This window comes from Trichosurus vulpecula, chromosome 2 (genome assembly GCF_011100635.1).
Source record: "Trichosurus vulpecula isolate mTriVul1 chromosome 2, mTriVul1.pri, whole genome shotgun sequence".
NCBI classification, from domain to species: Eukaryota; Metazoa; Chordata; class Mammalia; order Diprotodontia; family Phalangeridae; genus Trichosurus; species Trichosurus vulpecula.
In genome coordinates, this window is record NC_050574.1 from 83,142,654 (window position 1) to 83,214,742 (window position 72,089).

The 72,089-nt window shown below is 37.4% G+C and overlaps 4 protein-coding genes and 2 pseudogenes across 4 annotated transcripts; 3 read left to right on the forward strand and 3 right to left on the reverse strand.

Moving 5' to 3' along the window:
* The first annotated feature begins 4,718 nt into the window (after positions 1-4,718).
* Positions 4,719-5,660, forward strand: LOC118838461 (olfactory receptor 52E4-like). Its single transcript, XM_036745771.1, has one exon. The coding sequence runs from the start codon at positions 4,725-4,727 to the stop codon at positions 5,658-5,660; it is 936 nt and encodes a 311-aa protein (XP_036601666.1). The 5' UTR covers positions 4,719-4,724.
* A 9,531-nt stretch (positions 5,661-15,191) lies between these two features.
* On the forward strand, positions 15,192-16,136 carry LOC118839366 (olfactory receptor 56A3-like). Its single transcript, XM_036746825.1, has one exon. It carries the CDS (start codon positions 15,192-15,194, stop codon positions 16,134-16,136), a length of 945 nt encoding a protein of 314 aa, XP_036602720.1.
* Positions 16,137-20,051: 3,915 nt separating this feature from the next.
* On the reverse strand, positions 20,052-20,981 carry LOC118838471 (olfactory receptor 52E8-like). Its single transcript, XM_036745783.1, has one exon. The coding sequence runs from the start codon at positions 20,979-20,981 to the stop codon at positions 20,052-20,054; it is 930 nt and encodes a 309-aa protein (XP_036601678.1).
* Positions 20,982-32,289: 11,308 nt separating this feature from the next.
* On the reverse strand, positions 32,290-33,058 carry LOC118835982 (annotated as a pseudogene).
* Positions 33,059-44,454: 11,396 nt separating this feature from the next.
* LOC118838381 (olfactory receptor 52E8-like) lies at positions 44,455-45,396 on the forward strand. The gene has a single exon (XM_036745658.1). It carries the CDS (start codon positions 44,461-44,463, stop codon positions 45,394-45,396), a length of 936 nt encoding a protein of 311 aa, XP_036601553.1. The 5' UTR covers positions 44,455-44,460.
* Positions 45,397-61,202: 15,806 nt separating this feature from the next.
* Positions 61,203-69,103, reverse strand: LOC118836515 (annotated as a pseudogene).
* Between the last annotated feature and the right edge of the window lie 2,986 nt (positions 69,104-72,089).

Below are 72,089 nucleotides of genomic sequence, written 5' to 3' on the forward strand. Positions count from 1 at the left end.
ATCAAGGTCATAGAGTAAAGATGAAGGAGGATTTGAACTCAAGATTTTCTGACTCAAAGTTCAGTCCTATATAAACTATACCCACATCTATTTAAATGCCTTAAGTTCATGTCTTACAGTGGCAATTCAAAAAGGTAATATGATCTTGGCTAAATTGCAGTGGGCTTAGTGTTTATAATGAGGGCGTTGTTCTACCTGGGTCACACCATTGTCAAAAGTGTTGTGTTAATATCTGGGGAAAAAAAGCATTTTTATGAAAGGTATTTACAATTAGAGATTATGCAATGTAGAGTGAGCAAGGCATTAGGAAGACTTTCCTGGGGGTACATCTTCCTAGTCTTCCCATATTTGAATAGCTGTTAAGAAGAAGAAAAATTACATTGAGCTCAGTCTCAGGACAGCTCTAGGATCAATGAATGAAAGTGGCAGAGAGGCATATTTTTACCCATTGTAAGGAAAATCTCTGAACAAAGCAATGAAAAAGCCTAACGGGCCATATGGAGTCATAGTAGATTGTATCTCCCTGGAGTGACTGTTGCGAGTCCTGACATATAGTGGATGCTTAATAAATATTGATGATTTATTGGAGAACTTTTGATGGAGGATGGAGCTCTATCTACTTGTCACTAATCTTATAAATAATTCTTTTTAATATTATTAAAGAGGTGAGATGACCTCTGACGTCCCTTACAACACAAGAACCTGGTGTTTCTACAATTATGATTCCTATAGGACAATTTGCCTTTTCAAATACTTTGCCACAAGCTGGCCCTTAAGACAAGTTTTTAACTCCTCTCCAGTTTCTAATTCAGTTGAAAAATATTAAAGGTGTGAGTGTCAGAAACTGAACTTGAGATCAGGTATTTCTGACTCCAAATATAATACTCTATCTGTTCTCTTTAATCTTCTCCAGAAACACAATGGGGGACAGCAATGGACTTGCAACAATCATCCACTGATTATTTTTTCAAAGAACAAATTCTGGCATGGAGGGAAGATTGGTGTGGCCCAGGGGATGTATGGTGCTCCTCATTAATTAATTTTAGAATAGATCCTGCCAGAACAAACAATTTTTATGTTCTTGTATTCTGCCATGTACTGCAGTATTTACCAATGGGTGAGGGGTTAATTTCAGCAGGATGAAAAGTAAAAGTACACACACACACACACAAACACACACACAATATGCATAATACATCTATCAAGCTGTATTTATTTCTATATATCTGATGTGAAGTATGTAGGAGGAGAAAATGTCTCCAATTATCAGTCTCAATGCCTTACAGCAATTATGTGACCACAAAGTCATCCTTCATTCCTTGTGACTATGTTTGTGTTCTGGAAATGTAAAATACTGAAAATGGGAATACAGCAGGCCCTGGGGATCCTCATTAAATAAAACTTTTCTAAGGGTGAAAAGGAAGCAGAGGAGCATTTCAGCCTCAATATAAACCTTTCCCAATTGCACAGGAAAATTAGAGAGCAGTCAGAAGGTGAGGAGCTGTGGAATCCTGTCCCCGAAAGAGCATTATTCATTTTCAAGGAAGCTGGTAAATCTATTCCTTTATAGTTTCAGATATTTAGGGGGGATCAGAGTACCAAGAGGAATAACAAGAGAGAGGGGAAATGGAATGGGTGAGAGAGAGAAGCAGGAAGAGAGAGAGAGAGAGAGAGAGAGAGAGAGAGAGAGAGAGAGAGAGAGAGTGAGAGAGAAGATAGTTAAATTCTAGGACCTAAGTGATGATTCCTAAGAATATACAAGGAAACACACAGAATGAGGGAGGATAATGCTTAGGACAATCATTGCAGAAATCCAGAAGTATGGCTGGTTCAGACCTTAGAAACCAGGCAGGAATAGGCTATATGGAGAACATTCATGAAGGCCTTAGAGGCAGGAGTAAACCACAGCAAATTCCATATAACTAGGGAGATAGACACTCATTATATTCGGAGCTGAGAGAGTATTTCATGGAGTTTGGGATGGGGCACAGATGGAGCTGAGCTGATGAAAGTATTAAGGTAATGAGTAAGAGAAGGAAATATAAGAATACAAATAGTTCTACAATAAAACATCTTTCCACCCTCACACATAAACGCACAGTTCACAAATTTCCATCACATCTCTCCTTTTTTCTTTTGCCTCTTCATAGGCAAAAAGTTCTCGTCAGTTGGGAAATTGCAGAATTTCTAAGGTACGTGGTCTGTAGAGATGTGATTATCTAGAACTTCTTGCTTCTGCCAGACCAGAAAAAGGCCAGCAAGTGAGGGAATGGGGGAATGTCAAATTAGTGATCAGGTACAAAAAAGGTGATGGGGGTGGAAATGGATGCTTCTCTTTGGCTGGAGACAGTGAAAAGCCTCAACATTTAAACTTCAGATGGGAGCTCCCAACACATTGCGCTCCCCAGTATGCCAATCCTTTTAGGATTCAAAGAAATAAGTTGTGCCACAAAGAAAATGCAGTGCTAAAATTGTAATGCCTAAGATATGTTATTTTATTCCCATTTCCCTGGGCATATATGTGCTTTAGCACATATAACAGAGCTAGCAGTTATCCTTCTCCTTCTATCCATCTATTCATCTATGCATTCATCTATTTCTCCACCTATCCATCAATCCATTCTTCTATTTAATTAGAGTTATTGAGCACCTACTTTGTTTATTCCATGGTATGTAAATAACATTAGGTATATTCCCTGATCTTTGGAAGTTTAGTAGGGAAGATAGATGTTACACATATAGAGCTATAGTACAAAGAAGTTTCCAATAAAATAGTTGGATTATTTTTATAATTGAAATGAGTGAATGATATGGGAGGGAATTCCAGCTAGAGGAAACAAGATGAGAAGTGACACTGAGCCATGAGAGGCAACATGGCCCAGTGAAAGGTATGCAAGATTTGGAGTCATAGGCTCTTGCTTCAAAACCTGACTCTGGTTTAAACTTGAACAAGAAACTAAATCTCTTTGAGCCACACTTGCTTCAGGAAAATAAGTGTTTGGGTTGATTCCTAGACCACTTGCTTTAAATATGTGATCCTATGACCATGTGTGACTGGCTAAGAAGTGAATTCCATTTTGGTATGACGGATAGAGTGATTCCTTCTAGAATTTGTACCCTGTAAGTTGGAAGTAGCAAAGCCTGTGGATTTTGAATGTAATCCATTTGATATTAAATGGCAATGGAGGCCACTTGTTCTTACTGCCCTAGAGAACATTGCAAAAAATGATTATTAATCTAATATAGTTTGGCCATGGTAAACGGGATGTCTGGCAGTGATACCCTCCTTTCAAACTGAACAATCCCCTCTACAATAAGTTAACTAAGTTAATTTAGCCTGCCTTTCTGCACAACTCTTTTCTCTCAAGAGAATGTAGTAGAATCTAACAAGAAATGGGATAGGAGTGACCGAGTTCTAGGTTATATCCTGAACAATTATGATACCTCCGAATTTGATGAACCCTTTACATAGCCCAGAACTGGAAATGTTTGGGCCCAATGTGTCTATATGGCTCAAATACTTACTTATGCTTGCTCTGTGTTCTCTGCTAAATTATTTAAACTTAGTGGAGACTGAGTTCAGAAGCAACTGTCCCTGAAAATCAGAAACAACAAGAAAAAAGATAAGGTGAATCAGCTGTCTACTGGCACAGCTGAGCAGGGTTTAACCAAGTATTAATTGGAGGTGGGAAATGTGGACAAAAGATATATAGAAGAGGAGTACAGAAAACTTCTGATTATGGTTTGTAAATCTCCTGGGCCGGGACAGACTTGCAATCAGTAAAACATTTATAGACTTCCCCCTAAGGATATTGCCATTTAGGTCTGAGGAGAAAAGTGCTATTCCAGTTGCTTGGAGAAGGCAGAAAGGTACATTGGGAAGCAAAAAGTCAAAACAAACAAAAATTTTAATACCTAGCATGGATCTAGGCAATTTAATTCAGCTACATCTTACTTTGTAAAATTTCAAAGGGATCATTGGATGATCAACTAATTGTGTGGAACACTTTCTTTTGCCCAAACCAGAAAAAAACCTGGTGACTTTGACAAGTAGGCTTACAAAATCTCTTGAGTTACCAAGACCTCAGAGTTCATCAAATTTAAATTATACCTGAACACACACTTCACCAATAATTCTGGTGTTTGCTCATGCAAACTCCACTTTGAGACATCCAATAATGGGCACCTTCTACCACATGAGATAGCTTATTCCTCTTTTAGAAGATTTTAATTTTGCACAAAATTTTTTCTTATGAAAAGTAAAACTTTCTTATCTAGAATGGGGTTTTGGTGTTTCATTTGAGTTCATTCCTCCTCTCCTGTAGTACACACCAAGATTACCATCAATGATTAAATAATTTTTCCTTTCAACTTATAAGCTCTTAATTTTTCTTAATTGGAAAAAGCCTTTTTTTTCTTCCTCTCGAATCCTCTACATGAAAAAAAGCTTTGTAAAAATATCAATAATTAAGCAAACAAATCCCACAATGACAACTTCCAAAAAATGTATGCCTCATTCTGTGTCCCAACTCTACCATTTCTCAGAAGGACAGACATTGACAGGCATATAAAGGGAGAGGATTTATTTTGTATGAGTCTTGGAGAGGAAATATTGAACATATTCATCATGCATACTGGCGTACTCAAAATACAATCTCTTTTTTCCTCTTCCAGACAAGAGACGCACAATTCAGTGGCATTCTCCTGAAATAGTCACTAGCAGAATGCTTCTTTCCAATGATACTCAGTTTCACCCTATATCCTTCCTTTTGCTGGGAATCCCAGGATTGGAAGAAATGCATATCTGGATTGGCTTTCCTTTCTGCTTTGTGTATCTGATTGCACTCTTGGGAAATCTCACCATCCTCTTTGTGATTCAGACTGAACACAGCCTCCACCAGCCAATGTTCTATTTTCTAGCCATGTTGTCTACAATTGACCTATGCTTGTCCACCTCCACCATCCCTAAAATGCTGGGTATCTTCTGGCTTAACCAGAGAGAAGTTAGTTTTGGGAGCTGTGTTGCCCAGATGTTCTTCATTCATATGTTGACTGCCATGGAAACTGCTGTGCTTATGGCCATGGCTTTTGATTGTTTTGTTGCCATCTGCCATCCCCTTCGATATAGTATGATACTGACTAACAGAACTATTGCTATTGTTATGACCAGTTTGTTTACATTTAGTTTTGTTTCAATATTTCCCATGGTGTTTCTCGTCCTAAGGCTGCCCTTCTGTGGCCACCGTATTATCCCTCACACTTACTGTGAGCATATGGGTATTGCCCACTCGTCTTGTGGTAACATTAAAATTAACGTGTTATTTGGATTAATTGTTATAGCCACGTTATTTGGGGATGTGATTCTTATTGCCATCTCTTACCTAAAAATCCTCCATGCTGTTTTCCTTCTCCCCTCCAGAGAAGCTCAGCTCAAAGCTCTCAATACTTGTGGCTCCCACATCTGTGTCATCTTGGTCTTCTTCATTCCAGCCTTCTTCTCCTTTCTCACTCATCGATTTGGCCAAAAGGTACCTGGCTACATCCACATCCTCCTGGCTAATCTGTATGTAGTTGTTCCACCTGCACTCAATCCTGTTATCTATGGAATCAGGACAAAACAGATCAGAGAACGGATCCTCAGGGTCTTTAAGAAAAAGTGATTTCCATTAGTGTGTCATAAAGAAATGAATTTCTTATTTTTATCCTCTGCCTGATGGGAAAAGAATACAACATAACTGACCTTTCTTAAATGGGATTCTAGAAGGAACTAACCAGTCAAAAGGAAGGGCCACAGGGATAGAAGGTACTTCAAATGGATGAATTCCAGGGCTGGAATGAGCTTTCAGGTTGCAGAGTTGTGGCATGGTGAGGCTTCCAGATGGTACACTAAGTCTAGAATGTAGTTTGGGGAAGAATAAAGAAAAGTTCCTACTTTAAAAAAGTTTTCAATAGTATGAGTATTTATTAATCATGGGCACCCCTGTATTAGGCCTGGGAAGAGAAAGACAAAAAGAAAGCAGTTCTTATCTTCAAGGGAACTTTCAGTCTGACTGGAGAAAAAATGGGCACACAGATGAATGAATACAAAATACATACAAAACAAGCATAACCTTATCTGAGTACACTAAAAATGGAAAATTGCTTTGTAATAACTCTGAGGGATCAGGAAAGGCTTTGTGAAAGAGGAGAAGTTTGAGCTGAGACTTGAAGAAACTTCCTTTTGAGCCATAATGATGATAATAAGAAAAAGTCATAAGAAGAAGTAAACCAACTTTCCTTCCTGAAACTTTCAGTCCTTAGCACCTCCATCTCTCTTAGTTGTATTGAGATGTTTTGATTTATGTTATAAACAACATTTATGTTATAAACATTTACAGATTATTTCTACTTCATGAGATGCCTCTTAGAACAAAATAAAACAATTAAAATTCAGAATACAGCCATATTGTCTAAAAGCACCCCACTTCCAGTTAATCCCTGAGCAAGGGATGTCCAAGTGGGAAAAGAATCTTAGGAGACCTGAATGTTAAATTCATGCCCAATAACAAAGTTGGGAGTAAGTAGATGGCACAATAAACCTATGTTTGCCAACTCTACTGGTTGGCTCTGGGAATATTAGAAATGCCAATGCTTGAGGCGGTATCAGGGTACCTATGTATCATCCAATATCATCCCAGTACCAAATTAACCTCTTGTTCTTGAAAGTTTCCTAAGCAAGAAATGTCTGATGAGGAAAGAGAGATACCTAAGGTTTTCTCTTCAGGTCTTTCCACCTCCATCAAAGGGCAGTGGTTGGAATTTACAGTGACCAGTAGAAGTTATCTGAGCTTTTAAGTAAGAGCAGGTTAACCCACCTAAGGTGTACTGCACAAGTCACTCCACATTGTCAAAATGATTGCTCTTATATGCCTCTTACTTAGTAACTCACATCTCTCTTTCCATCTACATGCATGCATTTAGTGAACGAGAAGTCCATTACATATGAAGGTCAATTCAAGGTGGTGTTAAGAGAAGTTTCATTTGACTTTTCAGATTACCATTAGGAACATCCTCTGCTATTATTGTTGTACCCAAAGAGAAAGGCTAATTGCATCCCTAACACAAATACTATAAACTGGTTATGATCACCATCCATGACCGCTACCTCCTTAAAATTTCCGTGTCTAATATTTTGACTGAAGATTAGGGACATTAATCCACACCAAGTTGGGCTGTTGAGGAGTCTATGGCCTCCTACTTACTACAAGTATGAATGAGTGGAAGACATCCCTTTAGATAAGGGTAAGACAATATACTTGTGACCTTCAGTCATTTTATTATTAATACTGACACTGTGGCCCACATTTGGAAAACATTGTAATTGTTTTCATTGTGAATAAGATCAGGCCTGAGAAGTACTCACTTTTTGGATTTGCCGTGACAGACCCAAGAAGCATATATTCTAGCATATCTAGGTAACCTTAAACAATATCCATAATCATAGCTAACATTTATATAGTGCTTTAAAATTTGCAAAAGGTTTTACATGTATTATTTTATTTCAAGCTGGATTTTGACGTTGGCATTATAGTTACCTCAATCTTCTTAACCCAAATAGAGTCAGTTGTCAAATTTACCAATCCTACCTCCACATCTCTCCCATTCAATGCTTTCTCTACCCACACAGTCATTACCTTAGTTCAGGCCCTTATCACTTCTCTCCTAGACAACAGCAAAGGCTTCTTATCGATTTCCTTGCCTCAAGTCACTCTCCATTCTCCACAAAGTTTGCAAAGCTATTTTCTCTCATCAGATATCTGCTGCTTTCATTTCCTTCTAACATTAATGCCAGTTAATCCACATTGCCTCTAAGATAAACCATGAATCTGTTTGACTTTTAAAGCCCTTTATCATCTTGTCTCAACTCATCTTTACAGTCTCCCCTTCCTGCACTCACTAAAGAGAGTACAGCCAAAGTGATCTCTTCAGTCATTACACAGGACATCCCATCTTCCACTTCTGAGCCTTTGACCTGATGGTCCCTCAATCCTGGAATAAATTTTTCCTTCACATCCACCCCATTGCCTTAAATAGGCAGCTCTATCCTCACCTTCTAAGACAAAGTCTTTCCTGATTTACTCATTTTCTAGTATCTTTCTCACTATCTTGTTTTTTAACTACGTTATATTTATTTAGTAGTCATTCCATATGTATTCTGTAGCTACATGCATGTGTGTGTGTGTGTATGTGTGTGTGTGTGTGTTTTCCCCTCTGATAGAATGCAACTTTTTTGAGAGCAAAGACCGATTCATTTATTCTTGTCTTTGTATCCCCAAGCTTATCACAATTTTTGGCACATAGTAAGCACTTACATGATTACTGATGAATTGATTCAGTTGAACAACAATCCCTGGAAATAGGTCCTATAGGCATCATTACCCACACCGCACATGAGGAAATGGGAGCTAAGAGAGTTAAAGTGACTTCCTCATGTTACATAGATGATAAGTTTTGGGACTAGGATTCACAACCAGTTCTTTCCTCCAGCGTTCTCTTCATTGCACATATATACATACCATATAAACCGGGCATTTGGTACTCATGGAGAGAAACCAACAGATCTCCCTAGAGTGTTCAAACATCATACAATATATCACATTCCTATTGAATCCAGAGGAAAGGGTTTCATTGATTGTGATGCTACTGGGATGTTGAACAAGACAGGACTTCCCAACCATGAAACATTTCCTAATTTTGTCCTGCTGTGGTAGATAAGTCTATATTATCTGGTGAAAACTATTATCTTGAGCATTTCTCCTAAAGTTGAGGGTCTCCAACTCCTGGTTCCATATTATTGGAGTCATTTCACTTTGTCCAAGAGAAATTACACCATAACAAAATAGGAGTTACTCATACTCAAATCTGTCTTAGAGATCTTATGCTACCATACATCAAAGAAAAAATAACAATATTTGATTTTGATGGGTAATAAAAAACAAAATTTAATTCAAAGAAATTCACTTTAAGCTGAAATGTCCTTTGGGAATTATGTGTTTTCCCTCTGAGTGATTTGTTTCCTAGAAATTTAATTAATTACGTTAATAAGTAAATACAAAGATTGTTGATGCAAAGCACAGTATGTTGTAGTTTGGAATTCAAGGGGGAAAGAGCTGAGGTGAAAATAGTATTCCATGATGGGGCTTGTTGAGGTACAGTAAGGAAGTTAGAACGGCCTCAGTATATTTCTTTGTTGTACCTAATTATAATCCCCCCTTTATGTATATATCACCTAGGCGAAAAGGAGAGACACAAACAAAAATAATTATCTAGAAGCAATATTTGTAACCTGAATGGAGATAAGCTGTTTCTGATTATGACCTAGGTTCTGATGAATGTCATTGCGTATATTATATGCAAGGAGAGTTATCTAGTCATTAAAATTAACTTTTTTACTGTGGAACTAGTGGGCTTGACTTCATAATGGATTTCCTTCCATGAGAAAAGAATATTACAATCTTCAAAAGAATAGCTCCATTTTCAAGAATGTTTAAATTGATCCCCTGTTCCATGATTCCAATCTAAACAGTTTTTGGTACAGGTCTGCAATTGATTGCTAAGTTCTGAAAAAAAAAAAAAACCTCTAGAGAGGCTAAGGGTTCAACTATTGAACCTCTACTAGTCTTTCCAACTTACCCATGCTATTCTGCTTCCTAACTTATTCCCCTCCATGAGGCAATTGCTCAGCCAAAATGGACTGACTACTGGCTTTGTCCTCAACTTCACATTCCATTGCCCTACTCTGGGCATTTGCACATAGTCTTCCTGAGGCCATGAGACACACTCTTCTCATTTTTACCTCTCAAAATCTTTCCAAGTTCAACCTCAGAGATATCTCCTTCATCAATCCAGTCAAAATTCCGCTTGGTTGCTCATGCTCTAAACCCGTTGTATGAGGCCCTGGTCATATAAGCTATAGTATCTGGCATATAGGGAACACCTAATATATAGTTGTTGATAGATTAATAGATTTATTGATCCCAAAGTTTTGTGTCTGGAAAATCATGGGAGAAAGATTCTAAGTTCAGTGTGTGGACTCAGATTATTCTTTTAGGTTAACAAATGATAACAGGATATAACAATACCTGAGAGTTCCTCCTCTCATTCACAATATCTCCCAATAGAAAATCAATGCTTCCCAGAAAAGGTGACTGTTCTGTATCCCAGAGTGGTCATGAAAAAGGAAAAGGACCCCCATGTACAAAAATATTTATAGAAGATTTTTTGTGGTGGCCAAGAATTAGAAATTGAGGGGATGCCCATCAATTGGAGAAAAGCTGAAAAAGTTGTGGTATATGAATGTGATAGAATAATGTTGTCCTATAAGAAATGATGAGTAGGTGGACTCTAGAAAATCCTGGAGAGATTACATGAACTAATGCTGAGTGAAGTCAGCAGAATATTGGACACAATAACAGCAACATTGTGACATGATCAACTTTGATAGACTTAGCTCTTCTCAGCAATGCAATGGTGTAGTAGCAATTTGGATTTAAACATCTTTCCCAGCCATTAATAGGCCATGTGAGCTGCTTGCATCACAGGAAGCCCAAAACATATGTGGTGGGAGTAGCTTCCTGACAGGAAAAGGAAGTGATGTCACAGAAAATATGGAGAGGGAGAGAGAGAAAGATTTTGTGGCTGCTGGTGGCTGTTAATGGCTACCCGCGTGATTGTTAGAACTGAACAGGCTGACTTAGTTGTACTGTGCGTTTGTTTTTTTTTAATTTATTTTTATTTTTAGTTTACAACAGATGGTTCTACATAATTTTGAGTTCCAGATTTTCTCCCCTCCCTCCCCAAGATGGCATGGAATCTCATATAACTACCACGAATGACTTTGCATTGAATTAATTTATACACTAGTCAAGTTGCATAGAAGAATTACGGCCGATGGAGTGAATAATGAGAAAGAAGAAACAGAACCAAAACCAAAACAAAAACAAAAAAAAAAAAAAAAAAACAACCCAAAAACAAAAATGAAAGAGAAAAAGGGGAGCATGAAGTGTGCCTCAATCTGCATTCAAACTTCATAGTTCTTTCTCTGGGTGGAGATAGCATTCTCCATTGTGAGTCCATTGGAGTTGTGCCTGCACCTTGTGTTGCTGAGAAGAGCAAAGTCTGTCAGGGTTGGTCCTCACAGAATCCAGATTTTCTCCCAATTTTCTGCTTCCCTCCTTATTTTTGTTGCATTGGCTGTTTTTTAATGCAAAAACATTTCAATTTAACATAATCAAAATTATCCATTTTGAATTTTGTAATGCTCTCTGTTTCTTGTTGGGTCATGAATTCTTTTCTTTTCCATAAATCTGATAGGTAAACTATTCCTTGCTCTCCCAAATTACTTATAGTATCAGCCTTTATTCCTAAATCATGAACCTATTATGACTTTATTTTGGTATATGGTGTAAGATATTGGTCTATGCCCAGTTTCTGCCCTACCATTTTCCAATTTTCCCAACAGTTTTTGTGAAATAGTGAATTCTTAGCCCAGAAGCTGGATTCTTTGGGTTTATCAAAGAGTAGATTGCTATAGTCATTGACTTCTTCATCTTGTGTACCTATCCTATTCCACTGATCCACACCTCTGTTTCTTAGCCAGTACCAGGTAGTTTTGATGACTGCTGCTCTATATTACAGTTTAATATCTAGTATGGCTAGGCCACATTCTCTAGCATTTCATTTCATTAATATCCTAGATATTCTAGACCTCTTGTTCTTCAAGATGATTTTTGTTATTATTTTATCCAGCTCTGTAAAATAATTTTTTGGTAGTTCAATTGGTATGGCACTGAATAGATAGATTAATTTAGGTAATATTGTCATTTTTATTATATTAGCTTGGCCTAACCATGAGCAACTGATATTTTTCCATTTATTTAGATCTGACTTTATTCGCGTGAAAAGTGCTTCACAATTATGTTCATGTGTTTGTCTTGGCAGATAGATTCCTAAATATTTTATAGTGTCTACAGTAACTGTGAATGGAGTTTCTCTATCTCTTGTTGTTGGGCTTTGTTAGTTATGTATAGGAATGCTGAGGATTTATGTGGGTTTATTTTATATCCTGCAACTTTGCTAAAGTTGTTTATTATTTCAAGTAGTTTTTTACTTGATTGATAATTACTTGATTTACTTGATTTTTACTTGATTGATAATTTAGCTTCTTCTTTGCCTATTCTAATTCCTTCAATTTCTTTTTCTTCTCTTATTGCTACAGCTAACATTTCTAGTACCAAATTGAATAGTAGGGGTGATAATGGACATCCTTGTTTCACCCCTGATCTTATTGGGAATGCATCTAGCTTATCCCCATTACAAATAATGCTTGTTGATGGTTTTAGGTAGACGCTATTTATAATTTTAAAGAAGGCTCCATTTATTCCTATGCTTTCTAGTGTTTTTAATAGGAATGGGTGTCGTATTTTGTCAAAGGCTTTTTCTGCATCTATTGAGATGTTCATATGTTTTGCTATTTTTGTTGTTGATATGGTCAATTATGCTAATACTTTTCCTAATATTGAACCTGTCTTGCATTCCTGGAATAACTCCTACCTGGACATAGTGTATTATTCTCACAATAAGTTGCTGCAATCTTTTTGCTAATATTTTATCTAAAATTTTTGCTTCAATATTCATTAGGGAAATTGGTCTATAATTTTCTTTCACTGTTTTGACTCCACCTGGTTTGGGTATTAGTACCATATTTGTGTCATAAAAAGAATTTGGTAGGACTCCTTCTTCACCTATTTTCCCAAATAGTCTAAAAAGTATAGGAAGTAATTGTTCTTTAAATGTTTGATATAATTCACATGTAAAACCATCTGGCCCTGGATATTTTTTCTAGGGAGTTCATTGACGGCTTGCTCAATTTCTTTTTTCTGAGATGGGGTTATTTAGAAATTTTACTTTCTTTTCTGTTAACCTGGGCAGTTTATGTTTTTGTAGATATTCATCCATATCTTTAGGGTTGTCAAATTTATGGGCACACAATTGGGCAAAATAATTCCTAATTATTGTTTTGATTTCCTCTTCATTGGAGATGAACTCACCCTTTCATTTTTGATACTGGTAATTTGATTTACTTCTTTTTTTAATCAAATTGACCAAATGTTTATCAATTTTATTGATTTTTTCATAAAACCAGCTCTTTGTTTTATTTATTAATTCAATAGTTTTCTTGCTTTCAGTTTTATTAATCTCTCCTTTGATTTTCAGTATTTCTAATTTGGTATTTAATTGGGGATTTTCAATTTGCTCTTTTTCTAGCTTTTTCAGTTGTATGCCCAAATCATTGATCTCCTTTTTCCTAATTTTATTCATTTAAGCATTTAGAGATATAAAACTTCCCCTAAGAACTGCTTTTGCTGCATCCCATAAGTTTTGGTATGTTGTCTCATTATTGTCATTCTCTTGAATGAAGTTACTAATTGTTTCTCTGATTTGTTCTTTGGCCCACTCATTCTTTAAAATTAGGTTATTTAGTTTCCAATTAATTTTTAGTTTATTTTTCCATGATTCTTTGTTACAAATAATTCTTATTGCATCATGACCTGAAAAGTATGCTTTGACTACTTCTGCCTTTCTGCACTGGATTGTGAGGTTTTTATGCCCTAGTACATGGTCAATTTTTGAGTATGTGCCATGTACCACTGAGAAGAAAGTATATTCTTTTTTATCCTCATTCAGTTTTCTCCAGAGGTCTATCATATCTGCCTTTTCTAAGATTCTGTTTACCTCCTTAACTTTTTTCTTATTTATTCTGAGGTTAGATTTATCAAGTTCAGAAAGGGCGAGGTTGAGGTCTCCCAATATTATAGTTTTGCTGTCTGTTTCTTCCTGTAACTCCCTTAACCTCTTCTCTAAGAATTTGTATGCCATACCACTTGGTGCATATATGTTAAACAATGATATTGCTTTATTGTTTATGCTGCCTTTTAGCAGGGTGTAATGTTCTTCTTTATCTCTTTTAACTAAATCTGTCTTTCCTTTTTCTTTGTCTGAGATTAGGATTGCTACACCTGTTTTTTTTTTCACTTTAGCTGAGGCACGATAATTACTCCAGCCTTTTATCTTTACCTTGTGTTTATCTCCCTGTTTCAAATGTGTTCCTTGTAAACAGCATATTGTAGGATTACGGTTTTTAATCCACTCTGCTGTCTGCTTCCATTTTATAGGACAGTTCATCCCACTCCCATTCACAGTTATGATTTCTATCTGTGTCTTTTTCTCCATCCTATTTCCCCCTGATTATGCTTTTATTTCTCCCTTTCCCCTTCCCCTCCTCAACAAAGTTTTGCTATTGACCACCGCCTTCCTCAGCTTACCCTCCCTATTTATTCCCCTCCCTTATCTTACCATTTCCCACTTGCTACTTCTCCCCTCCCTTCTGATCACCCCCTTCCCTTTTTTCCCCCTTTCCACTCTTACTTCCTGTAGGACAAGTTAGATTTCTATACTTATCAGGGTATGTTATTCCCTTCTTGAACCAGATCAGATGACAGTAAACTCAAATATTGCTCTTCTCCCTCCCTTCTTTCCCTCTGCTGAAATGTGTTTTTGTGCCTCTTCATTTGGTGTAATTTACCCTTTTCTACTACCTCCTAACCTCTTCTCTCATAGCCCTCCCTTTACATCTCTTAATTATGTTTTTTATCCTTACATCAGTTATTTTATACAAGTATTCACAATCTATGTGTATTCATTTCAATTGTCATTATACCTGTACTATTCTCAAGATTGACATATATATATATATATATATATATATATATATATATATATATATATATATAAAACACACATAAGATCATATAATCCTATATAAAGATGCAAATGATTTGCCCTTATTGATTAATAAGGTTTGTGGGGGGTTTTCCCTCTGTTTACCTTTTTATGTCTCTCTTGAGATTTGTATTTGGAGATCAAATTTTCCATTGAGTTCTGGCCTTTTCATCAGGAAGGTCTGGAATTCCCTTATTTCACTGAACGTCCATCTCCTTTCCTGAAAAATTATGCTTAGTTTTGCTGGGTAGTTGATCCTTGATTGTAGTCCCAGCTCTTTGCCCTTTGGAATATCATATTCCAATTTCTCCTGTCTTTTAATGTAGAGTCTGGGAGATCCTGCGAAATCCTGACTGTAGTTCCACGATACCATGCTACTTTCTAACAGCTCTTCTTTCACTGAGGTCTCTGAATTCCTCCTGAATTGTTTTGTCAGATCTCCAATATGGCAGCACTGGCTCTCCCTGCCCCTGAGCTTACTTTTCTTCCTGGCCATGGGGGCCAATGCCACCCTCCTAATCACCATTCAGCAGGAGGCCTCCCGGCACAAGCCCGTGTACTACCTGCTCAGCCTGCTCTCCCTGCTGGACATCATGCTCTGCCTCACTGTCATCCCCAAAGTCTTGCTCATCTTCTGGTTTGACCTCAGACCCGTAAGCTTCTCTGCCTGCTTCCTCCAAATGTATATCATGAACTGCTTCCCGGCCATGGAGTCTTGTAGCTTCTTGATAATGGCATATGATAGATATGTTGCCATTTGCTACCCACTGCGCAACCCATACATCATCACTGATCAATTTGTTGTCAAGGCTGCCATTTTCATAGTGGCCCGAAATTCTCTTTTCACTGGGCCCATCCCTATTCTCTCAGCTTGGCTACACTACTGTCAGTACAATGTCATTGAGAATTGTATCTGTGCCAACTTGTCAGTGTCCAAACTTTCTTGTGATAATATTACTCTCAATCGCCTCTACCAATTCATTGTTGGCTGGACCATGCTTGGTTCTGATCTCATCTTCATTTTCCTTTCCTATATGTTTATCCTACATGCTGTTCTTCAGCTAAAGGCTAAAAGTGCTGCAATCAAGGCCCTGAGTACATGTGGCTCCCACTTTATCCTCATCCTCTTCTTCAGCACCATCCTACTGGTCTTTATTCTCGCCCATGTAGCCAAGAAGAAAGTTTCTCCTGATGTACCCATGTTGCTCAATATTCTGCACCATGTCATCCCAGCTGCTCTCAACCCCATTGTCTATGGGGTCCGGACCCAGGAGATCAAGCAAGGAATCCTGAAGTTAATAAGGAAGGGTGTGTGAAAAGGGGATTAAGAAAGGTCTACCATATTTGGGAAATAAAAATGGTCCAGGTACAAGAAAAAGTCTAAATAAAGGATTCCAGTTCCAATCCTAACTCTACCCAAAGTGAGGTCACTAAGAAGCAAAGGTTAGTCTTTCATCAAATTCTTACTGTTTTTCATTAACCAGTTCTCATCTTTCCTTGAGTCCCCCATAACTCTTTCCCTTAAATACATCTTCAAGGAAATCTTTCAAGGGAGAAAATTTAGTTCTACATCAGACTACTAGTAAATAGAGTTTCCCTAGCCATAGTTAGGATTGTGAAGAATTTATTTGTTTGAAAATTTACCTATCACATCAGGGATATGAAGAATTTATATTTTTGAAAACTTGAAAATTTCATCAAGTGTTTAATTGAAAATCACAAAGAGAGGAGGCAATTACCCACATTAAACCGCTAAGCCCAAATAGCAAAGGTAAAAGTAGATACAATAGCACCGTAGTGAAGGAAATGAGCAGTAGTCAGGAGATACCTATTGGAAATATGGCTGTAATAATATTCATAGTCTCTGTTCTTCATGCATAAATTTTTAAAGTTAATTAAATATATTTGAGTGCATGAGGTAAATACCACCTCATAATTGTCAAGACCCTTGTAGAGTATGACACATTACCGAAATAAGATAATGTGAGGATATAACTTATTCAAGAAAAACAAGTCAGATAAAATTGTGGGGAGGGGGGGAATCCATGCATAGGAAGGGAAAGCGTTATAGAAATACCAAGAAGAGGAGTAAGTAGAATGGAAAGAAGTGTTATTGTGATGAATGTTTATCGTTGACCACAAAACTAAAATGACAAAATAGAGATTTACAGAATCAGAATCACAAAACCAATACTGAGACAGGATATAGTCATTTTAAGAGGCTTTAAATATCAAGGAAAATTTCAAGGTATTTTTGTATTATAAGTAGAAAAGTTAAATTATTAATTTATCTTGTTAACAATCTCATATTTTAAGGAGATTATCGTTGTTATTTAGGGAGATTATATGCCCATTGGGAGATGAAATTTCAAATATTCCATGAAATATTAGGTAGGATCAAAAATCACAGTATTTTAGACTTGGAAGGAACCTCAGTGACCATCTACTCCAGCCAATACGTAAAAATGAGCCTACCATAACACCTCACCATCTTTTTACATCAATACTAAATTTGCTTTTTCGCAGCTTCCACTTTTTGTCCCTGGTTCAACCCTCTGGGACTATAGAGTAAGTCAAGTCCCTCCTCCATGACAGCACTTCAAATACATATTTAAACATAGCTACCATGTTCCCTCATCCTTCAGGTCTTCTTTTCTCTGGGCTAAACATTCCCAGTTCCTTCAGTTGCATAAGTATTTATGTCATGGTATATAAGTATATATGTCATGGACTCAAGGCCCTCCACCATCCTGCTGCCCTCCTCCAGACACTTTCTGATTTAATAACATCCTTCTCAAATTGTGGTATTAAGAGCTTTTCCCCTTGATCCCAGATTCTACTGGGAAATTTGGATAGGATAGAAGCCTGTCTATAATTAAATTCTGATGACACAAATGTAAATAATTTTAATGAGGAAAAAAGGGAAACTGCCTGAAAAGACTAATATAACTGTATATAGAACTTAGTAACCAAATCCAATTTTTAAAGCACATCAATAAAAGTTGGAAGCAAAGGCAGATAACTATGGATAAAAACAAGAATGACACAGATGAAAATAACATGAAGAATGCTAAAGATTAGAACCAAGTAAAAGTAATAAAGAATGTTAACGTTGACCAATACTCAATTTACAAAAATTGGAAAAATAGTTTATGAACAGCTGAAAAGAGAACAAGTAATCATTCCATGCTAACACAGGTCCATTAAAAATATTTTTGGGGATTGTAATCATGATAATGGGGGTAATTCAATTTCTTTTTGTCACAAGATTACTACATTAATTAAATTATTAATTAGTTCATTTATTTATGTATGTATTCATTCATTTATTATTTTCTCATTTTTAATAAATTTATTGGTTTAGTTATTTAGTCATTTTGAGAATTTCATAAAAATAACATACCTGTATTTCAGGCTGTGAAAAATGTTAGGAAGATATTTAAAACCTCTCAAAAAAAATTCTTGTTAACAAGATGGTAAGATAGTGACTCAATTGCAATGTAATTCAGTCATTGTGGACCTAGGCAGTAGCCATGATATAATAGAATGTAATGGGGAGCAGCATGGTACAATACCAGGTGTTGGATTTGGAATCAAAGGAGATGATGAAATTCCAGCTCTGCTGATTATTATCTGTGAGACTTTGGCCAAAATGCTTCAACTCCCTTCAATTTCTTCATCTATCAAGTGAGAAGAGTGACTTCAAGTGGTCCTTCCAACTCTAAATCTATGATTTTATGACTTTTAGGGCTACCATGCTGAGGTAAGATTAAACTTTTTCTGCTTGGCCCCGGAGCAAAAAATTGCCCCGCTGAAAACAATAGGCAGTAGTTCTGGGTTTCAGAATAATGTAATTAAAACTTTCTGATGGTGATCAATCTGAAGGTAAGATACACTGCTTTGGAAGGTTTCTCTCTATTCATAGTGGTTTTTGAGTGTTAAGCAGATGACTGCTTGTCAAAGGCCCTATAGAGGGGTTGCCTGCAAAGTACTGGTAGGACCAAATTCACAAATTGTTTCTCATCTGACACTATATTACTCCATTTTCTCATTTATATGAGAGTGGCCTGAAGTGAAAAATCTTTGTGCAGCTAAAGCAATTAGAAGACCAAGTGGTAGTGGGAACAGAATGGACCACACTGACTCCATCTTGTGACTCAGTTCTGGAGCTAGTTCAGTTCCCTTTCTATTCAATTAGGGGTCTAGCCCAATTTCTGTCTTGTGAGAAAACTTCATCCAGTTGTGGGAATTAAGAGAAAACTTTGTTGCATTGTTTGAACCTAGCCTTGCATGACTGGGAAACTGGATCACCTCTACCTGCTGCTTAGAGACAGACCTAGGTTATGCTGATTGGAAACTCAAACAGAGCTGAAGATTGATGCAAGGAGTTTTCTCACAATTATACTGCTCAAGCAACCCATATGTTTTATGTCAAAACTGATTTCTTCTTGGTCAGTTACAGTACCCATGTTCCTTTGATTGAATATATCTCTTTAAGGGAGAAGGACATCTCTTTTTTCTGATTTCAGGAAATTGCATCCCAACTTGGAAAGTTCCCAATTTTTCCTCCAATTAAAAATCGCATTACATAATCTTGGATCCTGGTAAATTGTTTTCTTTTAGCTAATTGGCTTTATTTGATTAATTATTTTTAATTCATGTCTCCCCCAGTATTCAGGGTCCAGTGCCAAAGCTGAGAGGGCTTGGTCTCAATTTATTAGGCAATTGATATGCATTGCTTAGTAAATTGGTATGCTCAGAAACTTGATCCTCTGTTTCCTCAGTCATTTCATCTTTCATGCACTAGACAATCCCTTTGAGTACTAAAACTTACCCATCCATAAGCCAACCCATTTATACATACATTCCATTAAAGACACACCTAGATCCATATATAAGCATGTTTCTAGCACGTATGAGGAGAGTTTTGAAACTATTCTTTAAAAAAATTCATTGTTATGGGGCATTCTGAAATGATAAAATGCAATCTACCAATACAAGTAGGCACCTTCAATGCAACTTAGACTTTTAGACAGCTGCCTGGGGCACTGGAAGGTGGCCCAAAGCCATAGTTCAGATGTGAAATTTGAACCCAAGTCTTCCAATTTTTGAGGCCAGCTGTCTATTCACCACACCATATTACCTCTTTGAGTTTTCAAGTGGGCTCATTTTTCTGTGGTAGAACAAAAAGAAGTCATTGAGACTTCTAGTCCCTGTCATGTCATTTTTTTTTAATGGAAAATCTTCAAAACTCTCTCCCGGATCTGCTTTGTTCTGACCCCATAGATGTCAGGGTTGAGGGCAGGTGGCACAACTACATAGAGATTGGCCAGGAGGATGTGGATGTAATGGGGGATGTTATGGCCAAAACGATGAGTGAGGAAGGAAAATAGAGCCTGCATGAAGAAGGCTAAGATGACACAGATGTGGGAACTGCAGGTATTGAGTGCTTTGAGTTGAGCATCCCAGGAGGGGAGGCAGAAGACCACCTGGAGTATCCTGGCATAGGAGATGATGATCAGAATCACAGCCAGAAATAATATGGAAATATTTCCCAGGCCAAAAAAGATATTGACTCTGATGTTGGCACAGGCCAGTCGAGCCACACCCATATGCTCACAGTAGGTGTGGGGGATGACTTTGTGCCCACAGTAAGGGAGTTGAAGCAAAAGGAATACAATGGGAGCTATCATACACAAGCTCCTTAGGAAAACTACCAGAGCAATGAAACCAATGGTTTTGTGAGTAAGAATCATGCTGTAGCAGAGGGGGTGGCAAATGGCAACATAGCGGTCAAAAGCCATGGCCAAGAGTACAATACTGTCCATGACTGTGAAAAAATGGATAAAGAATGCTTGGGTGACACAGGCCCCAAAGTCGATAGCCCTCAAGTGAAACCAGAAGATTCCCAGCATCTTAGGGATGGTAACTGTAGACAAACTCAAGTCAATTCCTGACAACATGGACAGGAAGTAGAACATGGACTGGTGGAGGCTTTGTTCAGTCTGAATTGCATACAGGATGGTAATATTTCCCATGAGGGCAACCAGGTATAAGGCACAGAAGGGAAAGCCAAGCCAGATGTGTGCACCTTCCAGCCCTGGGATTCCCAGAAGCAGGAAGAAGGAAGGATGGAACTCTGTGTCATTAAAAGAGGGCATCTTTATGGGGGCTACCAAAGACCATGATGATTTCTGAAGTATCTTCCATCCAGAGTGAGAATTTACCACCTCCTTCTGGAGTCCTGGAGAAATACAGGAAAAATGTTAAAATGTTCTGTGTACTTTTACCATTGAAGAGAATCTGACAAGGAAGGTATCTCCATCTACTCTCTCTCCTGATCCTTTCCTTTCCCTGTAACTTTTAGACATAATTCTTCAAGGACATGGTATCATTTGATAGCTATAGGTCATCAGCTTCTATTTCCTCTCTTTCTCTAAGGGTGTGATCTTCCAGATTGGAGAAGGAGATACAGTCAATGGGGTAAATGAGGAAGTAGGGGAGGTGGTTCAGAATCATCTCCCTTAAGACACTCAGTTCTTTCCCTTTTTTCCCATCAGAAATGTCATTTATTACAGAGGTCAGAAGAGTGATCACCAGGGACAGTGGGGAGGGGGGAGATCAGGGCTCTGACACAGATTGGAGGGGAAGGATTCAAGGCTGGGGGAAATCAGAGAGGGGGTGCCCACATGCCCCAGCCCCATCTAATGCCTCCAGATAGAGGGGTCCCTCTGCCTGCCAAGCCTCCCTCCTGTTTCCAGCTTTGGGAGGAGGCTGGGGAGAGGGTGTAATGTGACTTGGTCAGGTTTGGACTGACTCAGTTCTTTTCTATGGTGCTACAGTCTATATCCAGTGAAAGTAAATGTAGGTATGATCTTGGGCACTTAACTGCTTTATCAGTGAGTCAAAATACTTGCAGGCACACTGGATGTAACTTGAGCCCTGTTGTAGACACTGGGAAGAATGCAAAAGAAATAGGGGATCTGATCTATTCTGTTGTGAATAGAGAGGACTTCCGGTGGTGAGGCCAAGATGGCAGATGGAGAGCAGGGACTTGCGTGAGCTCCCCACCACGTCCCTCCAAAAACCTATAAAAATGGCTCTGAACAAATTATAGAACTGCAGAACCCACAAAATAGCAGAGGGAAGCAGGGATCCAGCCCAGGACAGCCTGGATGGTTGCTGGATGAGGTCTATTGTGCATGGAGTGGAGGGGAGCAGAGCTCAGCTTGGGAGGCAGCAGGACCAGCCAGACCAGGAGCTGGGCAGAACAGGCCCTAGTACCCTAAATAAGTGAGCTGTGCCAGTTACCAGACTTCTCAACCCACAAACACCAAAGACAACAGAGAAGGTTAGTGGGAAAAGCTTCGAGGGACAGAGTTCATGGTTCGGCCACTGCCCCAGGGGCAGCGGGGGAGGTGCAACTACAACTGCAGTTACTTACGGCCCCAGGCCCATGGGGTGGGAGGAATTAAGCATGGATCAGAGCAGGAGTGCAGGGCCTGCTGAAGATTTTCATCAGGTCCGGGTTGGTGGTTCTTGAGGAAGAAAGTGTGCTGTGGTGGCACAGCTGGCTGTATAGAAATAGCTCTGAAATCAATGGCGCATCCCCTCAAGCTTGGAACAAAGTGCTCTTTGCTCTACAAGCAGTCATACCCTGACAAAAAACTCAAGGGTCGAGTAAGTTGGTTGGGAACATGGCCAGACAGTGAAAATACACCCAGATCCAGTCTCAGACTTTGGAATCTTTCTTTGGTGACAAAGAAGACCAAAACATACAGCCAGAAGAAGTCAACAAAGTGCAAGAACCTACACCAAAAGCCTCCAAGAAAAACATGAACTGGTCTCAGGCCATGGAAGAGTTCAAAAAGGATTTGGAAAAGCAAGTTAGAGAAGTAGAGGCAAAATTGGGAAGAGAAATGAGAATGATGCAAGAAAACCATGAAAAACAAGTTAATGACTTGCTAAAGGTGACCCAAAAAAATGCTGAAAAATACCCTGAAGAAAACAACACCTTAAAAATAGACTAACTCAAATGGCAAAACAGCTCCAAAAAGCACATGAAGAGAAGAATGCCTTGAAAGGCAGAATTAGTCAAATGGAAAAGGAGGTCCAAAAGACCACTGAAGAAAATACTACTTGAAAAATTAGATTGGAGCAAGTGGAAGCTAGTGACTTGATAAGAAATCAAGATATTATAAAACAGAACCAAAGGAATGAAAAAATGGAAGATAATGTCGAATTTCTCATTGGAAAAACCACTGACCTAGAAAATAGATCCAGAAGAGATAATTTAAAAATTATTGGACTACCTGGAAGCCATGATCAAAAAAAGAGCCTAGATATCATCTTTCAAGAAATTATCAAGGAGAATTGCCCTGATATTCTAGAGCCAGAGGGTAAAATAGAAATTGAAAGAATCCACAAATCTCCTCCTCAAATAGAACCCAAAAAGAAGACTCCTAGGAACATTGTTGCCAAATTCCAGAGCTCCCAGGTCAAGGAGAAAATACTGCAAGCAGCCAGAAAGAAACAATTTGAATATTGTGGAAAAACAATCAGGATAACACAGGATCTGGCAGCTTCCACATTAAGGGACTGAAGGGCTTGGAATACGATATTCTGGAGGTCAACGGAGCTAAGATTAAAACCAAGAATCACCTACCCAGCAAAACAGAGTATCATGCTCCAAGGCAAAATATGGATTTTAATAAAATAGAGGACTTTCAAGCTTTCTCAGTGAAAAGACCAGAGCTGAATAGAAAATTTGACTTTCAAACACAAGAATCAAGAGAAGCATGAAAAAGTAAACAAGAAAGAGAAATCATAAGGGACTTACTAAAGTTGAACTGTTTTGTTTACATTCCTACATGGAAAGATGATGTGTATGATTCATGAGACCTCAATATCATAGTACCTGAAAGGAATGTGCATATATACATATATATATATATATATATGTATATATATATATATATATATAATATATATATACATATATATATACACATATGTGTGTGTCTACATATGTATATATGTAGGTATATATATATGGATATATATATATATATATACACACACACAAAGGGCGCAGGGTGAGTTGAATATGAAGAGATGATATCTAAAAAAATAAAATCAATTTAAGGGATTAGAGAGGAATATATTGAGAGAGGGAGAAAGTGAGAGATAGAATGAGGTAAATTATCTCGCATAAAAGTGGCAAGAAAAAGTGTTTCGGTAGGAAGGGAAGAGAGGGCAGGTGAGGGGGAATGAGTAAATCTTGCTCTCATCGGATTTGACCTGAGGAGGGAATACCATACACATTCAATTGAGTAGCTTACCACACAGGAAAGAAGGAGGAAGAAGAAAGAAAAGGGGGGATGATAGAAGGGAGGGCAGACAGGGGGAGGAGGTCATCAAAAACAAACATTTTTGACAGGGGACAGGGTCAAGGGAGAGAATTCAATAAAGGGGGATAGGTTAGGAAGGAGCAAAACATACCTAATCTTTCACAACATGAGTATTGTGGAAGGGTTTTACATAATGATACACATATGAGCTATGTTGAATTGCTTGCCTTCTTAGGGAGGGTGGGTGGGGAGGGAAGAGGGGAGAGAATTTGGAACTCAAAGTTTTAAAAACAGATGTTCAAATAACAACAAAAAAAGTTTTTGCATGCAACCAGGAATTAAGATACACAGGCAATGGGGCATAGAAATTTATCTTGCCCTACAAGAGAACAAGGCAAAGGGGGATGGGAGGGCAGTGGGGTGACAGTTGGAAGGGCTGACTAGGGAATGGGGCAACCAGAATATATGCCATCTTGGAGTGGGGGGAGGGTGGAAATGAGGAAAAAAAATGTATTTCAAACTTTTGTGAAAATCAATGCCGAAAACTAAAGATATTAAATAAATTTTTTAAAAAAGATGGTAAAAAGAATAATAGCATAGAAAGGGAAATGCTGTCTCTCTCTCTCTGTCTCTCTCTCTCTCTCTCTTTCAAGTCCATGTACACTTACAGAAATACACACACAGTAATATAGTGTAAAGAATAGTGGGCTATCAGTCAAGAAAACTGGGCTCTAGGCCTGATCTTATCACTGATTAGCTTTATGACCTAGGGAAAGTCACTTAAGCATTATATGCCCCAGCTTCCTGTTGTAAAATGATTGGGTGGAACTCACTGACCTCTAAATTTTTTTCAATTCTTTTTTTTTATTGGAAAGAAACTGGAGATATTTTTGTTTAGCTTTTTTAATTTACAGTCAATGCATCCTTCTCAGATAATGATGCAATAAAAATTATTTGTAATAAAGGACCATGGAAAGATAGATTAAAATTAATAGGAAACTAAATAATCTAATCTTAAAGAATGAGTGGGTGAAAGAAGAAATCATAGAAACAATTAATAACTTCATTCAAGAGAATGACAATAATGAAACAACATACCAAACCTTATGGGATGCAGCAAAAGCAGATCTTAGGGGAAGTTTTATATCCCTAAATGCTTACATGAATAAAATAGGAAAAAAGGAGATAAATGATTTGGGCATACAGCTGAAAAAGCTAGAAAAGAAGCAAATTGAAAATCCTCAATTAAATACCAAATTAGAAATTCTGAGAATCAAAGGAGAGATTAATAAAATTGAAACCAAGAAAACTATTGAATTAATAAATAAAACAAAGAGCTGGTTTTATGAAAAAACCAATAAAATTGATAAACCTTTGGTCAATTTAATTAAAAAAAGAAAGAAGAAAGTCAAATTACCAGTATCAAAAATGAAAAGGGTGAGGTCACCTCTAATGAAGAGGAAATCAAAACAATAATTAGGAATCATTTTGCCCAATTGTATGCCCATAAAATTGACAACCTTAGAGATATGGATGAATATCTACAAAAACATAAACTGCCCAGGTTAACAGAAAAGGAAGTAAAATTTCTAAATAACCCCATCTCAGAGAAAGAAATTGAGCATGCCATCAATGAACTCCTCAGGAAAAAATCTCCAGGGCCAGATGGTTTTACATGTGATTTCTATCAAACATTTAAAGAACAACTAATTCCAATACTTTGTAGACTATTTGGGAAAATAGGTGAAGAAGGAGTCCTACCAAATTCTTTTTATGACACAAATATGGTACCAATACCCAAACCAGGCGGAGTCAAAACAGAGAAAGAAAATTATAGACCAATTTCCCTAATGAATATTGAAGCAAAAATTTTAAATAAAATATTAGCAAAAAGACTGCAGCAACTCATCACGAGAATAATACACTATGACCAGGTAAGATTTATTCCAGGAATGCAAGGCTGGTTCAATATTAGGAAAACTATTAGCATAATTGACCATATCAACAACAAAACTAGCAGAAACCATATGACCATCTCAATAGACACAGAAAAAGCCTTTGACAAAATACGACACCCATTCCTATTAAAAACACTAGAAAGCATAGGAATAAATGGAACCTTCCTTAAAATTATAAATAGCGTCTACCTAAAACCATCAACAAGCATTATTTGTAATGGGGATAAGCTAGATGCATTCCCAATAAGATCAGGGGTGAAACAAGGATGTCCATTATCACCCCTACTATTCAATTTTGTACTTAGAAACATTAGCTGTAGCAATAAGAGAAGAAAAAGAAATTGAAGGAATTAGATTAGGAAAAGAAGAAACTAAATTATCACTTTTTGCAGATGATATGATGATATATTTAGAGAATCCTAGAGAATCAAGTAAAAAACTACTTGAAATAATAAACAACTTTAGCAAAGTTGCAGGATATAAAATAAACCCACATAAATCCTCAGCATTCCTATACATTACTGACAAAGCCCAACAGCAAGAGATAGAAAGAGAAATTCCATTCACAGTTACTGTAGACACTATAAAATATTTGAGAGTCTATTTGCCATGTGCATTTGTTTTGAGGAACACTCCAGCAATGGCTCAGAGAGGTTTTGGGATGGTGAGTTTCCAGATTGTGATGTGCTGACAGCGAGCAAGACATGTCACAGAGTATAAGTTTTAATTGGAGAATTTATTATCCGGTCCGTCCAGGGCACAAGCAGCCCAAATCAGAATGGCCCCGCATGGACCTCAAGGGGAGACATTTATACAAAAAAACCAAGGTGCAGTGGTTAATTATCTCTTGAAACTTATGGGCCAGGTCACAAGACCCAGGGGAACAGGATCAAAGACCCTGACAGGTTATCTTTGGTGGGATAATCTTATCTATTGACATTCCTTGGAGCAGTCACAAGCCCCAGGGACATTTGCTAAATGCCAAATGGCAAGATCTAAGTCCATTCTTTCCTATGCAAAGCAGGGGGTTTTTATCAGGGGCTGTGGGGCAGGGGTCTACTGGTAGTTAGCAATAACTGGTTTCTCAAGTATCACATTCCCCCTTCTTTTATGGAGCTATTCAAACCCTTGAAAGAGGAACGACCTGATCTGGGTGTCTAGAGTCTGGGCCACTAAGACAGGGATAGTATTTGCATGAGAATGAATTAGGTTAGTAAACAGGGGCTTACAGTTATGGCCAGGATCAATAAAATGAGGGGGCCAGCCAAAGCGCTAAACAAGGTTGTGAGCCAGGGGGAGGCATTGAAAAGGGACTGGTACAAGTTCTCTACATTCTCCCTCTCCTTCTGCCTCTTCCATAGGCCTTCCCTGCATCTCTATGGTTTTGGAGCAGAATCTATGGGATTTGAGGGAGATGTGGAGGAAGTGGTCAAGCAGGTGCCTGTCTCCTGCAAATCACCCAATGTAAGCTTTGGCTGGTCCCAGGTGCATAGGTCAGCAGTAGAAGTTCACCTAACTGCATCTTGTAAAGCAGAGCCCATAGAGAAAGGGGGTTAGGGTCTACACAGATCCAGCAATCTTGAGCAAGCTTATGATTTGTTATATTCACAAGCCAATGGGTAGATTCTAGGAGCCAAAAAAGATTTAAGTTTTGAGTGGGCAGATGAATGGATAGTGGGTGAGGGACAGGGACAAGTGCTCCTGAGGTTACTGGTATCTCTAGGGGTTCTGGAACATCAGCGACACCTGGGGCTTTGGGCGTAGATCTTTGAGGATCGATTCCAGAGGTCCTATAGGGAACAATGGTACAGGAGGGATTGAGGGGTGGTCTGGGGTGACTAGAGGAGGGGTCCAAAGATAAGGTCAGACTCCAGGAACCAAGAGAATGGGTTTAAGGGCAGGAAGTGGCTGAAGGAATATCAGGGTTGGGAAGTAACTGAAGGCATGCATATCGATAGTAACAATAGAGGGCAAGGCTCAGGTAACACATATGATTTGATAATTGACAGAAAAACAGCACAACATAGGTCCCAGCCATGTAGGACTAAGTTCAAACAAATACAATAAATGGTTCAGTATCCCAGCAACACAGGGCTGAGTTTAAACAATTACTATAAAGTTTTTCTCATAATTCACAAAACTGCACAATTACATTAAGTCAGGTACAGACCAAACCACTTAGATGCTCACGATAGACTGGTATTGAGAGGGGAAAATTTACATGTCACATGTTTTACATTTACATATTAGATAACCAAAAAAAACTCGAACATGAACCATACAAAGTAATGCAATCATTATTAACAATGTTGACTAACATTAAATTCCTCGTATCCTGGTAGGACAGTACATATAACATCATAAACTTTTAGTCATGCCATGTCTCTTTGGTGGCATTTACAAAATAATCCACAAACCATTCTTAACAAAGCTTAAAATGTTTCTGATTTAATTTCAGCATTTAATTGCACGATTTGTATACAAAGTAACTTTAAATCACAGTTACATATTCCCAATGTCCATTTAAAGCAGCACTTTTTGAATCCCAGATGCCTGATTGTAGTTATCTGGTCCCTAGATAGTAAAAGAGAGTTCTGCTTCTCTGGTTCAGATCTAGAAATTCTCAGATAATTCTTACTTAATATAACTTAGTACAATCACTTAAATTTGGCTCTCCTTTTGAAACGTCAGAGTATTTCATTTAATATATCATCTGCTTTTCTATCCTTACCTAAATTTTGTACCTGGTATAAGAAACCTTTAAAATATGAAGTTCCAACCATAAATTGAACTCGTCTTCCTTTTAAAATCATCAGATGGGTACTTTATAAAGGAGATATAATTTCACCTGTACCACTATCTTATTCAATTTTCTTGTGCTAACATCCAAATTTCACTTACTGTCTTAAATTTGCCCCCAACCTCTTCACCCTTCTACAATTAAATAAGTATTTAATAAACATTTAAATGTAAATGTTTTGGTTACAAAAAAATCTCCAAAATAAACAAATTAGGACTTTCTTCTGCTGCATGTCTAAAAGGAACACTCATACTGAGAAAATATTTGAAATATTTTTAAAAGATTTCTTTTTCACTAAGATGTAGAGCACATATCCAAGCATAATGGAATGGGAAGAGTATCAGATTTGAAGTCAGAGAACCTGGGTTCAATTTAAATTCCTGCTGTGTCGAACTATTACTTAATGCCTCTTTGGGTACATCAGTTCACATTTCTGGCTCTCAGTTTACTTATCCCCAAAATGGGGGAATTGGTTTGGATGGCCTCTAAGTTCCTTTAAATCTTTAAATTGTGATCCTGTGATGCACCAAAGAAAGACCTCTATTGTTGCTGTATCATGGCTTCACGATAAGTTTGTAATTTATTTCCCTGAGTTTATCATATTTATGGGCATACAATTGGGCAAAATAATTCCTAATTATTGTTTTAATTTCCTCTTCATTGGAGGGGAATTCACTCTTTTCATTTTTGATACTGGTAATTTGTTTTTCTTCTTTTTTTTAATCACACTGACAAGGGTTTATCAATTTTATTGTTTTTTTTTTTCATAAAACCAGCTCTTGGTTTTATTCATTAATTCAATAGTTTTCTTGATTTCAATTTTGTTAATCTCTCCTTTGATTTTCAGTATTTCTAATTTGATATTAAATTGGGGATTTTCAGTTTGTACTTTTTCTAGTTTTTTTCAGTTGCATGCCCATTTCATTGATCTCCTTTTTCTCTATTTTATTCATGTAAGCATTTAGAGATAGAAAACTTTCCCTTAAAACTGCTTTTGCTGCATCCCATAAGTTTTGGTATGTTGTCTCATTGTTGTCATTCTCTTAAATGAAGTTATTAATTGTTTCTATAATTTGTTCTTTGGCCCATTCATTCTTTAGAATTAGATTATTTAGTTTCCAATTACTTTTTAGTTTATCTTTTCATGGTCCTTTATTACACATAATTTTTATTACATCATGATCTGAAAAGAATGCATTGACTATTTCAGCCTTTCTGCACTGGATTGTGAGGTTTTTATGCCCTAGCACATGGTCAATTTTTGAGGATGCGCCATGTACCACTGAGAAAAAAGTATACTCCTTTTTATCCCCATTCAGTTTTCTTCAGAGGTCTATCATATCTGCCTTTTCTGAAATTCTGTTCACCTCCTTAACTTCTTCCTTGTTTATTTTGAGGTTAGATTTATCAAGTTCAGAGAGGGGGAGGTTGAGGTCTCCCATTTTTATAGTTTTGCTGTCTATTTCTTCCTGTAACTCCCTTAACCTCTCTTCTAAGAATTTGCATGTCATGCTACTTGGTGCATATATGTTAAACAATGATATTGCTTCATTGTTTATGGTGCCTTTTAGCAGGATGCAGTGTCCTTCCTTATCTCTTTTAATTAGATGTGTCTTTGCTTTTGCTTTGTCTGAGGTTAGGATTGCTACTCCTGCTTTTTTTTTACCTTAGCTGAAGCACAATACATTCTAGTTCAGCCTTTTACCTTTACCCTGTGTGTAGCCCCCTGTTTCAAATGTGTTTCTTGTAAACAGCATGTTGTAGGATTATGGTTTTTAATCCATTCTGCTATCCACTTCCATTTTATGGGAGAGTTCATCTCATTCACATTTACAGTTATGATTATTACCTGTGTCTTTTTCTCCATCCTATTTCCCCCCATTTATGATTTTATTTTTCCCTATAGCAATTGACTCTTTGATAAACCCAAAGAATCTAGCTTCTGGGCTAAGAATTCACTATTTCACAAAAAATGCTGGGAAAATTGGAAATTGGTATGGCAGAAACTGGGCATAGACCCACATCTTACACCATACACCAAAATAAAGTCAAAATGGATACATGATTTAGGAATAAAGCCTGATACTATAAACAATTTGGAAGAGCAAGGAATAGTTTACCCGTCAGATTTATGGGAAAGGGAAGAATTCATGACCCAACAAGAGATAGAGAGTATTATAAAATGCAAAATGGATAATTTTGATTGTTTTCAATTGAAAATTTTTTTGTATAAACAAAGCCAATGAAACAAAGATTAGGAGGGAAGCAGAAAATTGGGAGAAAATCATTAAAACCAGTGTCTCTGATAAAGGCCTCATATCTAAAGTATACAGGGAACTGAGCCAAATTTATAGGAATAAAAGTCATTCCCCAATTGAGAAATGGTCAAAGGATATGAACAGGCAGTTTTCAGAGGAAGAAATTAAAGATATCTATAGGCATATACTGATTAGAGAAATGCAAATTAAAACAATTTTTCCATACCACATATCACCTGTCATATTGGCTAACATGACAAAACAGGAAAATGATAAATGCTGTAGAGGATGTGGGAAAATTGGAACACTAATATATTGTTGGTGGAGTTGTGAACAGATCCACCCACTTTGGAGAGCAATCTGGAAGTATGCCCAAAGGGCTATAAAAATGTGCATACCCTTTGACCCAGAAATACCACTCCTAGGACTACATTCCAAAGAGAACACACAAGTGGGAAAGGGACCTGTGTGTACAAAAAATATTTATAGCTGCTATTTTTGTAGTGGCAAAAAAATTGGAAATTAAGGGGATGCCCCTCAATAGGAGAATGGCCGAACAAGTTGTAGTATATAAATGTAATCGAATACTATTGTGCTATAAGAAATGAGGAGCAGATGGACTTCACAATAACCTGAAAAGACCTACATGATCTGATGCTGAGGGAGAGGAACAGAACCAGGAGAACATTATACACAACCACAGACATATTGATTCTGTGATGACTAACTTTGACAGACTTGGCTCTCCTCAGCAATACAAGGCTCAAAGACAGCCCCAAAGGACTCATGATGGAAAAAGTGAGCTGCATCCATAGGAAGAACTATGGAGTCTGAATTCAGATTGAGGCAAACTATTGGGTCTCTTTTTTCCTCTTTTTTTTGTTTTATTTCTTCTCTCTCATGATTCATTCCATTGGTCATAATTCTTCCTTGCAACTTGACTATTGCGTAAATTAGTTTAACGCAAAGGTTTATGTAGAATCTATGTCAAATTGCATGCCATCTTGGGGGGCAGCAGGGAGGAGAGGGAAGGGAAGAAAATTTGAAGCTCAAGAACATGTAAAACTAAGTGTTGTAAACTAAAAATAAACAAATCTAACTTATTAAAAAAAGAAGAAAAGAGCAGGACTGAAAAAGGCTAACATGACATAGATATGAGAACCATGAGTATTGAGAGCTTTGAAATGAGCATCCTGAGAAGGAAGTTTAAAAACTGCTTAAAGAATCTGGATATAAGAAATGGCAATCAGAGTCATACCAAAAATATTATACAAAAAATAAACAAGTCATAGATGATATTTACATTGATGCTGGCACAAGACAATTGGGCAATTCCCATATTCTCACAACAGGTACAGAGAATGATATGATGACTGCAGTATGGGAGCTGGAGGACTAAAAATACCATTGGTGACACTAAAAAAAAGTTCCTCAGGATGGCTACTCCTGAAATAGTTACAATGGCTTTATTAGTGAGGATGTTACCATACTTGAGAGAGTGGCAAATGGCAACATAGAAATCCAAGGCCATAGCCACAAGCACAAAGCTCTCCATACCAGTCAAAATATGAATGAAAAATGTCTGGGTGAGGCATCCCTCAAATGTAATCTCTCTTAAGTTGGACCATAAAATACCCATCACCTTTGGAATGGTGGCTATGGAGAGACCTAAGTCAATGATGGCCAACATAGCAAGAAATTAGAGCATGGACTGGTGGAGAATTTGCTCAGTATTGATCACAAACAGAATGCTGAGATTCCCTATCAACACAATCAGATACACAGTACAGAAAGGGAACCCTAAAGAGTTGTGCAATTTTTCCAGTCCAGGAAGTTGGAGGGGTGGAATTCAGTGTTTTTAAGTGAAGACATCCTCTGCATCCATTTAAATCCACCCTTATTAGAAAAAGAATAGTTCCCCCTTTATTGGAGAATAAAACCTCAGTAGAAACAATGGAACCATAAAGGGGCTTCAGTAGCAAGAGAAGTGGGGGAGAGGGCCCTTCCTGTCGTGGCAGAAGGAGACTAGTGCAGGAAGAGAGGTGTCCTAGAAGTTCTCACCTCAGCAGAACAATGAGAATAACTGAGCCACAGGGGGTGGAGCTAACTAATGTCAATGCCAGGACCCCCAACTTGGCTTAGCAAAGCCAGGGAAAGTGGCAGACACCAACACAGACATGGCTGAGGCCACCCATGCTGTAGAACAGTCCTGGGGAAGAAGAGACTCCCACCCCTCCCCCACACCTCACAAAACCAGAGGCCATAGAACATAAAGCTAGATCCCAACACAAGAAACTTGGGACAGAGCCCCCTGAGCTCCAAAAGCAGAAATCCACTTCAGAAACCAGGAGGAAAAAAGAAAACACCATGCAAAATAATAGCAAGAAGGCTTCAAAGATGATTGATTCATGTTATGAAGACAGGGAAGATCAAAATACCGATTCAGAAGAGGACAGCATGGACCCTACACCGACATCTGAAACCTCAAAATGGAAAATGAACTGGTCTCCAGACCAAAAAGCATTCCTGGAAGAACTCAAGGAGGACCCCAAATACCAAATTAGGGAGGTAAAAGAAAAAATGGGAAAAAAATTCAATGAGGAAAACCAATCTTTAAAAGGTAAAATTAGGGAATTTGTTAAGAAAAATAAGAATATAGTTACAGAAAATGTCTCATTGAAAAGTAAAATCAACCAAATGGAAAAGAAGATGGAAAAGATAAAGGAAGAAAACAAAACATTAAGAATTAGAATTGGGCAAGTAGAAGCTAATGACTCTATGAGACACCAAGAATCAGTCAAACAAAATATATAAAATGAAAAAAATATAAGAAAAAGTAAAATGTCTGATTGGAAAAACAACTGACCTGGAAAATAGATCCAGGAGAAACAATCTAAGAATTATTGGTCCACCTGAAAGCTATGATAAAAAAAAAAGAGCCTGGACAGTATCTTCCATGAAATCCTTAAGGAAAATTGCCCAGAGGTCCTAGAACCAGAGGGTAAAATTGTCATTGAAAGAATCCATCGATCAGCCCCTGAAAACGATCCCAAATTGAAAACTCCAAGAAATAGTATAGCCAAACTCCAGAACTACCAGGTCAAGGAGAAAATCCTGCAAATAGCTACAAAGAAATAATTCAAATATCATGGAAATACAGTCAGGATCATGCAAGATCTTTCAGCTTCTACATTAAATGACAGGAGAAATTGGAATATGATATTCTGAAAGGCAAAGGAGCTTGTTCTACAATCAAGGATCAATTAGCCAGCAAAACTGAGCATAATTTTCCAGGCAAAGAGATGGACATTCAATGAAATAAGGGAATTCCAGACCTTCCTGATGAAAAGGCCTGAGCTCCATGGAAAATTTGATCTCCAAATACAAAATTCAAGAGAGACATAAAAAAGCAAAAGGGGGAAAAAACCCTAATTAATCAATAAGGCTACTTAATTACATCCATATATAGGATTTTTTTGTTGCATATATGGTTGCAATATATGTCAATCTTGAGAATTGGAAATCAAGGGGATGCCCATCAATTGGGGAGTGGCTGTACAAGTTGTGGTATATGAAGGTAATGGTATATTATTGAGCTGTAAGAAGTGGGGATGATATGGACTTCATAACAACCTGGAAAAAACTACACAAAATAATGCTGAAGGAACAGAGCAGAACCAGGAGAACGTTATGCACAATGACAGATATATGGATTCTGTGATGACTAACCCTGGTAAAATTTGCTCTTCTCAGCAATAAAAGGTGCAAAGATAGCTCCAAAGGACTCATGATGGAGAGAGCTATCTACATACAGAGAAAGAATTATGGTGTCTGAATGCAGATTGAAGTACGCTGTATGCTCTCCTTTTTTCTTGTTTTTTTCTCTTTTCTTGATTTTCTTTCTTCTTTTTCGTGATTCATTCAATTCATCATAATTCTTTACAACTTGACTATTACGTAAATAAGTTCAATGAGAAGTTATATGTAGAAGATATATCGGATTCCATGCCACCTTGGGGAGGGAGAGGGGAAGGGGGGGAAGAAAATCTCGAACTCAAAACTATGTGGAACTGAGTGTTGTAAACTAAAAATAAAAAAAATCTTAAATTAAAAAAATAAAATAAGAATTATGTGCAAGAGATAATGCAGTTTCATATTTCTCAGTCATCTAGAACACCAATAACCCAAAAGAGGAAATGAAACATTGAACTAATGACAGCGATGGCTAATCCTTAATTCTTAACATTCACTGAGCACCCTATCCACATTGTCTACCATTCTACAGCAGCAGGGTTTTTATAAGCTGAACTGCATAGGTCTAACAGAAATCAGTGATAGCAGATTGGTAACACTCAATATTGAAAAACAACTCAGCCACAGAACTGACAAATAGAGAAAATTGGGGCAGAATACCTGTTTAGCTCTGTGGCACTCCACTAACCCTGAGGGAGAAATCCTAGCATTTAGCTGGAGCCAGTTCTGTCCCCCCAGAAGTCACTTGGGGTAGAGAACTAAGCTGATAAACCATGAATTGCCCAGCATGGAGGGAAATGAGACAATTTTAAGGTCCTGCCCCCAGAACAACCAGAGTGAGCAATATGGGAAAATAAGGGGAAAAGACTAAAATTATCAAAAAAAAACCATCAGAAGGAACAAAACTCAAATACCTTAAGAATAAGAAGGCAAACACAAGGAACATATCAATAAAAGAAAGGAATATGTCCTCTATATCAAGTGAAAAAGCCCAGATTTCCAGGAATAAATATTGCAAGACAGAGGCAAATGAATTAGAACCTGATGATGAAGAGAATCCAATGAATTTTCAAGAGGGCATAGATCCACATCAGGATTTTCCTTAATAGTTTAAAAGATAAATGTCAATTCTGAAAGTGTGTTATTACCCACATGGCAGAAATTGTAGGCAGAAGTCAAAGAAAAAGAAAAAAGAGTGAAATAAACTAGCAAAGGAGGAAGTAAAGACAAATAAAACAAAACTAAAAAAAATAAAGACAGAATTGAAAAATTTGAATCCATGGTGGCAAATCTCACTAAAGATATAAAATAGATTGGGAATACAAGTACAAAAAAGGTGAAATATAATTTGGAAGAAGGAAAAAGTAATAATAATCAAAGAAATCATGATCTTCATATAAGCAAAACATATTGATCCTGATGACAGGATACATCAAGAAAACTGAAGGGTTATAGATCTCCCAAAAGGATAAATCAAACTTGTTGAGGACTATAATACAAGAAAACTTCCCAGAACTTCTGACCGTTGAAAACAAAATTCGAATCAAAATAATTTACCTGTATTCTGGAGATAAAAGATTATCTAAAAAAAACTAGGCTGCAAACTCTGGGACACATAATGGTTAAAATTAACAGTATATCTGTAAATAAATTCTGCAAGAAACCAAGAAAATGATCTTTAAATGAGAAGGAAAGGACATTGAAATAACAAAAAACTACTCTGCACCCGTCAGAAATCACAAAAGAAGGCAGAATAATGTGTCATGAAGAGAAAAGGGACTCAAGATGTAAATTGAGATGATTCCTGAAAATCTGAACATAATCATTAATAAAAATTATGAATATTAAATTTAAAAGATACGTTTAAAGTATTCCTAGAAAAAAGAGATGTAAAAGAAATTATTTCCTCCTCAAATATCATTGAAAGCAAAAATATAAGAGTAAACAAACAGAGCAATCAAGGACAATGACAATAAAATAACAAATCATCCAGACATTTCTTTCTAAATGCACTCGAGGACACAAAGGTGAAAGCAGAAGTCAAATAGGAGTAGTGGTGGAGAAACAGACCTGCTACATCATAGACCAGACCTCACAACACCCTGCCTACACCCAGCCACTCCATGTCAGTCACACATTAAGATGCCTTTGAACTGGCAATATCCCACAAATGTACCATTTTCATGTTCGTGAACTCTGAAATTCCCTTCTTTTATCACAGTCTATTGGCATTCCATCTGTCCCTCTCCCTTCCAATACAGCTCTTCATTCATGTGGTGACCTCCAATCTCTTGACTCCTCAGATATCTCCTAGGCCATCACCCATGAACTAGCTATACTCAAACTTCTCCCCATGTTGACACTTTGGAGAATCTGTTTAACTCTACACTGTCCTCTTTACTTGAGGCCCTTAACTCTTTATTGTACAACTGATTGTGCCCTGCCAATTGTGCCTGTTCTGAATGGGTCTACTACAGATTTATGTTATATAAACTTAACTGGACCCACACTATTTCTAGTCAATGTTTTTTATACTTCTCTAATTAATTAGCTATATTACTCACCATAGCAACTCTTTGAAATCTTTTCATCCTCCTTCAAATCTCTTATGACTCACCCTCTTCCCATCTCAGTTAAGAAACTTGCCTCATATTTTACTGAAAAATTTTTATTAAAAAAAAACTTTGCCCAGAACTCCCTTTTCGCCCTTCCTCCTTAGCTCACATTACCCAGATGCCCTCTGCTACTATCTTCTCCTTCACCCTTGCCTCATATGATGATGCCTTGCTTGCCAAGCTACATGCACAAGTGATTTCATTACTAGCTTTGTAACTTTAGGTATGTCACTTAACTTCTGTTTTCCTCACTTTCCTCAACAAGATAGGTAAGTAACAGCACCTACATCGTAGGGTTATTGGGAGGATCAAATGAAAAACAAATATTTTTAAAGTGCTTACCACAGTGTCTAGCACATAGTAAGCACTATATATAAATGCTTATACCCTCCCTCCTTTCATTCCATCTTGTCTCTACCAGCAGATTACCTCATCTAAAATCTTCACTGTTTCATTTATCTTCAACCTAGCTCTGTTTACTGGCTACATCCTTACTGGCTAAAATAAGTCTATTTCTCTTCCATGCTCAAAAAATGCTTACCTTATTATCCATTTATATTCATCCTTCCATCCCCGTTACCATCTTATATTTTATGGCTAAATTCCTTCGGAAGGCTGTCTATAACCAATGCCTCCACTACCTTTCTCCCTACTCTTGTCTTAACTTTCTGCAGTCTAGCTTCTGACCTCATCATTCAATTGAAACTACTCTCTCTAAAGTTACCAATGATTTCTTGCTTGAATACCAAATTTAATGACTTTTTCTCAATACTCATCATTCTTCAATTCCTTGAAACCTTTGACACTGTCAATCATCATCTTATCCTTAATACTCTTCTCTTTAGGTTTTCAAAACAACACTCTCTCCTGATTCTCTACCTATTGACCTGACTGCTCCTTTTCAGTCTGTTTTGCTGGTTCTTCACCCAAATCATACCTGCTGGTTAGGGGTGTCCCATAGGACTCTATACTTGACATTCTCTATTTTGTTTGATAATCTCATCATCTTACATGGATCTATTTTTCACCTCTATATTTGCAATTCTTCAATCTATTTATCCTGCTCTAATCTCTCTTCTGACCTCCAGTCTCACAACTCCAACTTCCTGTTAGATATCTAAAAATGGGTGTCTTCTAGATGCCTTAAACTCAACATAAACAGAAATGAATTTACTGTCTTTTTCTCTCACACCTTCCTCCCTTCCAAACTTCTCTATTACTATCAAGGACACCACCAGCCTCTTAGTCACCTGTGCTCACAACCTAGATGCTATTAATTTCTCACTCCACTTGACCCCTCCCCATATACAATCTGTTTCCAAGGTCTTATAACATCCCTCAAATACCTCCCCACCTCTCTTTTTTGATGCTGTTTCTACCCACATGTCAGTCCTCATTTCCTCCCACCTGGACTATTGCAATAGCCTGCTAGTTGGGTCCACCTGCCATAAGTTTCTCCCCACTCCAGTCTATCTTCCACTCAGTTGCCAAAATGATTTGCCCAAAGCATATATACAATCATGTCAGTGTCCTACTCAAGAAACTCTAGTGGCTTCCTATAACCTCCAGGATCAGTTACAAAATCATTTTGGCATTCAAAGAATTGCATAACCTGCATGTTATAGATGAAGAAACAGGAAAACAGAGATTAAGTGACTTGCCAAGGGTCATTGTTGTTCTTGTTCAGTCATGTCTGACTCTTCCTGACTTCATCTGGGTTTTTTTCCTGGCAAAGATACTGGAGTGGTTTGCCAGTTCCTTCTCCAACTCATTTTTAGATGAGGAAACTAAGGCAATCGGAAGTTAATTGACTTGCCCAGGGTCACATAACTAGTAAATGTCTGAGGCTGAATTTGAATTTGGGCCTTTCTGACTCTAGACCAGGTGCCCTATCCACTTGTACTACCTAGCTGTACTGTTCAATCTTTAAGTTGTCCTCTCCACAACCTGTGTTTGATGACTATGTAAAGCTAAGTATATACCTTGGTTTTTTCAAGACCTTCTACCAATTAATAATTTTTACTTTTATTGTTTTTAGCATCATATCAAATTTATTTCTGAATGAATCACTTCCTCTCCCATAATCGTGAAAAATATATACATATATAATGTATATCTATTTAATAATAATAATAAAGCACTTACTGCATGCATTAACTGTTTTGCTGCATTGTATCATTGGATATTCACAAAAACCCTCTGGGAGTGGTGCTATTATTATCCGCATTATATGAGAATGAGAGTTTAAATGAGTTGATCAAGGTCATAGAGTAAGGATGAAGGAGGATTTGAACTCAAGACTTTCTGACTCAAAGTTCAGTACTATATAAACTGTACCAACATCTGTTTAAATGCCTTAAGTTCATATCTTATAGTGGCAGTTCAAAAGGGTAATGTGATCTAGGATAAATCGCAATGGGCTTAGTGTTTATAGCGACGGCATTATCCTACCTGGGTCACACCATTGTCTAAAGTGTTGTGTTAATTTCTGGAAAAAAAATTCTTAGGAAACATATTTACACAAAGTAAAGATTATGCAGTGTAGAGAGAGCAAGGTATTATGAAGACTTGCATGGAGGCATTTCTTCCTAGTTTTCCCATATTTGAATAGCTGTTATGAAGAAGAAAAATTACATTTATTGTGCTCAATCTCAGGGTAGCTCTAGGATCAATGAATGAAAGTTGCAGAGAGGCATATTTTTACTCATTATAAGGAAAACCTCTGAAAAAAGCTGTGAATAAGCATAATAGGCCCTATCGTGTCATACTAGATTGTATCTCCCTGGAGGTGACTGGTGCAAGTCCTGGTATACAGTGGATGCTTAATAAATATTGATGATTTATTGGAGAGCTTTGGGTGGAGGATGGAGCTCTATCTCCTTGTCACTGATCTTATAAATAATTCTTTTTAATTTTTTTAAGAACTGAGATGACCTCTGAAGTCCCTTACAATTCAAGGACCTAGTATTTCTACAGTCATGAATCCTATATGACAATTTGCCTTTTCACATATTTGCCACAAGCTGGCACTTAACAAGTTTTTTTTTTAACTCATTTCCAATTTCAAATTCAGTTCAAAAATATTAAATATTAAAGGGATGAGTGTCAGAAACTGAACTTAAAATCAGGTATTTCTGACTCCAAGTATAATACTCTATTTGTTCTCTTTAATCTTATCCAAAAACACAATGGCAGACAGCCATGGACTTGCAACAATCATCCATTTATTCCTTTTTCAAAGAACAAATTCTGACATGGAGGGACCATTGGTGAGACCTAGGAGATGTACGGTGTTCTGCACTAATTCAACTGTGGATCCTGCCAGAAAAAACAATTTTTTTATGTTCTTGTCTTCTGCCATGTACTTCAGTATTTACCAATGGGGGAAGGGTTAATTTCAGCAGAAGGAAAAGCAAATACCCACACACATACACAAACACACACGTATACATATATAAATATATATGTACATAATACATCTGTCAATCTGTATTTCTTTCTGTGGAGTATGTAGGGGCAGAAAATGTCTCCAATTACAAGTCCCAATGCCTTCCAGAAATTGCATGACCACAAAGTCATTCTTCATTCCTTGTGAATACGTCTGTGTCCTGGGAATGTAAAATACTGAAAATGAGAATACAGCAGGCCCTGGGGATCGTCATTATATGAAATTTTTCTCAGGAAGGAAAAGGAGCAGAGGAGCATTTCATCCTTGATATAAACCTTTCCCAGTTGCACAGGAAAACTAGAGAGAAGTCAGAGGGTGGGGAGCTGTGGAATCCATTTTCAAGGAAGCTGGTGAGTCTATTCCTTCACAGTTTCAGAGATTTAGGGAGCCTCAGAATACCATGAGGAACAAGGAGAGAGGGGGCGGAGGGAAGGAGATAGAAAAAGAGAGAGGGGGAGGAGGTAGTTGAATTCTAGGACCTAAGTGATGATCTCCTAAGAATACACAAGGAACCACACAGAATGAGGGAGGATAGTGCCTAGGACCATCATTGCAGAAATCCCAAAGTATGGCTGGTTCAGACCTAAGGAACCAGGCAGTAATAGGCTAAATGGAGAACATTCCGGAAGGACTTAGAGGCAGGAGTAAACCACAGCAAATTCCATGGAACTAGGGAGACAGACAGTCATTATATTGGAGCTGATAGTGTGTTCCATGAGGAGGCGGGGTGGGACATATGGGGCTGAGCTGATGGAAGTATTAATTTAATGAGTTAGAGAAAGAAATACAAGAATACAAATAGTTCCACAATAAAACGTCTTTCCACCCTCACACATAAACTCACAGTTCACAAACTTCCATCACAGCTCTCCTTTTTTCTTTTGCATCTTCACTAGGCAAAAGGTCTAGTCAGTTGGGAAATTCCAGAATTCCTGAGGTACATGGTCTGTAGAGATGGGATTATCTGGAACTTCTTACTTCTTCCAGTCCAGAAAAAAGCCAACAAATGAAGGAATGGGGGAATGTCAAATTAGGGATCAGGTACAAAAAGGCTGATGGGTGTGGAAATGGATGCTTCCCTTTGGTTGGAGACAGTAAAAAGTCCCAACATTTAAAGTTCAGATGAGAGCTCCCAACTTATTGAGCTCCCTAGCACACCAATCCTTTTATGATTCAAAGAAATAAGTTGTGCCACAAAGAAAATGGAATGTTAAAGTTGTAATGCCAAAGAGAAGTTATTTTATTCCCACTCCCCTGGGCATATATGTGCTTTAGCACATGTAACATAGTTAGCAGTTATCCTTCTCCTTCTATCCATCTATTCATCTATGCATCCATCTATTTATCTACCAAGCCATCAATCCCTTCTTCTATTTAATTAGATTTATTGAGCACCTACTTTGTTTCTTCCATTGTATGCAAATAGCATAAGGTATATTCCCTGATCTTCACAAGTTTAGTAGGGAAGATAGATTTTATGTATATAGAACTATAGTTCAAAGAAGTTTCCAATAAAGTGGTTGGATTGTTTTTATAATAGAAACAAGCGAAGATGATATGGGAGGGAATTCCAGCTAGAGGGAACAAGATGAGAAGTGGCATTGAACCATGACAGGCAACATGGCCCAATGAAAGGTATCTAGGATTTGGAGTGATAGGCTCTTGGTTCAAAACTTGGCTCTGGTTTAAACTTGAACAAGAAACTAAATCTCTTTGAGCCACACCTGCTTTAGTAAAATAAGGGTTTGGGTTGATTCCTAGACCACTTCTTTTAAATCTGTGATCCTATGACCATGTGTGCCTGGCTAAGAAGTGAATTCCATTTTGGTATGATGGATAGAACTGCTAGAACTTGTACCCTGTAAGTTGGAAATAGCAAAGCCTATGGATTTTGGAAGTCATCCATTTGGAATAAAGGGGCAATGGAGGCCACCTTTCCTTACTGCCCTAGAGAACATTACAGAAAATGATTATTAATCCAATATAGTTTGGTCATGGGAAGCAGGATATCTGGCAGTGATACTCTCCTTCCAAACTGAACAATCCCCTCTGCAATAAGTTTTCTAAGTTAATTTAGCCTGCCTTTCTGCACAATTCTTTTCTCTCAAGGGACTATAGTAGACTCTAACAAGAAATGGGAAAGGAGTGACTGAGCTCTAGGTTATAATCCTGAATGAGTACAACCTCTCACAATTTGACAAACCTTCTACATAGCCCAGAATTGGAAATGTTTGGGCCCAATGTAACTACATGGCTTAAATACTTATTTGTGCTTGATCTGTGTTCTCTGCGAAATTATTCAAACTTTGTGGAGACTGAGCTCAGAAGCATCTTTCCCTCAAAATCAGAAACAAGAAAAATGATAAGGTGAACCAGCTGTGTACTGGCACACCTGAGCAGGCTTTAACCAAGTGTTAGCTGGAGGGGAAAAATGTGGACAAAAAGTAAGAAGAAGAGGAGTACAGAAAACTCCTGATTATGGTTTGTAAATCTCCTGGGCCGTGAGAGAATGGTAATCGGTAAAACATTTATAGACTTCTCCCCTAAGGACATTGCCATGTAAGTCTGAGGAGAAAGGCACTATTCAGGAGAGTGGAGAGGACAGAAAGGTACATTGGGAAGGAACAATCAAAACCAACAAATGTTTAAACACCCAGCATGGATCTAGGCAATTTAAATAAGCTACATCTAACTTTTTAAAATTTCAAAGGGTTCACCTGATGATCAACTAAGTGTGGGGAGCAGTTTCTTTCACCCAATCCACAAAACTCTTGGTGACCTGGACAAGTAGGGTTACAAAATCTCTTGAGTTTCCAAGACTTCAGAGTTTATCAAATTCAAACTATACCTGGCCACACACTTCACCAATAATTCTGGTGTTTCCTCATCCAAACTCCACTTTGAGACATCCAATAATGGGCACCATCTACCACATGAGATAGCTTATTCCTCTTTTAGCAGGTTTTAATTTTTCACAAAGTTTTTTCTTCCATAAAGTAAAAGTTTATTCTCTAGGATGGGTTTTTGGTGTTTTATTTGAGTTCATTCCTCCTTGCGTCTAGTAAATACAAAGATTACCATCAATGATTAAATAATTTTTCTTTTCAACTTATAAGCTTTTAATTTTCTTTAATTTAAAAAAACTTATTTTTCTTTCTCTCAAATCCCCTACTATTAAAAAGCCTTGTAAAAATATTCAAAATTAAGCAAATAAATCCCACAATGACTACTTCAAAAAGTATGTGCCTCATTTTGTAGCCCAATTCTGCCACCCCTTGGAAGGATAGACATTAACAAGAATATAAAGGGAGAGGATTTATTCTGTATGTATCTTGGAGAGGAAATACTGAATATATTCAACATACATACTGGCATACTCAAAGTACAATCTCTTTTTTCCTCTTCCAGACAAGAGATGCACAATTCAGTGGCATTCTACTGAACTAGTCACTAGCAGAATGCTCCTTTTCAATGACACTCAATTTCACCCTATATCCTTCCTTTTGCTGGGAATCCCAGGATTGGAAGAAATGCATATCTGGATTGGCTTTCCTTTCTGCTTTGTGTATCTGATTGCACTCTTGGGAAATCTCACCATCCTCTTTGTGATTCAGACTGAACGCAGCCTCCACCAGCCAATGTTCTATTTTCTAGCCATGTTGTCTACAATTGACCTAGGCTTGTCCACCTCCACCATCCCTAAAATGCTGGGTATCTTCTGGCTTAACCAGAGAGAGGTTAGTTTTGGGAGCTGTGTTGCCCAGATGTTCTTCATCCACATGTTGACTGCCATGGAAACTGTTGTGCTTGTGGCCATGGCTTTTGATCGTTATGTTGCCATCTGCCACCCCCTTCGATACAGTATGATACTAACCGACAGAACCATTGCTATTACTATGACAAGTTTGTTTACATTTAGTTTTGTTTTGGTATTTCCCATGGTGTTTCTCATCCTAAGGTTGCCCTTCTGTGGCCACCATATCATCCCTCACACTTATTGTGAGCATATGGGCATTGCCCGATTGTCTTGTGCTAACATTAAAATTAACATGATATTTGGATTAATCCTTATATCAATGGTATTTGGAGATGTGATTCTTATTGCCATCTCTTACCTAAAGATCCTCCATGCTGTTTTCCTCCTCCCCTCCAGAGAAGCTCAGCTCAAAGCCCTCAATACTTGTGGCTCCCACATCTGTGTCATCTTGGCCTTCTTCATTCCAGCCTTCTTCTCCTTTCTCACTCATCGATTTGGCCATAAGGTACCTGGCTACATCCACATCCTCCTGGCTAATCTGTACGTAGTTGTTCCACCCGCGCTCAATCCTGTTATCTATGGAATCAGGACAAAACAGATCAGAGAACTGGTCCTCAGGGTCTTTAAGAAAAAGTGATGTTCATCAGTGTGTCATAAAGAAATGAATTTGTTATTTTTGTTCTCTTCCTGAAGAGAAAACATGCAGATATTTAGTGACTGACTAAATGGAAAATGGATTCTATAATGACAGACCATCCAAGTATAGAGTGTCAGCATTATGACCAGTTGTAATGGTAAAGCTGAGAGGGTGTGGTGAATCAGCACCATGGTAAGGGATGGTACCATGCCACTTTTGGCCAAGCTGCTCTCTGAATGATCATAAAATTATAGGAGTAAAAAATGAGAACTGGAAAGGACTTTCTTGTTCAGCTAGTCCAAGTTTATTATTTTTGCAAATGAGAAGCTTAGGCTCAAAAAGCTGTGAGTGAATGTGCATTGGCACAACATTGAAAGTCTGGTGCTGAACAGATGACCTCTGATTTCAAATCCAGTATTTTTTTCCAGTGTATCCTGCTGTGTCTCATGGAATTTACTTATTTGATGTGATATGGAAAATGAAAGAAGAGTATATACATTTCTGTTGGTCATAGGTATGGCACTATTAGCTACCAGACTACAGTAGCTTTTTAACGTCATATTATCCTTTACATTCACAATAGAAAGAAGAAATTCTGTTCAACCAGTCTTTTACCTAAGCCTTTGAGAAACAAACTGGCAAAAAATGAGACAGGAATTCTGGTTGAAGGAATATGCCCATTTGGAAGTTCAAAAGAAGTAGGGATAAGGATCTGCCATGATTTTCAGTTATTTAGGGGTTCCTACTGAAGACAGAATTTTGCTGATCCATTCTCAGCCTTCATATAATTGCACTTCCTAGATTCCTTTCAGTAAGTGGAAAGCCCACGACCAAAAGGATGTTAAGAATGAAAGGACCCCCTCTGAAAAGAGGGCTGGCTTTACATAGTAAGCTGAGTATCACAAGAAACAAGATTTACTACCTACAACTCAACTGTAAGGAAGGATGTTAATGAGTTTGAGGCTTCTCAGCAAGGAAAACACAAAGACTTTTCATAGTTAGCATATCAATAAATTTATTTCAAGGACAAAAAGAGTGGGTCAGAAACAGTGCCTTAACTAGAGGTGGTAGAAGTCCTGTGAAGCAGCCTTTTTACAAGAGTCACTCTTGGACTTCTCACTCTTGCATTTTGAAAGCAAGCTACACTCATGCATGGGTGAAATGGAGACCACTTCCCTAACTCCAAACCATCATTATAAGTACTTTATTTATTGAAGAATACTTCATGATTTTATATCTTGGACTTGAAAATTGTCCCACAAAATGTTTTTGTCAAGGACACAAAATGTTTTTGTCAAGGACTCAAAATGTACTAAGAAAAACTTAAAGCTACAGAGAAATCAAGGAACTAAGATAACGAGAAGTCAGGCAACTGAGTCAAGAAATTAGTCAATTAACATTTAAGTTCTTACTCTGTGTCAAGAACTGTGCTTGATGCTAAGAATATAAAAACAAGTAGAAAGATGACTCCTGCCTTCAAAGACCTTAAATTCTAAAGAAGGCAAATAGCACATAAAAAAAGTTGAAAAGGTGAAGGGTAGTACCTAGTGCCAGGGGTCATAGGTTGGGAAGTCTGGTGAAGAATGCATCATGACTGACCTTTTTAAATGAAGATTCTAGAAGGAACTAACCAATCAAAAAGAGAGGCCACAGGGATAGAAAATACTTCAAATGGATGAATTCCAGGACCAGAATGATCCTTCAGGTTGCAGAGCTGTGGCACGATTAGGCTGCTACATGGTACAGCAAGTCTAGAATATAGCCTGGAGAAGAACGAAGAAAATTTTCTTCAAGAAAATTTCAATACAATAAATATTTATTAAGCATGTAAGACACTGTATTAGGCCTGGGAAGATGAAGACAAAAAGAAAGCAGTCCTTTTTCTCAAGGTTATTTTCAGTCTGGTATGGAGAAAAAAAAATGGGCACACAGATGAGTGAATACAAAATACATACAAAACAAATGCAATATCATCTGAGTACACTAAAAATGTAAATTTTCTTTGTAATAACTCTGAGGGGTCAGGAAAGGCTTTTTGGAAGAAGAGAATTTTGAGCTAACTCTTGAAGAAACTACCATTTGAGTCATAATGATGACAATGAGGAAGAGTTGTAAGAAGAGGTAATCCATCTTTCCTTCCTGAAACTCCCAGTCCTGGCATCTCTCTCTCTCTCTCTCTCTCTCTCTCTCTCTCTCTCTCTCTCTCTCTCTTTCTCTCTCTCTTTCTCTCTCTCTCTCTCTTCTCTCTTCTCTCTTTCATCCTAGCTTTATTGAGATGTTTTGTTTTAATACTATAAACATTTACTGATTGATTTTTTCCACTTGATGAGATGCCTCTTAGGACAAAATAAAGCAATTAAAATTCATAATACAGCCATCTCATTTGAAAGCACACACTTCCCATTTATTCCTGAGCAAGGGAAGTCCATTTGGGAAAAGAAACTTAGGCAACCTGAATATTAAATTCAAGTCCAATAACAAAGTGGGGAGTAAGTAGATGACACATTAAACCTATATTAGCCAACTATACTAGTTCACTCTGGGAATATTAGAAATGCCAATGCTTGAGGTGGTATCAGGGTACCATGCCTGATCCAATACAATCCCAGTACCAAATTAACCTCTTGTTCTTGAAAGTTTCCTAAGCAAGAAATGTCTGATGAGGAAAGAGAGATACCTAAGGTTTTCTCTTCAGGTTTTTTTCACCTCCATGAAGGGACAGTGGTTGGAATTTACAGTGACCAGTAGAAGTTATCTGAGCTTTTAAGTAAGAGCAGGTTAACCCACCCAAGGTGTACTGACACAAGTCACTCCACATTGTCAAAATGATTGCTCTTATATGCCTCTTACTTAGTAACTCACATCTCTCTTTCCATCTACATGCATGCATTTAGTGAACGAGAAGTCCATTACATATGAAGGTCAATTCAAGGTGGTGTTAAGAGAAGTTTCATTTGACTTTTCAGATTACCATTAGGAACATCCTCTGCTATTATTGTTGTACCCGAGGAGAAAGGCTAGTTGCATCCCTAACACAAATATTATAAAATGATTATGATCACTATCCATGATGGCTACCTCCTTACAATTTCCATCTCCAATATTTTGACTGAAGATTAGTGACACTAATCCACACCAAGTTGGGCTGTTGAGGAGTCTATGGCCTCCTACCTAGTAGAAGTAAAAATGAGTGGAAGATATGCCTTTAGATAAGGGTGAGACAATATACTTGTGACCTTCAATCATTTTATTATTAAAATTGATGCTATGGCCCATATTTAGAAAACATTGGTAATTGTTTTCATTGTGAATAAGATCAGGCCTGAGAAGTACTCACTCCTTGGATTTGCCATGATAAGCACAAGAAGCATATATTCTAACATATCCAGGTAACCTTAAACAATATCCATAATAATAGCTAACATTTATATGGTGCTTTAAAATTTGCAAAAAGTTTTACTTGTATTATTTCATTTCAAGTAGGTTTGTAACCTTGGCATTACAGTCACCTCCTCAACATTCTTAACCCAGATAGACTCAATTGTTGAGTTTACCAATTCTACCTCCACAACATCTCTCCCATTCAATGCTTTCTCTACCCACACAGTCATTACCTTAGTTCAGGCCCTTATCTCTTCTCTCCTAGACAACAGCAAAGGCTTCCTATTGATTTTCTTGCCTCATGTCACTCTCCATTCTCCACAAAGTTGCCAAAGCTATTTTCCCTAACCAGATATCTGCTAATTTCATTTCCCTCTTCAATTAATTCCATTTAATCCACATTGCTTCTAAGATAAACCATGAATCCCTTTGACTTTTAAAGCCCTTTATCATCTTGGCTCAACTTATCTTTGCAGTCTGCCCTTCCTGCACTCACTAAAGAGAGTACAGCTGAACTGACCTCTTTAGTCATTTCACAGGACACCCCATCTTCATTTCTGGGCTTTTGACCTGATGGTTCCCCAACCCTGGAATAAATTTTTCCTTTGCATCCACCTCTCTACCTTAAATGTGCAGCTCTATCCTCGCCTTCTAACACAAAGTCTTTCCTAATTGACTCATTTTCTAGTGTCTTCCTCCCTATCTCATTTTTTTTAACTACATTGTATTTATTTAGTAGTTATTCCATATGTATTCTATAGCTACATGTATGTGTGTGTGTTTTCCTCTCTGATTGAATGCAACTTTTTTGAGAGCAAAGACGGATTCATTTATTTTTGTCTTTGTATCCCTAAGCCTAATGTAATGCTTTGCACATAGTACACACTTACATGATTATTGATTAATTGATTCAATCATACAACAATCCTTGGAAATGAGTACAATAAGCACCATTACCCACACCTCACATGAGGAAATAGTCTTAGAGAGTTTAAGTGACTTCCTCATGGTCACATAGACAATAAGCTTTGGAGCTAGGATTCATAACCAGTTCTTTCCTCCAGCATTCTCTTCATTGCACGTATATACACACCATAGAAACCTGACATTTGTTCCTCATGGAAAGAAACATTTTGTTAACAGATCTCCCCAGAGTGTTCAAAAGTCATACAATATTTCACATTCCTATTGAATCCAGAGGAGAGGGCCCCATTGATTGTGATACTACTGGGATATTAAAGAATACAGAACCTTTCCAGCCATGAAACACTTCATAATTTTGTCCTGCTATCATATACAAGTCTATATTGCCTGTTCTTTGTGAAAACTATTATCTCAAGCATGACTCTTGAACTTGAAGGCCTCCAACTCCTGGTACCATATTGTTGGAGTCATTTCACTTTGTTCAAGAGAAAATATATCAGAATAGAAGAGGAGTTACTCATATACAAGGCTGTCTTAGAGATCTTATGCTACCACACATCAAAGTAAAAATATTTGATTTTAATGGATAATAAAAACAGAATTTACTTCAAAGAAGCTCAGTTTAGCCTGCAATGTCCCTCAGAAATTATCTATTTTTCCTCTGAGTGATTTGTTTTCTAGAAATATAATTAATTAAATGAATAAATAAAAATAAAAATTGTTGATGCAAAGTTTAGTATGTTGAATTTTGGAATTCAAGGGAGAAAGAGCTGTGGTGAAAATATTATTCCATGACAGGGCTTGTTCAGGTATAGTAAGGAAGTGGGAATGGCCTCAGCATATTTCTGTCACTGAGTAGAGGACTTGCTACCTAATCATAATCCCCCTTTAAATGTACCTCACATAGGTGAGAAGGTGAGCAACAAACAAAAATAATTATCTAGAAGCAATATTTGTACCCTTAATGGAGATATGATGTTTCTGATTATGACCAAGGTTCTGATGAATATCATTGCATATATTATATACAAGGAAAGTTGTCTAGTCATCAGAATTAACTTTTTTACTGTGGAGTTACTGGGTTTGACTTCATAATGGATTTCCTTCCATTAGAAAAGAATATTACAATCTTCATAAGAATAGTTCCATTCTCAAGAATGTTTAACTTGATCCCCTGTTCCATGATTCCAGTATAAACAGTTTTTGGTAGAGGTCTGCAATTGATTGCTAAGTTCTGAATAAAAAAAAAAACCTCCAGAGAGGTTAAGAGTCCATCTATTGAACCTCTACCACACTTTCCATCTTACCCTTGCTATTCTGCTTCCTAACTCATTCCCCTCCATGAGTCAATTGCTCAGCCAAAATGGACTGACTACTGGCTTTGTCCTCAACTTCACATTCCATTCCCCTACTCTAGACATTTACACTTTTTCCGAGGCCCTGAGACACAGTCTTCTCATTTCTGCCTCTCAATATCCTTCCAGCTTCAAATCTCAGAGCTATCTCCTTCATGAATCCAGCCAATATTCCCCTTAGTTTCCCATGCTCTAAACCTGTTGCATGAGGCCCTGGTCATGTAAGCTATAGTATCTGGCATATAGGGAACACCTAACATATAGTTGTTGATAGATTAATTGATTTATTGAGCCCAAAGTTTTGTGTCTGGAAAATCATGGGAGAAAGATTCTAAGTCCAGTGGCTGGACTCAGTTTATTCTCTTGCTTAGGTTGAGAAATGAAAACAAGATGCAACAATATCTGAGAGTTCCTTCTCTCATTCACAATACCTCCCAACATAAAATCAATGCTTCACAGAAATGGTGACTGTTCTATATCCCAGAGCAGTCACAAAAAAATGGAAAAGGACCCCCATGTACAAAAATACTTATAGAAGATTTTTTGTGGTGGCCAAGAATTGGAAATTGAGGGGATACCCATCAGTTGGAGAAAAGCTGAACAAGTTGTGGTATGTGAATGTAATGGAATAATGTTGTCCTATGAGAAATGATGAGTAGGTGGACTCCAGAAAATCCTGGAAAGACTTACATGAACTAATGCTGAGTGAAGTCAGCAGAATATTGTACAGACTAACAGGAACATTGTGCAATGATCATCTTTGATAGACTTAGCTCTTCTGAGCAATAAAAAGGTCTAAGACAATTTCAAAAGATTCATGATAGAAAATGCTATCCACACCCAGAGAAAGAACTATGGTTTCTGAATGCAGATTGAAGCATACTATTTTCTGTTTTATTTCTCTTTCTCATGATTTTTCCCTTTTGTTCTGGTTCTTCTTTTACAATATGACTAATGTAGAAATGTTTAATATGATTGTACATGTATAGCCTGTATCAGATTGCTTGATGTCTTGGGGAGGGGGAAGGGAAGGAAATGGAGGGAGGGAGAAAAAAATTTGGAATTCAAAATCTTATAAAAGTGAATTTTGAAAACTATCTTTATGTATAATTGGAAAAAATAAAATATCATTAAGTGGGGAAATAAAAGAAAAATGGTGACTCTTAATTATGTATCTGTTATTCAAATAACACTTTCCCATAAGAGAATGTACACTTCTAGTATGAAATCAGAGATGCAAATACCCAAGAAGTGACTTTTGATTATGAAAGTATAGCCTTGGTGTTTGTCTGTTATCAACAATTGGGGGTGGATTGGGTTTCTTTTTGTTTTAACCAAGTAAATAGCATTGGGGCCTGAGAGAAGAAGAAAGGCTAAAGACATTTTCTCTTCTGATGGCAAAACTATATTGAGATTGGGACTTGCCAAGTTATTTTCAATGTTTATCAAATCATCTGCTTTAATGAAGCATGCAGTTGATCATAAAAAAGAAATGATGTTATCTCAAAGTGAATCTAGTTAACCAATTGTGAACCATATCAATAGTTTTTCCCCAATAAATAGGTGGTCAAAAGATATGAACAGAGAGTTCTTAAAAGAAGAAATACAAAGTGTTTACAACTACATGAAAGAATGCTCCAAATCAATAATAAGAGAAATACAAATCAAAATAACCCTGAGGTTCCACCTCACACCCAAGAAGTTAGTAAAGATGACAAAAGTGGCTATACTCAATGTTGGGACCTTCCTTTTTAGAGGGCTCAGAACCTTCCAGATAATTCTTCATTTTCCATCAGTGACTCTGCTTGGTTTCCATTCCACAGAACTTCATGCCCCCATGCCAGGTACCCCCTGGTGGCAACCTTGACACACATTCCACCCATCCACCCTGCCAGCTCTTCTTTTTTTGTCTTCATGCATTAGCTTCTAAGCTCCTTGAGGGAAGAGATTATCTTTTTTTTTTCTTATTTCTATCCCTAGCACTTCAGTAAATGTTTAACTTAATTGAATCGAAGGGTGTGGAAACATAGGAATACTAGTGCATTGTTGGTGTAGCTGTGAAATGATATGACCATTTCGAAAAGCAGGCTTACACCCAGGAAAAGCTAATGATAAGAAGACTGTTCCCATATACACTATAATATTTATAGCAGCATTTTTTTGTCATAGCATAGAATTTGAAACACATTACAAACCAATCATTCAGGGAGTGTCTAAACAAATTGCAGTACTGTGCTGTAAAATATTATGTATGTGATAAAGAGAAACATGGATTTTAATGAACTTACGCAGAGTGAAGTAAGCATAGTTAAGAAAACAGTATAGACAGTAACTACAAAGATGAAAACCACACATCAAAAAAGTGAATATAATAAAATCATAAAAATCAACCATGACTCAGATAAAGAGATATGAGAAGACAGTCTCAATCTCACTTCTTCATAGAGGTGGGAGAATCACAGTAGTTACACAATGCACATATTTTTTCTGACTTTCAACATATTGCTTAGTGTTTGCTCTTTTTTCTTCCTCTTTAAAAAAAATTTTCATATGCAATGACTCTCTGTGAGGGGGAGGAGAAAGCATACTGAACATAGCTCTATTGATGTAAGAAACACGACATCAATTACAAAAACTTGTTTTAAAAATTGAAGATAAATTCCCACTGAAATACATTAGGTTCAAGGATGAAGACAAATTACACATAAGCATTGAATAAGCTTGTTTTTTTTTGAAAATGAGATGCATATACATTTAGATAATATTGATAAGGCACATGTTTCAAAAATAAATGTGCCCTAAATAAATGAAAGGTTTTGCGTCTAACATATCCTCGAGGTTAAAATTATTTGATCAAAGCCTTTTGTGTGAAATATGATTGATGTCACTCATTTCCAAGAATCAAATAAATGGAAGTATCTTAAGTGCTACGTAAAGAACAAAAGATTATATAACTCAATTGTTCTCAATTCATGATTTCAGGTTCCCAATATTGACTTTTAATTATGAGAGTATAGCCTTTGATGTTTCACTCTCACCAATAATTCGGGATGGATTGTTTTTCTTTTTAATCCAAGCAAATAAATAGCACCGTGACATGGAAAGAGAAGAAAGGCTAAATACATTTTTCCCTAATGGCAAAACTATATTGGGATTAGGATTTGCCAGGTTATTTTCACCATTTATCAATCCAACAACTTTAATAAAGCATGCTGTTGATCGTAAAAAGATGTTATCCCCAAGTGAATCTAGTTATTCATTGGTAAACCAGTTTAACTCTACATTGTTCTCTTGCCCCATTATCTTGTTGAAGATCTTGTCCTGCCAAACTTCAGCCTTGGATTACTCCCATCATTTGCTGCCTTCACTTTTACTTACATGAGGATGAACAAAAATGAAGACCAAAGGACGTTGATGACTAAGTTCAATAGAAATTTGTTAAATAATCTCATATGGGTCCTCACTGCAGCAAGCCAATCCTTTTGCATTCACCACAGTTGCTTTTCCGAACCTTACCATCCCTCCTCCAGTCTCCCATGGCTCCCCTGACCCCACCCTCTTAGTAGAAACCCTTGCCTCATATTGCATTGAAAAATTGAGAACATTCACTGAGAACTCCCTCTTCTCCCCTCCTCCTCCTCATCTTATATCACTCAGATGATTTCCACTGCCTGTCTCCATGCCAAGGTGAACTCCTCTATAGGCAAAAGTGATCCCATTCCATTCCATCTTCTCCAGCAAATTGTTCCTTCTATCATCCACATTCCCTCACTTATCTTCATTTTCCATGTGTGTACTAGCTACTTCCCTAACACCTACAAAGAGGCCCATATTTCTTCCATTTAAAAAGAACCCTTCATCCACCTCTCCGCCTCTCCTAGTTTTTATTCTATATTTTTGTGGCTATAACATCTTGAGAAAGCTATCTACAATCAATACCTCCTCTTTCTTTTCTCTTTCTTCCTAATTATCTGCATTCTAGTTTTTTACCTCATCATTCAATTTGTCATGAATAAAATTACAAGAGAAAACGTTTCCAGGTATTAATAATCCATTCATTAATTAGGCTAGCCAATAATCAATAAATTTATGATCAGACCTTAAGAGAGATTCTGAAACAATTGAAATCAGGTGTGTTCTTTCTGAAAAGTCTAACTCAACCCTGATTGGTGAACAATTAATGAGGAGGTGGGCTAAGAACCCTCAGCCCCTCCCAATCATATCATCACAGAATGGGGAGGTCAGCTGAGAATGCTGGGCATCCCAATCAGGTTCTCTCTATTTTGGTTTCTCCTTTATGAGCTGGATCACTCTAATGAAGGAGAGTAAGGACAGGAGCTCTTTCCCCTGGGGAGGGACCAAACTCAATATGGATCCTGTTTATTCCATAGACAGAAATAAGGTTCCAGTTTGGGTAGAGCACAGCCCAGCTGCTTTGAACAGATGTCTTGAGAAGAGGTGGAATGCTTATAACATTCTTTCACCTGGGAGGGGCTTCTCTCTAAGCTAACCTTCTGACAGAGAAGGAAATATTACAAATTATTATTAATAATCAAATTATACAGCATTAAAATTAATTTCTCTCAAACAGAAACTGGTATTTTCAAAGTTATCAATGATCTCTTAACTGACAAACCTAATGGTCTGTTTTCAATCATCATCCTTCTGGGCTTCTTTGTAGAATTTGAGCCTGTCAGTCATCCTCTTCTTTTTGATATGCTCCTCTCTGCAGAATTTTCATCACATAGCTTTCTACTGGTTCTTGTCCTACCTATCTAGCCACTCTCTTCAGTTTCCTTTGCTGGATTTTCATTTAAGTCACACTCATTATTTCTTGTAATCTCCCACAGCTCTGTTGTTGGCCATCTTTTATTCTCCCACTGTATTATTTCACTTCATTTCTCATCAACTCTCATGGATTCATCTATCATCTATCAAAGAAGATTCTCAGATCTGTTTGTCCAGCTTTAACCTCTCTGCTGAACTTCAGTTTCTCACCTCCAACTGCCTACTAGGTATCTGAAACTGGATGTCTTTTAGACATCTGAAACTCAGTATATTGAATATACTTCATCATCTCTTCTTCCATACCCTCCCTTGTTCCTAACTTCCCTCTTACTCGGGTGGGTAAGGTGGTGTGCTGGGGTTTAATTGAACTAGATCATGAGAACTGATTGTAAAATTTTGGCACATCAGGGCTTGATTTATTGTTTTGTTGATTGTTAGACTGGAAACAGAGAATGTGTTAAGAATTCAGATAAAACTTAAAAGCGTGCTGTGCTTACTATTTTAACAGAGAACTAGTTGTTAAACATTTACCTGCACATCTTTTGGAGGGTACCATCATCTTCTCGGACATCCAGTTTTGTTAATTACTTGTCACCCTTGACTTCTCAACACTCTCTCTTGCCCCCTCATATATAAACAATTGCCAATACCTATCATTTCTACCTCCAGAACGTCTGTATTATCATTCCCCTTTCTTTCTTCTGCCACTGTAAGTACTCTGGTTAGGTCCTCAACACCTCACACCTGAACTATGGCAATTAGCCTCCTGGATAGTCTTCTTGTCTCGTCTTTCCCTTTCTGGTCCACTCAGCTATCAAATTGATCTTCTTAAATCATAGGTTTTGACCTATGACCCACTCCTATTTGATAAACTGCAGTGGTTCCCTATTCCTTCCAGGACCAAGTATAAAATCCTTTGTTTGGCTTTTAAAACCCTTCATCACCTGGTCCTCTTTTTGCCCTTCCAGTCTTCTTACACCTTACTTCTCTCTATGTACTTAGCAATCCAGTTACACTGCCTTCCTTGTTCCTAACCCATGACATCTCATCTTTGGAGGCTTAGTATTTTCACTGACTGTTCCTTATGCCTGGAATTCTCTCCCTCCTCACCTCTATCTCCTAACTTCCCTGGATTTCTTGGAATCTCAGCTAAAGTTTCACCTTCTGCAAGAAGCATTCCCAATTTTCTTTAATTTTTGAGCTTTCCCTCTAAGAATTTTTACAATTTACCCTGTATATATCCTGTTCGTATATAGTTTTTTTTTGTATGTTGTCTCCCCCTTTATCACGTGAGCTTCATGAGAATGAAGACTAGTTTTTTTTTTTCATTTCTTTGTATCCCCAGGTCTTAGTACAGGGTCTGGCACATAGTAAATACCAGTTGTCTGACTGACTTATTCCCCAAATATTTACCAAATAACTGTTATGTAAAATCACTATACTACATGCTAGGCATAAAATGATCAAAAACAGAATGTAGTCCCATAAAGAAGTTCACATGCTATTGGAATAACTGTTGGTATTTACACAGCATTTTGAATTTGTGCGTATATTTTGCCTGCATTATCTTGTTAGAACTTAGCACAGTGCCTGCCATATAGTAGGTAGACTGACATTTTTCATTGCATCTAGATTGAATAATCATCTATCTTTTTTTTAATTTTACATATCATCCATGTTTGTGTTTTTTCATTTTAAAATAAAGTTGAAACTCAATTTCTCAAATGCTATTTCTATCATCCCTTCTTTATTTGAACTTAAAAATTGCATGGTATAATTTAGACTCTTATTTTTATCTGGTTATATCTTCTTACATTAAATGTATTTCATCTCTTTCTCCTGGCTTTCCTGGCTTCCTTCAGTTCTCCACCAAAGTCCCACCTACTATAAAAATCTTTTTCTTGTCTTCTTTAGTGTTAATGCCTTTAAAATCATCTCCAATTTATCCATGTTGTTTGTCTATCTTGCTTATACATAGTTATTTCCCCAGTATTGTCTCTCCTGTTAAGCTGTGGCCTCTTTGAGAGCAGGAATAATTATTTTTCTTTTATTTTCTTTTTTGACTTTGTGTTGAGACCTTAGCATACTACTTGGCACTAAGTGATTGTTGACTTGTCTTGATTTCTTATGAGTAAAATTTTGATGGGTTTCATTTCATGTTATATTCTGTAACTATTCTGTAATTATTTTTCTTTTAAGAAAACAGCCATCAATGTTATTTATTTTGTTGACATTTTCCCCTATAGTTTATGGTGTTCCATAGTTTAATTCTTATTGTTGTTTCAGCTAACCAAACTAGTAATTTAAATGAGTTATACTTCCATGACTCTTAAATCTTATACTTCCTTAATATTGACCCTGATTTTTATTATTTATTCAGAAGATTGAGTGGGAGTGAACAGCATGCATTCAGCTCTTTTCAGGAGGCCATTGAGAGGTAAGGAAAAAAAACTGGAGGTGAAGCTAAAGGATGGGATTTCCGAATATTTATGAGTTTAGAAGCATAAAGCAATAAAGGAATTATCCAGACTTTGGTCAGCTATAGCCAGAAGAAAATAGAAGATGAACAGTTGAATGTTGGGATCAAAGACCTGAAGGAAGACCACTTCATGGTATCTGAATGGGAGTGGTCTAAGGGCTAAGCCAATGTCATCATGCAGGTATCATGTGTATGTGTTTGTTTCTGTGAGTGTGTGTGTGTGTGTGTGTGTGTGTGTGTGTGTGCGCGTGTGTGTGGTCAAGGGGTGGAGAGTGAGCCCATAGAAGTCTTCAGTAACATGTATGCCCTCAACCCACATTGGTGGAGAGATAGGAGGGAAATGGATGGTCTTTGTTTGGGACTCAAAAGTGACAAAGTTCCGATATATAAGCTTTTCTTTCATCTTTTCTAGATCAAGGAAACCAAGCTACTTCCAAGCCATTTCCAAACCATAAAAACTACTCTTACCAAACTCCTCATTACTAACTCCCACAGAGCTCTAACTCCCCTTTATGCCTTGTTTTCCTCCTTAGAATTTTAGCCCTTTGAAAGCACTGACTGCTTTGCTTGTTAATATTTGCATCTCCAGAACTTTGCACTCTGCCCAGAACATAGTTAAGGCTTAAAGTGCTTTTTCACTCACCCATCCATCCATTCAGTACCAACTTAAAAACACCAAGACTGTAGGAAAAAATGATTCTGTACTAGCAGCTAAATGATTGAACTTTGTCAGACAATTCTTTTTCCTAAAGCCTTTCTTTTAAAAATCCTAGACTTTATATTTTTCCCAAATGTAATTTTTACTTTTTCTTTTTAATGAGACAAGGATGGGGGTCATATGTGTTTCTGACTCTATGAGAGGATTAAGAAGTCAAATCATTTGCTTTCCTTCTCTTCAGCTATCTTTAAGGAAGTAAAGACTATTTTCCAAAAATAAGCAATTCACTTATTGTCTTAAATTTGCCCCCAAACTCCTCACCCTTTTACAATTAAGTAAGTATTTAATAAACATTTTAATGTGAATGTTTTTGTATACAAAAAAAATCCCCCAAATAAACAGATTAGGGCTTTGTTCTGCTGCATGTCTAAAAGGAGCACTCATACTGAGAAAATCTCAAATCTCTGAAATATTTTTAAAGAGACCTCTTTTTCACAAAGATGTATAGCATATGTCCAGGCATGATGGAATGGGAAGAGTATCAGATTTGAAGTCAGAGAAACTGGGTTCAATTTAAATTCCTGCTCTGCCCAGCTATTACCTAATGCCTTCTTGGGCAAATCAGTTCACATTTCTGACTTTCAGTTTACCCATCCCCAAAATGGGGGAATTGGTTTGGATGGCCTATAGGGTCCTTTAAAGCTTTAAATTGTGATCCTATGATGCTCCACATAAAGACCCCTATCATTGTTATATCATGGCTTCATGACAAGTTTGTAATTTATTTCCTGATTTTGTTTACATTTTACATTGGTTCAGGTCGGTTGTCATATTTACTGATACAAATGTTTTTTTTTTCTTTCTTTCAAGAAATACAACTGTTTTAGCCAAATTATCCTTGTTTCCAGGCTGGGCTATCCTTTTTGCATAACTTTGATGTCCTCAAACCTCCTGTAAGAGTAATTAAGGTGGGACTTTTTGTTGTTGACCTTTAATGATTCTGGCCTTTGTTTGAATGGGGCAGGTAAAGTGGGATGTTTTTGTATTTCTCAGCACTGAGACAATTGGGAGCCATTGATTTGTATCTGATGTGACATTGGGGGTGGGCAACTTTTCCACCCCCAGCCTGGGTGAGGTTGTGGCCCTGAACAGGATATATAAGCACAGAGGTCAGCCTTCTCTCTCGGAGCTCTGAGTCACAGCAGGAGCGGCACGTGACTCTGGGCCAACCATTCTAATGAGCTCCCTGGCTGTACACCCAGATGTTGATAACTACGAATTGTATTTGGTCTGTAATTCAGGGTGCTGGCTTTTTCCCCTGAACTAAGTAAATGATATTTGTATGCTGGATTAAAGTAAGATTGTTAACCCCTTAATGTTGCTTTCCTTAATAAAGCAGATGAAAAGGACCTGGGCTTTCAGTGTTCCATGAGCTGGTTGTTGTTGGCTTTACACCCTCACAACAGCTGCTAGCCGGATTGTTGATACATCTCTATCTGTAATGTATGAAATTCAAATTTTTTTTTCTACTCTTAATGGAAGTTTATGCTATGATGGTACTCATGTATCTCATTCAGTCTCCTAGACCCTTGGACCATCAGAATGACTCTGTGATCTTAGAATTGAGAGATAAATACAATGGCCACTCCAGTGGTTGTCCTGTGGCACTAGCCTTTCTAATGCTGTACATGAATTAAGCAGGGGATAGGCTACCTTCTTCTCCCTAGCCTTTTGAGGGAATAGTAAAAGAGAGCAAAAGATAAGGTTCATTTTACAGTTAATATGCATGATGCCATTCCATGGAGAATGTGCATAATACAGGAGCTAAGAAGAAAGAGTAGTCTCCATGTAATCCTGCAGCATGCAACTTATTTTGTTGTGAACCACAAAGTGAATGTGGAGGATATAGATTCCAAGGTCCAAAATTAGTGCCAGGTATCAATAATAATACATTATAAGCATACAACCTTTTCCCACTCCCATACAATCACACTGGAATTGGCACAAAGGGCTTCTCAGTGTTGTTGTTGTTGTTGTATTCAATTAAGTTGTCCCTGAGGATCTGGTTCATAATTAATAATAGGATTATTTTCCACTATTGGAAATAGCACAATACTCTTTCCTTCTATGAAAGCTGTTTTCCTGGAAAGGAAGAATAAAATAGTGTGGATTCCTTCATTTAGCATTAAACTTTCTTATTGAGGATATGAATCAAACATTCTCAGATCTGCTTGGTCCTGACTCCATAAATAACAGGATTGAGTGCAGGAGGGACAGCCACATATAGATTAGCCAAGAGAATATGGATATAATAAGGAACATTATGGCCAAATCTATGAGTGAGGAATGAAAAAAAGAGCTGGAGTGAAGAAGGCTAAGATGACACAGATGTGGGAACCACAAGTGTTGAGAGCTTTGAATCGAGCATCCTGAGAAGGAAGTCTAAAAACTGCTTGAGGAATTTGGATATAGGAAATGGTAATCAGGGTCATATCAAAAAACATTACAGAAATAATAAATAACCCATACATGATGCTGGCACAAGACAATCGGGCAATACCCATATGCTCACAATAGGTATGAAGAATGACCGCAGTATGGTAGTCGGAGGACTAAAAATATCACTGGTATCACTAAAGAGAAATTCCTCAGGATAGCTACCCCTAAAATGGTTAAAATGGTTCTATTGGTGAGAATCATACTATACCTCAGAGGGTGGCATATGGCAACATAGCGATCAAAGGCCATAGCCACAAGCTATGTGTGCTTTCTGTGCTTTGGAACTACTCATTTAATTAAAAAATTAAATGATTACTGTTAACCAAAATCCCAGGAGTCAAGACATTCAGAGTTGCAAGGTAGCACAGAGGATATTTAGTCAAGCATACACCAGTAAAGGAATCACCTTGTATATAGGCTTGATGAGTAGCAATCACACTTTTGGTTGAAGTCTTCTACTGTTTTCTCCACTGGTAACTCACTCCATTTATAACTAGCTGTAATTGTTAGGAAGTTTTCCTTCAGTTGCTCTAAAATTTGCCTGTTTATAAATTCTCCCCATTGGTCCTAATTCTACTCTCTGGAATGAAGCAAGGAAAGAAATAATCATTTATTAAGCACCTAAAATATATTAGGCATTGTAGTAAGCACTTTACAAATATTAGTTCATTTAATCCTCTAAAATGACCTGGGATATAAGTGCTATTATTATCCACATTTTACAATTTGAGAAAACTGAGGCAAATGGCAGTAAAGTGCCTTGCTCAGAATCACACTGTTCCTAAATGTCTGAGGTCAGATTTGGATTTGGGTCCTCCTAATTCTTGTCTCAGGGCTCTATCCACCTACCTGCCTCTAATTGCTGCTGTAGCCAAGAGGAAAAATTCAATTTCTATTCCACATGAATGCATACAATATCTCTCCCATCTATTCCTTTCTCACTATTCTCACCCAATTTTTGTAGGCCAGGCCCTCATTACTTGCCTGAATTTCTGCAACAATACTCCTTTGGCAGAATTCCCAACTTCTATTTTCTCCCTATCTTAATCAAACCTTCAAACCACTATTGATTTCACAGTAAACATTTAAAAAGTACCTATTGTATTACATACTACTTTCTCCTAGAAACTGGGGGCAAAAAGCCCAATGAAAAAATACCTAAAATCTAGTTCTTTCCCTCTTAGAAGTTACATTCTATTATAGTATTCTTTCCTACACATAGATATGCCTGTGCCTTTCCACTGTTCAGAGTTCATCAAACTTCCTTTTGTTTATTCATTCAAGTTCAAACTCCTTTGCCTATCAAGAGGTAGTAGCCTTCCCTTTAAGTCTCATTTTATTTCACTCACCATATGCACTATGGGCTCTAGACAAACTGAATGACTTTCTGTCCACTATTCTGATGACATTTGAACCCCATTCACAAACTGACTTCAACCATTCCTTCTTGGTTCTTCACCCATTATGCCCTTTCATAGATTCTATGTTCCAGTCAAACTATCCTACTTGCTAATCCCCTCATGTGCCACTCAATCTCCTGGCTCAGTGTTCTTACACAAGTTCCCTCTCATGCGTGAAATACATTCTTTCCCTCTGCTTCATCTACTGAAATTCTAAACTCCCTTCAAGGTTCAGCACAAGAACTATTTCCTATAAGCCTTTCCTGATTCTTCTTCATTATAAATATTTCACCTTCAGTCAGACCCTATCACATAATTATTTGGCATTTATTTTCTATTTACATGTTTGTGCATATATAGTATTCTACTGGAAAGCTCCAGTAGAATGTAAGCCTCTTGAGGGAAAGATGTTTATTTTTTCAGTTTTTCTCCCCAGTGTCTAGTGTACCAGGCACCTGGTACATAATAGGTGCTCATGGATAACAGATAGAATCTCCCTCCTCCCATACATTCACTGGAACTACAAGGACCACAAGGACCACATTCTATCTAAACATTGATTCTCCTTCAGAACACAGAACAATACTGTATGAGCAATCTTTACTTATGATATTATAAATGATTTTTAGAGGGGGGAAAGCAGGGCAATTGGGATTAAGTGACTTGCCTAAGGTCACACAGCTAGTAAGTGTGTCAAGTGTCTGAGGTCAGATTTGAACTCAGGTCCTCCTGACTCCAGAGCCAGTGCTCTACTTGCTGCGCCACCTAGCTGCCCCAGATCTAAAAGCTTTATGGTCCCCACTGTAAGAATGCTTTGGGTTCTTTGAATAACATAGCCTTCAGTACACAGATAAAGTGGTGGTAGGGCCAAAGATAATATTGAAAAAGGACCCAACAAGGCCCATATATTCCCTCCATAAGCGCATAGAGTCTGGTCTAAACAGAGTCATAATTTGGGAAGTAAGCCTAGAAGAATGAGTGAAAAATCACATTAAAAAATGTTACCTTCAGAAAGAATTATTCTGATGCCAGGAATACCTAGGACAAACTCAGAAGGGAATAATTTCAAAACATCTATAAGGTCACCTAGAATTCTTGAGAGAAACAAAGCAAAGGTTTAAAAAGAACTTAAAATTATTTTATAAATTAAATGGGAGCACTAGCACAAAGAAAAGAATTTAAAATTATGGAGGAAAGACCTTAAAGAAGAATGAATAGATTAGCACAAGAGATATAAAACTTTAACCAAACAATAGATCCCTGAAAAAGTAGGATTGACTAATGAGAAATTAATGATTCCATGAAACAAGAAATATTATATTCTATTTCCTCTTCTGCTAATCTAGATAATTTATATTTTTGTTAACTTTCTTCCATTTCACTTAAATTGTTAAATTAAATGGCATACAATTGGGCAAAATGACTCCTTATAATTGCTTTAATTTCATCTTTATTAGTGGTAATTCTTTAATACTAGTTATTTGGTTTTCTTCTCTCTCTTTTTTTTAAATCAAATTAACCAACTGTTTATCTATTTTGTTTGTTGATAAAACCAATTCCAAGTTTTATTTATTAATTCAATGTTTTATTACTTTCAATTTTATTAGTTAACTTTAATTTTTAGGATTTCCAATTTAGTGTTTAATTGAGGATTTTTAATTTGTTCTTTTTCTAGTTTTTTAAGTTGCATACCCAGTTCATTAATCTGCTCCTTATGTTATTGATGGAAGCATTCAGAGATATAAATTTTCCTCTAATTACTGCTTTTGTTGTATCCCATAGGTTTTGGTATGTTGTCCCATTATGTCATTCTCTTTAATGAAATCATTAATTGTTTCTATGATTTGCTTTTAACTCAGTCATTCTTTAAGATTAAGCTGTTTAATCTCCAATTAGTTTTTAATATATGTTTCCTTGGTCCCTTATTAAATATAATTTTATTGTATTATGATCTTAAAAGCATACTTTTAATATTTATGCTTTTCTGCTTTTAACTGTAAAATTGTCGTTTACTAATATATGGTCAATCTTTGTAAACTTACCATGAACTGCTGAGAAAAAGGTATATTTCTTTCTACTTCTGTTCAGTTCTCCCCAGACATATCTAGTTTATCTAAAATTCTTTTTACTTCCATAACTTCTTATTTATTTATTTTTGTGGTTAGATTTATCTAGTTCTGAGAGGAGATCAGCCAGCTTATTTAAATCTACCACTAGTATATACACCTCTTTGTACTCCTGAGACATTTTAGGTAAAATCACTCCTGCAGAACACCATAAGGGTCACATGACATAGCATGGCTGCTCCAACCTTCATCAGCTCTGCTCCTTTCCCTCAATGTTAGTGTGAACCTGATGAGCTTCTATACCTCTCCATAGTGCTGACCACTTCTCTGAAAATGGTGATGTCAAAGCTCTATTGCAGAGAGCACTGGTCAGAGTTCTGCTTTAGGAAAAGCAGTTTGGGCAACTGTGTTGAGGCTCAATTGAAAAGAGGAAAGATTGGAAGGCAGGAATCCAATTAGCTTTGAGAACCTTTGGCCTATCACATACAAATTCCTAAAGGAAACTAATAAAACCATAGAATTCAGAGATTAAAAGAAAGAAAAAAAAACACTCTAGAAAAACACTCAAGACAACAAGGCCTTGTTTGGATCTCTTTTATGTCTTCCTTCAAAAATAACCAAGTTTCTTTTAAGGAAAGATGAGCTGCCATGGAGGACATGAGCCACTCTGTAAATGGATGAAGGATAAAATTCTTAAGAACAAGATTGAAAAGACTGTGATTTCCCGGTACCTGAAGGAGTCTCCCTGTGCTCTTCGTGGCTAGCCAGTACAGCTGGTCTGGCAACACGGAAACAATCATGAAAGCCTAGGCTTACCAGATGGGCCTGGATATTTCTGCAAATTACTATGCCAGTCAAAAGAAAACACTTGAAATTAACTGTAGATATCCCCTGATCAAGGATATGCTCTGATGGGTTAAAGAAGATGAAGATGACAAAAAATTTTAGACCTTGCTATAGTCATATTTGAAATAGCAACACTAAAATCAAGATACCTTCTACCAAACACCAAAGAATATGGCAATAGGACTGAAAGGATGCTTTGTTTAAGTTTGAACATTGACACTGATACAAAGGTGGAAGAAGAGCCTGAAGAAGACTAGGAAGATGATACAACAGAAGATACATTAGAAGATTCAAAACCAGAAGATGAAAAAGTTGGTATGGATGCAGAAGAAGAGGAACAAAGAAAAATATCTCCAAGAGGAAAAGATGAATTGTAGCTTTCACCATTGGGATCCAATGTGTCCATGGTAGAGAGAAAATGTGAATTAAAATTGTTCTGTTTGGAGAGACATGAGATTTTTTTTTGCTTTGTTTTGTTTTTTTAACCTCCATGAAAATTTCAGGTTTGTTAGTCACAGAGACAAGCAGGTTTTTGTTTTTAGGATTTTTTTTACTTGAAATTTTTAAACAATCTTCATGAATGTAAATTTGTACTATTTAACTATTTGGTATAAAATCTTGTCATTTGTACAAAAATTTAAAAAAATCTCCCCCACTCCCAAAAAATCAGATTTCTAACAGCATTGTAATGTCTGTAACATCAACAAAGAATCCTTGCTTTTTCCCAGTTTTTATTTGACATCTGTAGGCAGCCCCAGGATGGGAAAGAGGCTATACCAGACCATGGGTCTGTTGATAGCATTCGTTTCCTTCCCACTCCCCAATTTCAATGGTCCTGCTTTCCACATTAAGTAACAGGATAGTCCATGTTGAAAAGGATGGCAATAATAGAATCAATTTTCACAGTGTCTGAAGGAGAACATGGTGTTAAATGCTTGAAAAAATGTAACAGTCATTATTAGAGCAAAAAGGTGACAAAGAATATAAATAACAAATCAGTGGTCTTCTGGCTCTTGACTCTACATTTTTTTTAAGAAAAATACACATCAGAGGGAACAGAGCCAAGATGGCAGCTGGTAAGCAGGGACTAGAGTGAGCTCCATACCGAGTCCCTCCAAAAACCTATAAAAAATGGCTCTGAACCAATTCTAGAACGGCAGAACCCACAGAACAGCAGAGGGAAGCAGGGCTCCAGCCCAGGACAGCCTGGATGGTCTCTGGGTGAGGTCGATCCCACACGGAGCTGGGAGCTGGGAGCTGGGAACGGAGAGGAGCAGAGCCCAGCCTGAGCGGCGTGGAACAACCAAACTTGGAGTCGAGTGGATGGGGCCCTTAGCGCCCTGAATCAGTGAGCTGCGGCAGTTACCTGACTCCTCAACCCACAAACACCAAAGACTGCAGAGAAGGTTAGTGGGAAAAGCTGTGGGAGTGGAAGGAGTTCACGGTTAGGCTTCCAGGCCCGGGGGCAGCGGAGGTAGAGCAGCTACAGTTGCTGCTGCTTCTGGCCCCAGGCCCACCTGATGGGAGGAATTAAGTGGCGGATCAGAGCAGGAGTGCACAGCCTGTTAAAGATCTAAGCCCAGCCTGGGCTGGGGGTTCTTGGGGAAGGAGGAGTGCTGGTGTGACAGAGCTGGCACCTCCCCCCCAAACGTGGAACATAGAACTCGTTCGTCTACAAGCAGTCATACCCCACTGAAAAACTCAAGGGTCAAGTTAGTTGGTTGGGAATATGGCCAGGCAGCGAAAGCACACCCAGATTCAGTCTCAGACTTTGGATTCTTTCTTTGCTGACAAAGAAGACCAAAACATACAGCCTAAAGAAGACAACAAAGTCATAGAGCCTACGACAAAAGCCTCCAAGAAAAACATGAACTGGTCCCAGGCCATGGAAGAGCTCAAAAAGGATTTGAAAAAGCAAGTTAGAGGAGTAGAGGAAAAATTGGGAAGAGAAATGAGAAGGATGCGAGAAAACCATGAGAAACAAGTCAATGACTTGCTAAAGGAGACCCCCAAAAATACTGAAAAATACACTGAAGAAAACAACCCCTTAAAAAATAGATTAACTCCATCATTTTATATATGAGGAATTAAGGCCAAGAATGGCTGAATGACTTGCCCATGCTAATATGGATGGTAAGAATTCAGATCTTGCTAACTCAGGCCAGGACTCTATCCATTAGGCCATGATCAAAATCAAGGGGCCAGACAAATCAAGGAGAGGGACTAGCTTTGGGTTGTGTAGGTCCAAAGGCTCTAATTCTTCTCTGGTTGCATGGGAATCATACTTGACCTCTTGATCTATAAGCTCTAGATTTCTGATTCTCTCAATCTTTCCAATATCCTTTCCAGAAAAAAAAAAAAAAATTTGATGAGGACTAAATCTTTCCACTATCCCTTCGTAAGAAATCCTTGGAAAGGAAATGAGAATCTAATTAAGCTACTTCTCTTACTCACTAGATAATAGTAAAATAGGCAGAGAGGTGGCATATTGAATAAAGCATTGGACTTGGAGTCAGACATACCTGAGTTTGAAATCTACCTGAGAAACTTACTAGTTATGTGATCCTAAGCAACTCACTTAGTTTCCTCCTCTGTAAAATGAAGTGGTTGATTTCAATGGCCTCTAAATAGTTTATTGGCTCTCATTCTATGATCCTATAGTATTACGTAGCATTTACATAGAAATTTAAAGTTTGCCAAGCCCTTTGTAGATATTATCTCATTTGGTTTTCCTTTTTCATTTTTTAATTCAATTTAATTTTCATTTCTAAATTCTCTCCCTCCTGCCTCATTTTCCTCTAACTTTCACAAATACATGTAGTCCAACAAAACAAATTCCCACCTTAGCTATGTCCCCCCAAAAAGTATGCTTCAGTGCAGCTGACCAGCAGCTTCAGGTGCTCCGTGGAGACATGACATGAGTCAGGCGGAGTCTGAATCAAAGCTCAACTTTATTCAAGCAGGCAACAGACTTTTATACTGTTTCTTAACCATTACCTAATGCTTCTGAACCATTACTTAATGCATGGCTTTGTTATTTTACTGGGACATCTTTGATACTTTACTGGGATATCCTGCCTTGTGTCTCGCGTAGTCCGTGTAGCTCCGATACATAGATGCTGACTATATTGCAACATTCTTGATCATTCCCATGCAGATACCCATGCTGAAACATTTCTGTTCTTTCCCATGCGGATCACAGCAGCGAGGGTGGTTCCAGACCCATGACCTCTTATATTGTACTGTCTTGCCTTGCACAGGCCTAGGAGGCTTACCAAGATATAGTTGGATCTCCACATGCGGTTCTGCATGTCCTCAAGGGTAGCTAGAACAGGCTCAGGCTTAAAGGAAAACCTCTCTCACCACGGACCATCTTAAAGCTAGTGCCCTACATCTCCCCCTTCTTTATTTTTTTTTTAAGTGGTATAAACATAGCGTTCATTATCCTAAGGACACAAGGTAGACAAAAACTTATTATGACCAAAGAAAGAACATAAGGTACTGTATGGAAAATAGTCAAGAATACATTGTGAAATGGGTAAATGTTTTGAAAATTCAATAATTTTTTGAAATTATCAATAATCAATAATTGTTTTGCTACTTCAATATTCTACTCAATCAGTATTTCACTCAATCCTCCCCTTTTCTTTTTTTTGCAGACACCTCACCAATATAGATACATCCGAATTTTTATCCTTAACTATCCCCTTGTAAGTAAACATGGGAAGGATCAATTGACACATTGACAAATCAAAAGGGGCAGTCCCCTTAGTGAATATAGATACATAGACTCAAAAAAGAAATAAAAATGTAATTGTCTCTTCAAGATTCAGAAAGTCTTTTCTTATGCACCTGTCTGGCAGAGGACATCGTCAATGAAATCTTCTGGTCCTTGGTATCTGTTCAGTCATCTCCAGCACAGCGTCTTCTTCTTGTTCTTGTCTTCTTTTTTTTTTTTCATTTGTTTGTTTTTTATTTATTTATTTTTAGTTTACCACACACGGTTCTACATAGTTTTGAGTTCCAGTTTTTCTCCCCTCCCTCCCCCCTCCCTCCCCAAGACGGCATGAAGTCTCATATAACTGTCATGTATAACTTCGCATTGAATTAATTTATGCTCTAGTCAAGTCGTGGAGAAGAATTTTGACCAATGGAATGAATCATGAGAAAGAAGAAACAGAACAAAAAAAAAAAAAAAAACAAAAAAAAAAAACAAAAAAAAACCCCAAAAACAAAAACAAAAGAGAAGCAGAAAAGGCGAGCATGTAGTGTGCCTCAGTCTGTATTCAAACTTCGCAGTTCTTTCTCTGAATGAAGATAGCATTCTCCATCGTGAGTCCCCTGGAGTTGTCCTTGCCCCTTTAGGTTGCTGAGAGAAGCACAGTGTGTCAGGGTTGGTCCTCACGGAATCCACATATCTGTGGCTGTGCACAACGTTCTCCTGGCTCTGCTCCGCTCACTCAGCATTATGTCGTGTAGGTTTTTCCAGGTTGTTATGAAGTCTGCATCATCCCCATTTCTTATGGCACAATAGTATTCCATCACCTTCATATACCACAGCTTGTTCAGCCATTCCCCAATTGATGGGCATCCCTTTGCTTTCCAATTCTTGGCTACCACAAAGAGAGCTGCTATAAATATTCTTGTACATATGGGTCCTTTTCCCGCTTGCGTGATTTCTTTGGGATACAACCCTAGAAGTGGTATTACTGGGTCAAAGGGTATGAACATTTCTATAGCCCTTTGGGCATAGTTCCACACCGCCCTCCAAAATGGCTGGATCAGCTCACAACTCCACCAGCAATGCAACAATGTTCCAATTTCCCCACATCCTTTCCAGCATTTATCATTCTCCTGATTTGTTATTTTAGCCAATCTGACAGGAGAGATGTGGTATCTAAGAGTTGTTTTGATTTGCATTTCTCTAATCAGCAGCGATCCAGAGCATTTTTCCATATGCCTGTAGATAGCTTTAATTTCTTCCTCTGAAAACTGCCTGTTCATATCCTTTGACCATTTCTCAATTGGGGAATGGCTTGTATTCCAATATATTTGGCTTAGCTCCCTGTATATTTTAGAGATGAGGCCTTTATCAGAGATACTAGTTGCAAAGATTTTCTCCCAATTTTCTGCTTCCCTCCTAATTCTTGTTGCATTGGCTTTTTTTGTACAAAAACATTTCAATTTGACATAATCAAAATTATCCATTTTGCATTTTGTAATGCTCTCTATCTCTTGTTGGGTCATGAATTTTTTACTTTTCCACAAATCTGATAAGTAAACTATTCCTTGCTTTCCCAAATTACTTAGAGTATCAACTTTTACTTCTAAATCATGAACCCATTTTGACTTTATTTTGGTATATGGTGTAAGATATTGGTCTATGCCCAGTTTTTGCCCTACCATTTTCCAATTTTCCCAACAGTTTTTGTGAAATAGTGAATTATTAGCCCAGAAACTGGCTTCTTTGGGTTTATCAAAGAGTAGATTGCTAAACTTGTTGATTTCACCTACTTGTGTACCTATCCTATTCCGCTGATCCACACCCCTGTTTCTTAACCAGTACCAGGCAGTTTTGATGACTGCTGCTGTGTAGTACAGTTTAATATCTGGTGTGGCTAAACCACCATCTCTAGCATGTCTTTTCATTAATATCCTAGATACTCTAGACCTCTTGTTTTTCCAAATGAATTTTGTTATTATTTTGTCCAGCTCAGTAAAAAAATTTTTTGGTAGTTCGATTGGTATGGCACTGAATAGATAGATTAATTTAGGTAGAATTGTCATTTTTATTATATTAGCTCAGCCTAACCATGAGCAACTGATATTTCTCCATTTATTTAGATCTGATTTTATTCGCGTGAAAAGTGTTTCATAGTTATGTTCATATAGGCCCTGGGTTTGTCTTCGCAAATAGACTCCCAAATATTTTATAGTGCCTTCAGTAACTTTGAATGGAATTTCTCTTTCTATCTCTTGCTGTTGGGCTTTGTCAGTAATGTATAGGAATGCTGAGGATTTATGTGGGTTTATTTTATATCCTGCAACTTTGCTAAAGTTGTTTATTATTTCAAGTAGTTTTTTACTTGATTCTCTAGGATTCTCTAGATAAATCATCATATCATCTGCAAAAAGTGATAATTTAGTTTCTTCTTTTCCTATTCTAATTCCTTCAATTTCTTTTTCTTCTCTTATTGCTACAGCTAATGTTTCTAGAACCAAATTGTTCTTGTCTTCTTGCAGGAACTAGTTTTCTGTCCATTCTCCTACAAGAGTCACCTTAGCACAATTTTAAAT

Excerpts from the sequence above, each read along its gene's own strand:
- LOC118838461 (XM_036745771.1), top strand. The coding sequence starts at position 4,725 with ATGCTTCTTTCCAATGATACTCAGTTTCACCCTATATCCTTCCTTTTG.
- LOC118839366 (XM_036746825.1), top strand. The coding sequence starts at position 15,192 with ATGCTACTTTCTAACAGCTCTTCTTTCACTGAGGTCTCTGAATTCCTC.
- LOC118838471 (XM_036745783.1), bottom strand. The coding sequence starts at position 20,981 with ATGCCCTCTTTTAATGACACAGAGTTCCATCCTTCCTTCTTCCTGCTT.
- LOC118838381 (XM_036745658.1), top strand. The coding sequence starts at position 44,461 with ATGCTCCTTTTCAATGACACTCAATTTCACCCTATATCCTTCCTTTTG.